General features: G+C 43.9%; 1 protein-coding gene across 1 annotated transcript; it reads right to left on the bottom strand.

The window, feature by feature from the left end:
- Positions 1-14,560: 14,560 nt before the first annotated feature.
- Positions 14,561-47,712, bottom strand: LOC145411396 (transcription factor RFX4-like). Its single transcript, XM_080281436.1, has 15 exons — positions 47,485-47,712; positions 43,946-44,085; positions 36,406-36,408; positions 32,080-32,107; positions 30,892-30,990; positions 30,311-30,388; positions 29,281-29,430; positions 28,215-28,329; positions 27,017-27,226; positions 25,451-25,663; positions 23,116-23,259; positions 18,093-18,260; positions 16,996-17,246; positions 15,916-16,205; positions 14,561-14,588 (listed from the first exon to the last, which is right to left on the bottom strand). The coding sequence occupies exons 1-15, from the start codon at positions 47,710-47,712 to the stop codon at positions 14,561-14,563; spliced, it is 2,145 nt and encodes a 714-aa protein (XP_080137562.1).
- Between the last annotated feature and the right edge of the window lie 19,788 nt (positions 47,713-67,500).

Below are 67,500 nucleotides of genomic sequence, written 5' to 3'. Positions count from 1 at the left end.
TAATAATAATAATGCAGGAAGCTACATAATACAAAAAAAAAAAAAAAAAATGATGCCTCCCGTAACCACGATATCTTGGTCAACCACGCCATCTATTGAGCTGCTGCCAAATCGCCATTTCCCTCTCTTTATTTCTGGTGGCGTGTGGAGGAAGGCGGGCAATTTAAAAGGCACTGTGCAAATGGCCGACGCTGCTCAGTCGCCTGTGAAAGATGCATGAGCGCTCAAAACACGATGCAGGTGGAGGTAGGGGAGGTAGAGGAGGGGGAAGGTGTGGAGGTGAAATGAGGGGGTGAGAGAGGGATGAGGTGAGGTGAGGGGGAGGAAGTGTGGAGAGGTAAAGTAGGACTGTGGCTCAGGAGGACGAGAGAGAGAGAGGATGGGGGGAGAGAGAGAGTGTGTGTCACCGAAAGCAAGATTATTTTACGAGCAAGACAGAAAACTCCACAAGCAAGAGAAAGACAAAGATTTTACGAGATAGATTATGAGGGGAAAATATTCTAAAAGCGAGAGAAAGACAGCATAAAAGGAAGGGCAAGAAAATCTGAAACTTAGAGAAAGATTACGAGAGCAAGATTTTGAGCAAGGGCAAGAGAGTTTGTAGAGAGGTGGAAAAATACGAGAGTCAAAGAAAGGGTATCCGAAAGCAATAGGAAGACTCTGAAAGCAAGACAAAGAGCTCTGAAAGTAAGAGAAAAGTTTGGACAGCAGGAGAAAAAGAGAGAATGAGGGGTAACGAGAAAGAGAGAGACGGAACTGACTGAGAGTGAAATGGTGGTTGAGAGAGAGAGAGACAGAGAGAGAGCTCACAAGGGGATACTGATGAGTGAAATCAATGGTGTAAATCCGAGAGTTACTGGTCAAGTTCGTGTGTGTGTGTGTGTGTGTGTGTGTGTGTGTGTGTGTGAGAGAGAGAGAGAGAGAGAGAGAGAGAATACTGGATTGTCACAGTGCTTTCTTCCTGTTCCAGTAATTTTTCTGCTTCTTACATTTATCACCATCATCATCATCATTCAGTTATCACCACTACCATCACCACCTACATCAATATCATCATCATTAACCCAAGCTCACAACTCTCACCACAACCACCATCATCACCATCATTACGTCCACCTCCATCATCATCATCACCACTATCATCACCATCACCCATCCAACTTCATCACTATCTCCATATTCACCACAATCATTACTACCGTCATCGTCACCATCCTAACCTCACCATTATATATCCATCTTCACCACATTACAATCATCACTATCATCAACTCAAGTTCACCATTTGTTATCATCTTCATAATAACCAACTCAGTATACCGGTAACCCCAATGCACATCACTCACACCACCACCGTACTCACAACTCTCTACCACCACTACCACATTCACCACTAGCATCACCCTCTTCACTACACCACCACCACCTTCATTATCACTACCACCATCATTATCATTACTATTGCCACCACTGTCACCATCATCATTATCACCACCACCACTACTACCACTATCATCACAATCACAGTCACCACTATCAGCACCGCTGCCACCACCGTCACCGCAATCACACATCACTATCACCACATCCACTAAAGGCAGACAAGCAATCACTGATCCCTCTCTACTTTTCAATTGCTAATTACGAGAGAGAGAGAGAGAGAGAGAATTAACGAGTCTCCTCTTCCCCTTGTTCACAAACTCTCCTTCCTCTTCTTTTTTCTTCCTGTTTCCTCTGCCCTTCTCCTCTCCTAGTTCTCTCTCTCTCTCTCTCTCTCTCTCTCTCTCTCTCTCTCTCTCTCTCTCTCTCTAAGCTTGTTCCTATTCTCCCCCTCCCCCTAGCTCCCTCTTTTCTTCTCTCATCAAACTCATAATCTCCTCTCTCTCTTTTCTCCCTCTATTTGTCTCTCCCACTCCCCAATAACACACAAACATTCCTCCCGTGTGTGTGTGTGTGTGTGTGTGTGTGTGTGTGTGTGTGTGTGTGTGTGTGTGTGTGTGTGTGTGTGTGTGTGTGTGTGTGTGTGTGTGTGTGTGTGTGTGTGAAATGTGTTTGCTTTGGTAACCAAATTTTAATGAAACTGCAAGTAATTTTTTTCTCTTCGTCAGCAGGGTGTTTTGTTAAAGTATCAAATTAGCTTTGCTGACTGCGTGTTGTTAATATGGCAGTTTGTTTAGTTACGCTAACAAAAACATTGGTTCCGAAGCCCAATGTAGTTACCTGAATTTTTTGCGGGGAAAAAAAAAATATATATGAAAACCATGGTTTCGAAAATTTTGCTTTTACTTTAGCTAGTATATTTTACAGATTAATTAATATCCAGTGAGATCAAAATATTCTACTGAAGAAAGGTAACTCATCATCATCATCATCATCATCCGGACCTCCTTTCCCACCCAAGGGCAGGGTGACAGCACAAACCTGCCCAATCCAAATAGGCCACACTTCCATCCACTTCATTCAAGCCCCCGGAATCCTGGCTCTACAGGATACGCCAAAAACATTCACAACATTCTGCAGTTTCACACAAACGTATCCGATTGAGTCAATCCGGACGCTGCCATGCTCACAAGGGGTGCCAAAATCCCTAATGCACTTCTCCTCACAACATTCATCCAGCCAGCTCGATCTCTTGTCAGTTCTCTAGCCTCACCGACTTCCAAACTTCACTTCCTCACACACTCATCCACCATATCTCTCCACCTTCTCCTTGGCTTTCCTCGCCTCCTTCCTCCTTCAAATTCACTCAGGTATACCTTTTTCACCACTCTATTGTTATCCATTCTTTCCACATGACCATACCATCTCAGGACACTCTCTTCGATTCTGGTGTCCACAGGCTTCCTCGCTCCACACCTTTCACGAATCACATTATTTCGTATCTTATCCACCCTCTGTACTCCACATAGCCTACATTCCTCAGCAGTCCCATCTCCACTGCTCTTACTCTTGACTTTTCGTTTTCATGCCACACCGTAGTCTCACACCCACATGTTAAAGTTGGCACTAACACTCCCTCATGTAAGCCTCGTGCAGCTGCAACACTCAAGTCTCTGTTTCTTATCAAGGCCTTCATTGCACCAGCTACTTTTCTTCCTTGTGTCTCTCTACTTTCAACTTCTTTTGCACATTTTCCTCTCATTTCTATCACTGTACCTAAGTATTTGAACTCTCTCACCAATTCCAGTCTCTCTCCATTCACTGTGACATCACACTGGGAGTCACATTCCCTCTCAATAACCATCACTTTACTCTTCTCTTCATTCACTCTCAAGGCACGACGTTCACAGACATCAGCAAAACTCTGCACTAGCCTACCAAGTTCTTGTCCGATACTTGCATGCAGTACTGCATCATCAGCATACAACAAATTTGAGATATTCCATCTATCACCATTCATTACCAACGCCATCCCTCTCTCCATTACTCGTGTTTTTACATCTCTCTTCACCCCATCCATGTATATACTGAACAACCATGGGGATATGACACAATCTTGTCGCACGCCCACACCGATCGTGAACCATTCACTTAGATGCCCATTAACCCTTACACATGCTTGGCTACCATCATAAAAACTGTTGACAGCACCTAACAGCTTACCATCTACACCATACATGCGCAAAACTTTCCGCAATCCCTCTCTGTCTACTTTGTCGTATGCTTTTTCCAGATCCATGAATGCCATAAACACCTTATGGTCCCTCTCACAAGCCTTCTTGTGATAATGCATCTCATGAGTTACAAGCACATATGCACTGGAATTAATTTAGTTCCTGATCTATTTGACGCCTCGCAAAAAAGAAAAAAATGTTACGAGTACCCTGTAACCTGGGCCAGATGGCTATTCTCCTAAATGTCCTGTGGTGACATGTGGAGCTGTATGGTATGTAGGAGGACTGCTGGGCCTTGATAGCAGGCTGGGAAGCCTATGCCCAGAGTCGGACACATTAAAAAAAAAAAAAAAAAAAAAAAGCTATCATAATCGTCCTGCAATCAAAATCCTTGATTACTCCAGTCTTAAAGTGCACAGTACTCACCTATTAATGACTACAGGCTATGTATGCTGAACACACCTGGGGGTTATAGCTACACACACACACACACACACACACACACACACATTAAAATCCTTAACCTTAATGTATGGGACTGTCTCGTTCTTGACTGTTTTCTTTTTTTTTGTTTTTAATGCTCAAGTCCTTTAACTGCCGCTGCCTGGGATCGAAATCTCGTTCTTTAAGACAGCATATATAAATTTTCTAACCCCATGAGCATATCCTTTCCCGTAACTGACCCCCACCTCTCCCAGTACCCCCACCTCTCCCTTTCCAGTCCCCTCCCCCCGTCATCCTTTTCCCCACTTCCCATCTTCCTCATTCCTCCATCCTCCCCTCCTTCTCCTCCTCCCTCCCTACTTAATCTCCCCCACCTTTTTTTTTTCTCCTCCCTCCCCCTCCAGTCCTCTCTTTCCCTACTCTCACCCCCGCCCCATTAGGCAAGCCGCGAGAGAATAATGGGGAGGACTTAAGTACACTCACACTAAAAGGATAATTGCAGAAGTTTTATAATGCCGTATGGTGTGTGTGTGTGTGTGTGTGTGTGTGTGTGTGTGTGTGTGTGTGTGTGTGTGTGTGTGTGCGCGCGTGTGTGTGTGTGTGTGTGTGTGTGTGTGTGTGTGTGTGTGTGTGTGTGTGTGTGTCACTGCCATGTGCCTCATCAAAGTTGAAAGAAACTGTCATGTAGCAGCAGAAGTGAACTACGAGGAAGACGTCTCGCGTAAATGAGTTTAATGCATTACTTATTAAACTTCCCGTTTCGTTTTAGAGCCATAAAAGAGAAAGAGAGAGAGAGAGAGAGAGAGAGAGAGTGGAGGCTAATAAACTACGCATAACAACACGAGAGTACACCAAGCCAGGTGCAAATGGCTGGATAAAAATTCACCACAAAACCACACGTACCATACGAGAAAAGTTGTAAAAAAGGTCATTACTTTTTCTACTCTTGACTTAACCAGTACTCCTCACGATTTTCATGTGCTTTACACCGGCCCACTAGCACTATATTCGGGCAGTTTCCAACTTTCCATTTTCCATAAAACCAATATATTTTTTCTAATATTTTTCTTTTTCTTTTATTCTTCCTTTTTTTTTTTTTTTTTTTTACAAGGAAGACGGAGTCCACGCATCCCTGAAGCGTGCCTAACCTGCTATATGAAAGTAGCCGCGAAAGGACAAAAATCTGGACCAAGTTAGGACAAAAAGATTATTACAAGTCTCAGATCAAGCGACAACCTCCACCACCAACAACAAAAAAATCCTCGCCTTTTATTTCGTTTATTGCAAATTAATATGCAGGGTTTTTACGAAGGCCTAAAAAAAAAAAAAAAAGATATTGCTGTCATTCATCTGTTCTACTCCCTCATGGACGGAACAACTCCAGCAGTTTTATTCCAGCTAGCCTAACACTAGATGATTTTATTCAGCTGTGAGAGGTAAGGTGCAAGATGCCAGACAGGTCACTAATTAAACAACAGGTGTCAGGGAGCCTCCTAAACCAACGAGTAAGGGCACTGCATAACCACTACACTCCAATGTCATTTTACTCTGGCAGCCATCAGACGATTTTACTCAGCTCTGGAAAGAAGTCTAGTTATGAAATAGTTAACAGAGACCCCATCTAACCCCTCCAGAACGAATGGCCTCCCCTCAGGTGAATAAAACCCTAAGAAAGCAGAAAAAAATAAATTAAATAAATAAATAAAACTATATTCCGACTTGCAGGGATTAACAAAACAAGTGGGTAAACACTGAGGAGGGAGAGAAAATTAGCAGAGCAGCTCCAGCCAGCACTTGTACCCCACCGTGAAATTTCCAATCTGGGGGTCAGTAGGGGGGCGACACGGCTGAGTGGAGGTGTCGGTTTGGTAGAGTGGGCAGCTTCACCAGACCTACAAGTACTAAAACACTGCCACACGAAACGAAGAGAGAAAAAAAAAAAAGATATTACGGTGTTAGTAAAAGACCCATACTTGAAACAGTGCCAGAGGGAAAGATTGTAAAAAGTAAAAACGAGTATTTTTGCAGTATTAATAGCAACTGTAGCAAGGTCATCACGGTAGTATTAAGATATGGTAAGTTCTCTCTGTACAGGTCAAGGGCGCCGGGTGTGGGGAAGCAAGGGTAGTAGTTGCCTCCCCTCCCCCCCTGAATTTTTAGTAGGGAGCAAACGGGGACCAGTACCTAAACTAATCTGACCTAAAGTAGGGCTGCCATATCTGAACAGTCGAAATACCGGACGCCACCGCTGAAACGCATGCTCCCCCCTAACCCCCCAATACACTTTGGGCCTTTGACGTTATGAAACCTTGATATATATATATATATATATATATATATATATATATATATATATATATATATATATATATATATATATATATATATATATATATATATATATATATATATATATATATATATATATATATATATATATATATATATATATATATACTGTATATATATATATATATATATATATATATATATATACTGTGTATATATATATATATATATATATATATATATATATATATATATATATATATATATATATATATATATATATATAAACACCAGTGCTGCTGTACTGTATCACAATCTTTGATCTTTTTACAATATAAAGGAAAACAGGGTACTTCGTTCGTTTGTTTTAAGATTTCCTGCACCTATAGTGCAGGCCGGTCAGTGAAGATGCTGCTGTCTCTCGTGTTCAGTCCTGTTGACAATGTAGTACATGATGGCTGTGTCGTCGAGGTGTGTTAATTATTTCCTCCAGGCATCGTTCGTGTTCTTTAAACGACAGTAGCACTGAAGGTCTCTGTAGGGCGTCGAGTGCATCAGAGAAGTTGTTCTCCCAGTAGCTGTCTCGCTGATCGAAGAGCTCGTCGTAAGACAGGGAGTCGAGACGTTGCTTGATGGTGAGATGGAGAGGTGGCATAATGTCTCGGATGCGGGCTTTGGCTTGATCCTGAGGGCAGGCGTTCGTGGGAGTGGAGGGGGCAGGCAGGTCGAGGGTCGAGTCGACAGAGGGGGCAAGTTGTTCCGCCTTCCTCTTGTTCTTCCCCTTCTTCTTCCTCTTGATGGTCTCGGTTGGTGGCGAAGGGGAGGAAGTGCCTGTCTCCATAATGGTGTCTTGGAGATCATCGTCGTCCAGGGCAGCAGGATCTAGGGTCTCGAGGGTCGGGGGTGGTCTCCATTCCCTCCTCTGCTGCCGGTGGCGATGCGTGATTCCTGGTAGGCAGTACAAGGTTCAAGTTCGAAGCCGGGTTGTCAGGTGTAGTGGCAGCCCCTCTGTTGAGAGGAGCATCCAACTGCAGCCGTTTCCGCGGTGTTGTGCGTGATTGGGCTGGCTGCTGTGGCCAGGGCCGCCGACATCGTGGGCGAAGCTTTCAGGGATGACAAGACATGGCAGCACATTCTCCGCGAAGATCTGAGGGAGGAGAATGCATAAAGCTGCCCTGTCAGAAGGCCGTCCCCGTCGCGATGCACATCGCAACGATGATGTCCATCTCCCCAGAGCACACAGGACCCTGAGACCGGCGTCCCCGGGCAGTGGGACGTCGCCGTGCATGGGCAGAGCCCTGCACAGCAACACTCCCCGGCCCAGAGACATCCCTGGCCACAGGACCCTTAGGATACTGTGAAAGACTGAACCCCACCGTCTCACCCTAACCAAGAGTGCGCTGGCGGTGCTGTTTGTTGGGTGCAACGATCGTACGGCCAGGGACGAAAACATCACCACCAGTGTCCTGATGCGTGATGAATCCGTAGCCAGCCTTCATGCTGAACCAACGAACAGTGTCCCTGATCTTCTGGGCTCCCGGTAGCTCCGATCTGCTGTTGGATGCGCCCCTCAACGGGTCGTAGGCAGTGGCAGATGTTCGTGCCATGATGAAGTCTACGGATTGACGAGCCAAGGTTAACTATCTCGGCTCGGGACTTACTGGCACGGCAGCTAGACCACTGGGCAGAGTACAGAATTGGCTAGACTCTGACTGAAAAATGCTACAACTAAATGCAGGGTAAGATCATAAGAATAACAGAATGCTGCAGTGTAACAATGAAAACTATGCCAATAATTGTATACATTTACCATTTATTTTATGGCTATAACCAGGGCCGGACTCAGAGGTGGGCCCACGGGGCCTGGGCCCCAGGCCTCCCACCAGAAGAGGCCTCCCACCAAACGTTGGGCAACTTGACATTTGGTATTTTTCATTACCAAAACAGGCCCATTTGGTTATGAAAAATCCGTCAGATAATGAATATGCATGATTTGGTACTGGATTTGAAGATGGTAATCAACCTGATTGGATGATGTACTCAATTAATTTGTTAGCTTTTGGAACATTAAAATACAGAACATATGCCATTAATTTTCAAATGAACAATTTTTTCCGTTATACATGTACCTATATTGGCAAGGGGTAAATACATGAATAATCATTTAGAATTTTGGTAATGACACTGATAATGCCCTGGCTCTGAACACTGGTGTGTCACAGCTTCATCCAGTCTGTTCTGTTCGAAATCTGGGTGTTTATTTTAATTCAAAGTTAATATACAAGGAACATATTAATCAAGTTGTCAGAGGGTGCAACTTGCATATCAGAAATCCGTACTCTGTGAGAAAATTCCTGAACAGACGTTGCCTCGTAACATTGGCCCATGCAGTTGCCTTGTCTCGTGTTGATTATTGTAATTCACTGTGGACTGGTCTTCCATATAATATACTAACAAAAGCTCAGTCTGTGTTGAACAGGGCAGCACGGCCTGTCTTTGGTCTCCCCCCCGAGAACCTCGACTACACCGTTCCTAATTGAGCTGCATTGGTTACCAGTATAGGCTAGAACTGAATTTAAACTGTCTTATTACATTCAAGGTTTTTAAGTTTGATGAACCGAAGTATCTTGCTGAATTGCTCCTACTCCCATTGGCACGCCCGGGTGTGATGTTGCATAGTGAAGATGATTCCTTGTGTCTTGACGAGCCTGGAGCTATTCACCAGTCATCTTTCTCTGATCGTTCCTTTGTGTAGCCTACCAACAACCGGTAAGATTATAAATATCCGTCATTACACTGATTGAAATATACTGGTGGGATAAAAGTTCTCTACCATCACACTGGTGTCAATCGGTGGGGATAAAAATTTCAGGTATTACACTAAAATCACTAGCATTACACTACCGCCTAAGGCTGATTTGGGCTTCAAGTATCGTTTAACCCCTTCAGGTCGGTGACGTAATTTGCTACTTTATTATTGCTCCTACCAGGCGATTTTATTTTAACTACAGGGGAAGCCTGTCGCTGGGAAGGGGTTAGAGTGTACAGAAATTCATTCTCAATACCTCTTTAGCCATAAGCAAGAAAGATCATAGAAAACTTGAGTTTGGGGGGATAACTTGCCTAAATCTGCATTGGACCACTTCACCCAGACCTCCCAAGTTAATTTACATATGTTTCTTTACAACAGCAGGCCTGGCATATATATTAAGCCAACTAAAGGTTATGGCAACATTCTACACACCTGGCATAAAAGTGAACACAAACGCTTAAGTGGAGAGAGAGAGAGAGAGAGAGAGAGAGAGAGAGAGAGAGAGAGAGAGAGAGAGAGAGAATAAAAAGTATCAGGCTGAATGAATCGCATGAGTCTGTTAAATGGTAATGGGCATGTTCATTGTAATTCCACAGCTGTTGTAGATGGAAATAGACAACGACAATTACTGTAATTACATAACTTTGCTGATAAATTTTCCTTTGCTAATGGCGTCTGTTATTCAGCAATCAACAAAAGACACACACACACACACAGTTCTATGAAGACCGTTTAAAAAGAAAGTTTACAGTATATTTTTCTATCATGGATTCCATTTGCATGAGGTAAGGGGATTTCTAATAAGGATATCCCCCCTCCTCTCTCTCTAACAGTCATCAGGAAGGAATGGCGTGCCCTTAAGATGTGTGTGTGTGTGTGTGTGTGTGTGTGTGTGTGTGTGTGTGTGTGTGTAGCTAATCTCATGCTTAACGCCTCTATGAGTAACATGTATTTTATTTCCTTGTAAATGTGGAAGTGTATTATATAGTAACTTATTTAGGTACATGCATTTTATTATATTTTTCTTGCAAGTACCTTAAAAAAAACATATAGATTAGTCTTTTATTAATCTATGCATGTTTCTTTTTCTTTTCATTTTCTTATAAGTAAACCCAAAGACCATGCGGCTTACTTTTATTCGTTTCTTTTCTTACAAGTAAACTCAAAGAGCATGTGGATTACTGTCTTTTATTATTTATGTTACAATACAGTGGAGTTGACCTGACAGCACAAGACCACAAAGGATGGAAGCTGTTCGCCCTCTCCCACACACCACCTTCTTCCAAGACAGATTTAAGAATGGTAGTCGAATGGGGCTATTCTTCTTTGCCTGGAATCTTGATTAGGTTATATTGGTTTAGTCTGTTAGGGTTAGGTTGGGTTAGGCTAGGTTGGATTTCGTTAGGTTCGGTCAGCTTAGTCTTCTATTGTTATGTTAGTCTATTCCAGAAAGTGATTTTTTGCAGGTGGGTTGTGTGAGCCTGAGAGTTAATGAGTGAATACTGTTTTGCTAAATTTTCTTCGACTGTGGAGATGAAAGCATACCTCCACTATCGGTGACTGCACTGAGCAATTTACATGCCATATTAGCTCTGGGGTTCCAATGTTCAGGTATACTGCCAATTCACACACTTCGTTAGAGTTGTTTTTCACCACCTTAATCCCGTGACGTATTTTTCACCTTATTCTCGCTACAGGTAAACGATTGCAATAAACCAGGGAAAGGCCTCTCTTATGAAGCGCGTTAATCAAGGCTATATCTAACCCCTATAATTTTAAAACATCTCCTGAGCCCGGTAAAATCCTCTACAGGCAACGAAAATGAAATAACAATATACAGTACTTCGCTAAACTGATGGGGTTAAAACAAGGGTCCAAGCATTCTTAAATCAGCTTTAAAAATGAAGTTCCTATACAACCAAGATGAAACAGCTGCATAGTCGAAACAGACCCGGTAACTCACTGTCAAATGTCCTGATGTGAGGTGTACCCGCCGACACACTACAGCCACTCCACCCCCTACCCCACACCTCACCTCCCCCAACCAAGAACCCCCACATCTCACCTTCCCATCCTCTTCCCCACCCACATCACCTCCCCCATCCCCTACCCATCCCCCCTCACCTCTTCCATCCTCTGCCCTATCCACCTCACCTCCCCCACCCCACCAATATAAATGCAAATAGTGTTGTGCGATGGCTTCAGTATTGGGGATGGTTGACTCCGTGATTATGAACGACATGGTAACAGCTGCCTTAAGGGTCAATGTTATGGTGCCTTTAACCTAACCTGGCAAAAGATCCCTACCTTCTTTCTGTTCCGATGATGGTTAGGTGTAGTCAGACAGGAACGTCGATTTAATTAGTAACCAAGGAGACTCATTAACTTCATTCCTAAAGATCCAGTATTTAAATAATAGGAGAGGCCTAGCCCCCTCAAAATCAAAACAAATCGAGTATTGTGACCCAAGAACAGAATTTATCAACCTTCCTAACCTTAATTTGTATAGAAGACTGTTTGTATATAACTTTGCCTTCACTCAAAAATCTTCCAAACATTTCAAAACCAAAGTAGAGTTAATATCAGAGTGACAAGATCCAAAAACCAAAAACAACACCAAGCAATTCAGTACCAACGTAAAGTGAACATCAAACTGACAAAATGTGAAATTCAAAACGATCTGCGATAATAGCTAACTGTTATGGAGATTTGTTCATTGTAAAGGCTGGTTAGGGCACCTTATAAATACTTCACCTGGAGGACAGCAACAGCCGCGTTTCCTTGTGGTCGTAGCAACAGCATCAAAAACTCCATTATGTCTCAGGGCGTCAGAGAAGAGTTATTTTATTTACAGCATCTATTTCTCTTTGGTAAAGCCATAGACATGGCAGACTGTCTGGTGCTTCAGAGCTCATCTATATTCACTTTAGGACCAGTGCTGCCTGTGGCCTCAAGAGACCCCCTAACCTAACTTCATGTCAAACACACACACACACACACACACACACACACACACACACACACACACACACTGGGGGAATGCTGAGTGCATTCCTAGCCAGTCACATGCACACACAAAGCACCAGCAGCAGCAGCAGAAGGAGCTGCCGCCACCTAAATCTAATTACTTCCCACACTTGAGCCTCGCCATCTTAATCTTATTCAGAAACACTCACCTCCCTGAATATCTTAGTGAAATACTTTAACATAAAGTCAATACTCAGCTATGCTACTTGCGATACCTTGTCTGACACACGATCAGAACAAATAATGTTATGATTAACAAGTTATTGACATAATTACCAGCATCTGTATTCCATTAGTGTGTGACGTCATGAATATCATGCAGTTCATAGTCAAGCTCAGCCAGTGACTGAGACAGTGTTTTTCCACCGTCTGGATTAACTACACTCCATTAATAAAGCAGATCCTGAGGTGGCAGAGGGTCATGGCCACTGCAGTTGTGATGGCTGGGGATCTCGTCACACTATCAAATTTGTGTGACTGTGTCTGCTGGGGTAAAAGTTGGATGAACACTGTTTCACTTGGCCACGTTCTGGGCATTCCATTTTTTCCATGCCAAACATACTGCAGTTGATAGTGATATATGGAAGGCCTTACGAAGTGGGCTGTTATTCCTACTTTTACCCCGACCTACATATCTGGACCATCATGCATCATAACATGTCTGATTCAGGCCTCAGTGTAAACAGGTCATGAGAGGTTTCTACGGCAGCCATTGCAGAACACCTGGCTGTTGGAGTCAGCTAATCATCATTCCCACACCACCACCACCACTACCATCATCACCAACACATCTTACTCCAGGAGGATCATGGTGTATGGGCCTTAAGTTACCAATGGCTGCTGCATGTTTACAAAACATTCTTTTTTTTTAAATGACTTCCACTTTTTTCCAAAAGCTATTTCCAACTGGATTTGATAGCCATCAACATTTTCCGTGTGATAGATAAAGAGATATCCTATTCATACCAGCACCAAAATCTCTGGACAAAACGTTTTAGTGCCGACACTCAGAGTAACTTCTCAGCATTATTTATATGTTCGAGTATCAAATGTCGTGTTTTTTTCATATACCACCGATCTGGAACAGATATTCTTAGAACTTTGTTACATGGAATCAACCAAAGCAGTTTCTCTTCTCGTCATGTCCTGGATAGAACACGGCTAACATGTCTTAACATATGTGGTTCTGTCATGCTGTTTACTCCAAGCAATTATACACTGGCAACTTTGTGCTGGATATAATCACACTCTGGTCCTTCCTAGAGACGCTAAGTACTCTTTGAAAGAATTTTTACATCTATCTCGTTTATACAGTTTTTACATACACATTCTTCAGTGCACGAGAGATACTGCTCGTACCTGGCGGCTCTAGTGACAGGATATACATAAGTACTGTGCGACTTATTCCCACCCTCCCCTACCGTGTCTTATAAAGTAAGATTCCTTCTGCAGCAACACGAGTCAATCGATATGTATCCAATTTACTGTACTAGTATTAATTTTTCTGAAGTTTATGCTCAAAATGTTAGTTTTATAATCATCATCTTGGCTTTTTTCAACTTAATGATGGGGTGTCTATCCACAAGGACAACAATCTTCACCATAAGGCAAAGTCACTGTCTCTTTTCTGTATAGAGTATTTCCAAAAACTGTGGGGAGCTTCAACTCTATGCTTTCAGGGCAACACAAGGAGTATGTCAGTGTTCGGGGAAAATGTCAGCACTCACACATCGTACAGTTAACCCTTCACACCAAGACACAGTAGAATGACCAGATAACACTTTGATACCATTTTGATGTTGCAAGCAGAGTTCACCACATGGTCACCCAATTACAATCCAAGTAGTCAGTGTGAAGTTCATAATGGTTATGTAACACCCGGCAAGCAGTCATTATTCTCCTCCTCCTCCTATTCTTTCTTCTTCTTCTTCTTCTCCTCCTCTTCTTTTTTCTTCTTCTTCTTCTCCTTAGATTAGAAAGCACGGAGGTGGCATGAAGTGACTCTTGATGTGAGGCAGAGGGTAGAGGCATCAGGGGTACACTTGTGGTTCTCTATTATCACACCATTAAAACTGAGTATGCAAAGGTGTAGACAAGTAGACAACCCTCTGCTTTTTCCAGTAACTTCAGAAGCATACACCAAACATTTCTGACTTCTCTGTATCACTGCTGACTACTACTCTAATGTGAAATGCAGTCGGTTCACATCAAACAGTTATAGGAGCTCCACATATGCCTGTCAAAAATTATAGATCTCTTTTACACATTCTCACTCTCATGTTGAATTTACTACGGCCACTAATCTGTGTTCTCCCTCCTCTCTCTTGCTAAGATGTGCAGGTTCACCGGTCTAGTCTGCTGTCTCGGCCTTACATTATCCTTCAACGTCCTTTGTCTTAAACCTGGAAGAAAGCATAATTTTAATCATCATTATCAACATTATTATTATCATCATCATCATCATCATCATCACCATCATTATCACTATGATGATCTTTTTCCACATTTAATGATGAAGTGAGACAGGATGCAGAAAGCCAAAATGCACATATTATCAGCAGCAATACAAGTGAAATGGAGCAGGCGCTCATTCACACATTATTCATTTTAACTGCACGTATCATAATGAAAAAGTATGTTCATAAAGCAGGTCTGAAGCATGAATACTTACCTACATTTCTTAATTACAATAAAACAAAGAACAATGATATATAATGACAGTGCCTGACTGAAAAGAATAATCTCAAATAAGGCAGCTAAAACCTATCTATCTATCTATTGCCAGACGCCATAATTCCGTAAGGGGTGGTCACTTGACTCTGAGTTATTTGTTTTACGGGGAGGGGCACTAACCCTCCACCAACCCACTTCTTGAGACGTAGGGAGCACGTATGGTTTGGTTATATGGTTACCACCCAGAGTTGTAAATGGTTTCTTGGCTTACATGAAACCATTTGGCTTGTCATTCGATGTAAAGCCACCTGTAAGGGAAAGAAAAGCAGTGACAGTGCCTGACTGAAAAGAATACTCTCAAATAAGGCAACTAAAACCACGCGATTATATTGAGCATTGGGGAATCGTGAGAATTATATTTTTCATTAATTCATTATCATTAAGGACTAATTATCGCAATATTTGAGCAACTGATTATATATAGGTTTAATTTGTCCCACTCCCTTGTGTGTTGCGGGGACGGCTGAATGTGTTGGAGAGGACTGCAGACATTTGGGTTGTTTTATAAAATCAGTAATGAAATCAGTAATCATCTAATGGACGCAAAAAAGCAAGCACTTAAAAAAAAAAAAGTTTATATGTAGAAAATGCTGCAGGGTAGACGTAACTGGCAACGCTGACTGGGCTGCCCCCGAAACACGCAAGAATTTCCCAGATATTGACAAGATGGTGTGTAATAAAGAACCGTAATATAGAGGCCACCTTGTATATTTCTTTACGTGTGATGTCCTCTACTGGAATCCCAAGCAAGTGAGCATTTATTTAGCTGTAACTAAGTGGCTGAAAAGAGTATAGTATAAAAGTGAGGTTAACTGCTGGAATAGTAATTAAAAGTGCAAGGAATATGAGCAAGGTAACATAAAAGTAATGTCACCTGTTCACCTGTTGGAGCAGTAACAGGAATATAATTAAGGTAATATAAAAGTTAGGTTACCTGTTGGAGTAGTAATTATGAGTGAAAGGAATATAATTAAGGTGATAAAAAAGTAATCTTACCTGTTGGAGTAGTAGGAGGTGTCATAGCCCTGATAGTAGTTGGCGGGGTAGAGGAGGGACTGGTCTGGACAATATACAGCTGAGCAGTCCACGTAGCCCTCAGACCCCCGCAGGTTCCCGTAGCCCAGGTCTACCCCCGTTCCACCTCCGCCGCTGCCCCCGCCGCCGCCGCCACCGCCACCGCTGAGCACTACCCCGCCGCCACCACCAACGCCGCCCCCCGCCACCGCCACCGCCAGCCGCTCTTCACCCGTGGTCAGGTCCCCGCCACCACTACCACTCTGGTAGTACTGTGCAGAATTTCATCATCATCATCATCATCATTGCCAAAATTATTATCATGATCAACATTATCATCATCACCAGCACTGTCACTGCCATCATAATCATCATCATTCCCAAAATTACTATGATCATGAACATTATCAACATCATCATCATTGTCCCTGCCATCATCATCATCATTATCACAACAAAACAATCATCATTATTATAATATTACCATCTTCACCCACCTCATCATCATCATAACTGGCAGAGAGAGAGACAACACTCACACTCTCCATGTCTGACTTTGCCCTGTGACTTTTAACTGTGAATGATTGTTTTAAAAATCGAATCACTCCATCCTTGCCCGACCCTCAACCCTTCCACCAAGATCGTTCCATATCGAATCAAAACTGCCTGAGTTGACCTATCCCTACTGCCTTGACCTCTGGCCTATTGTTCTCAAAATCGAATTACTTCATCCTTGGCTGATCCCCCACCCTTCCACCAAGTTCCTTTGAGATATACTTTTCACACACGAAACTGTCCAAGAGTCTGACCGGTTTGAGAAATGGAAGAGGATAATACACTCCACAATAGTCCAGGGGGGGGGACACCTTCACGTGGTGGCACCCATAGGACTGGACGGTGGTGGAATGGCCAGGTTATACAAAAGTCCCTCGATTCCCCCTCCCTATCCTCCGAAAGCAGAATGGTGAACTGCAAGAAAAAGGCAGTTTCAGTCTGCAGTCCATCGGGTTCAAGTCAAGATGCGCAATTGCAACTACTACTACTACTACCACTTCTGAACACCTGGTTGAGGGGAACGGAGGTAGGTGGGTAGAGGTAGTTTCTGCCGATGAGGGAGGAGGGCAGGCGGTAGGGTCGTCCGTCGTAGTCATAGCTGTAGTAGTCTCCTGTAGCCCCACCTCCACCGCCTCCGCCAGCCGCCACGGAGACAGGTGTGGCGGTGGGGGCTAGTGTGGTGGAGGTGGTGGCGGCGGACAGGGCGGTGATGTAGTCCAGGCTAGCGTCGTCCTCAACATGTAGGCTACTCTCCAGACCTGCAGGAGGAGTAGCTGACACAGTAAAATACACTGGAAGAAGAAGAGAAAGGAGGAGGAGGAGGAGGAGGAGGAGGAGGAGGAGGAGGAGGAGATGATGATGATGATGATGAAGGAAACAGAAGAAGAAAACACAACACAAGCATGCAATATGATCATCACTGTCTTCCTCATCTCACTACCCTTCTTCCTCATTCATAAATAAAACGGAAAAGATCAAGAAGAAAAAAGAGGGAAATTAAACACAAAAGAATCACCAACAAGCAGAAATCAACCACATCACCCTTCATTCATACTCCAAGCCTTTGCAAACAACCATTCATTCATACTCCAAGCCTTTGCAAACAACCATTTATTCATACAACAAGCCTTTGCAAACAACCATTCATTCATACTCCAAGCCTTTGCAAACAACCATTCATTCATACTCCAAGCCTTTGCAAACAACCATCCATTCATACTTCAAGCCTTTGCAAACAACCATCCATTCATACTTCAAGCCTTTGCAAACAACCATCCATTCATACTTCAAGCCTTTGCAAACAACCATCCATTCATACTTCAAGCCTTTGCAACCATCCACTCATACTTCAAGCCTTTGCTATGCACGGTTCCATCCCTCACGCGAAATCCATCAACACTGCGTACTTCCCTTGGCTAAGCTTCTTTCGTAACACCTGTTAGAAGGAGTCATTTAATCTACTGTGGGGCTGGAACGATTCTCTTGGGGATTTCTACACACACACACACACACACACACACACACACACACACACACACACACATTACAACACTCATCCATCCGCACACACACATTATAAACACCCCCTCTCCTCACACACTCACCGAGGACCGTGGCTGGCGTGGGTGAGGTGTGCAGGTCGTGGGGAGGCGGTGGGTTAGGGGAGACGCCAGGGGTGGTAGGGAGGGGTAGGCCAGGCACACAGGCACCAGGATTCGAACCCCCGCCCATCAGGAAGGACAGGGCGTGTAGGCTGTCCTCGCTATCAGGGTCTGTGGGAGGGGGAGAGTATGGTGAGACTGGATTCAGAAAATGCTAATTAAGGTATATATGTCTTAACTACTCCCACCCACAAACTAAGCCGTCCTCGCAACACACGAGACAGGGGTGCAATTTAGGACCATCCTGTATTCAGCACCGTATATTTTTCTTTGCACATATCATATTTTTAGGGATATAACCGGGCGGCTCTCTTGCCTGGCTGCACAAACGTCCTCTCAGCTCCCTCCCTATCCCCCGAAAGAATGATGGTGGACAGTGGGAGAAGGGCAGTTTAAGCCAGCAGTCCACTGTGATCACGTTTTAGATGAGCCTGGGACCAAAACAGCAAAACCAACAACAACAACTATGAAGTATTAAGATGAGAGATTAATATAGGAAATATGGAGATAATAATGTAGACATGTAACTGACGGTATACATGTCAACTCTTTCACTTATCAAATATTCAAACAAGACAGGGCATAAAAGAATAATGTCTTCACTATGAATACGTCGTTACTGTTTTAATCTTGTTACTTTCCAGGCGATATATTTAGCACCCATACAGTTCAATGACGACTTTATTTTATTTTGCTATCATCAAACAATTTTATGTAGCGCAGGAGAGTCATTTTTTTAAACAGGAGGAGTTAAGTACAGTTATCCTTTTCTCCCGCTTACGCCTAGATCTGTCGCAAATTGAATGCACTCGTCTGGAGATCGCAAGATTGTAATACTGTACAAATGGAGTTCTCGGGGGGAAGGGATCAACAGGTAATTAATTAGCGAAACTGAACCTCATGTTGTGATATTTTCCATCTATCTACCTGCCTTTCATCTACATACCTGCCTACCTAACTATATATGTCTCTCTATCTACCTACATTTCCAGTTTAACACTACATGACTGCCTCTGTATACCGTCTTAAATACAAGGTCATTACAGAAAAATCCATGAGCAACCATATCCCAAATTTGCTTTAATCTTCTGTAGTCAATCAACCAAACAATCAATCAATATACCAATAAATAAATAAGCAAATTAGTATAGCAAAAACATAAAAATAAGTGTGTGTGTGTGTGTGTGTGTGTGTGTGTGTGTGTGTGTGTGTGTGTGTGTGTGTGTGTGTGTGTGTGTGTGTGTGTGTGTGTGTGTATATTCCAGGAAGCTGAAGGTTAAAAAGCACAATGCGAAAATATTTCCCAAGAGGCCAAGGGCATTATTTTTTTTCCCAGTGGAGAAGCTGCTTACGTTTTTTTTCAGGATGCCAGAGTTATAAATCAGTGTTTTAAATGGAAAAATGTGCATAATTCTTTTTTTTTTTTTCTGCAGGACGCTAGATATTAAAGTCTGAGCTCCTTGTAGTGGAAACTGCTCTGTATATATATTTCCACTGCAAATGTGTGTGTGTGTGTGTGTGTTTTATGTGCTCGACTCTGGGCAAAGGCTTCAGGGCCTATATCTCGGGGGCAGTAGCCTATCCCAAGGCCCAGCAGTCCTCCTACACCTCCACATGTCACCACTTCGGCGCTAACACCCACCGTCCATATTGAATACATGCTAGGGCTGTCTCATACAGGATTGGTGTATTGGTATTAGCGGGGGTATTTTTACGACATGTCGGCGGGTCATCTGGGAGATCAAGAAAGTCTGCTTTTTATGAAATTCACATTCTTAAACTGTTCCCTGCCCCAGCTGGGATTCGAACCTGGGTCCATCAGGACTGCAGGCCGCCTCTCTACCGATTCAGCCACCGTGTGTGAAAGAACTTAAACTAGAAGACTGCAAAATTATCCATTAAAAACCTAAGTCCAAACAGTCTGATCTCCAAATGGGAAATGGGATAGAGGAAGCAAGCGAGGCAAAGAGATAAGGGTATGTTGTTGGGAGGTTAGTGAGAAGGCCGTAAATACCGCCAAAGTTATATATACTGCAAAAATTAATGGAGAGTGATTCAGATAATGGTCCACGACACAACTTTAGGCTGGCACAGGGAAAGGCACCGTTGTTGGAGATATTTATGGGCCACTCCTCTGAAAACTCTGGATTTCACACACACACACACACACACACACACAGATGACTTTGACTAAGAGAAGTGTCGCTGAAGGAATCTATACTGGCGATCAAAACTAGCGATAAGAAAAGAAAGGTGCTTCAAAATCAGTCTATTAGGAAGGAACTCAAGGCTTTAGAAATGCAAGACACTAATGAAACTGGGTCGAGCAAGGCAATACTGTACTTCTGGGGCAGATGGAAAGCTGATTTTTCCGTCCCTGGCCCGTAACCTAACTCCTAACCCATTTCCTTTACTGACCTCAGTGCTTCTGTATACTGGAGAACAGTCCAGCATACTATCTATCTATCTATCTATTGCCAGACGCCTCAATCCCGTTTGGGGTGGCCACAAACAAATCGCCTCCAAGTCGCCCTGTCCCCCGCCATTTCACTCCCCTGCTCCCAGCTCACACCCCCCTCTCTCATATACCTCTCCACCCCATCCCTCCATCTCATCCTCGGCCTCCCCCTCCCTCTTTCCCCCTCCACCTCACTCACATACACTCTCTTCGTCAGTCTTTCACCCTCCATCCTCTCCACATGGCCAAACCACCTCAGTGTGTTCCTCATAACGCTTCCTATCACATCCACATCAACACCACAACGCTCCTTTATATCCTCATTCGTCAGCCTGTCTCTCCATGTGACTCCACAGGCTCCTCTTAAATAACTCATTTCCACTGCTCTCACTCTTGACTTGTGTCCTTCCAACAAGCATACTCTTTCTAAAAAGAAAAAAATCTCACTGTTTACACGCAAATCTATGCATTTTATATAATACAAAATCTTTCAAAATTATTACAGTATGGGGCATCATTACACCTTCTTTTGGAATACATAGGGAAGTGGCCTGCAGTCATACCGAACCCAGGCTCAAATCCCCGCTGGGGCAGGGAACAGTTTAAAGATTTGAATTTCATAAAATCAGAGACTACTGATCTACCAGAAGACTCGCCGACATGTCGTAAAAATACCCCCGCTAATACCAATACATCAGTCCTGTATGAGACAGCCCTTGCATGTATTCAATATGAACGGTGGGTGTTAGCGCCGAAGTGGTGATATGTAGAGGTGTATGGTATGTAGGAGGACTACTGGGTCTTGGGAGCAGGGTGTGAAGCCTATGCCCAGAGTCAAAAAAAAAAAAAAAAAAAAAAAAAAAAAAAAAAAAAGCCCCCATCCCAGTCCTGACCATTCAAGATGACCAGGACCAATATCTAACTTACTTTCCATAAATTTCTACACAAATTTCGTCCATTTCTCCAACTTCCTCCATACTGAAAACAACCTCTCCTCCAATAAAACTCATCTACTCCTAAATGAAACATAGATGACTCAGACTACTGACAGCTTTCCCCATTCTGCACTTCCCTACTTTTTTTAATACTAATTTCAAAGTCAAAGGTGGTAGATGCATACCTGTGTGCAAAAATCTTACTTGTTCTCGAATTTTTAAACTTGGATCTTTCGAATTATCAGCACTCTTACTCCAGCTCCCTTGCCAGTCTCTGACTAAATATATTTGCACTATTTTCTCGTCCCCTCACCCTACTACCCCAATTTCCATGACTATCTCAGTTCTTAATGAAACATATTTTCCACTCCTTTCTCTGAAATCTCCATTTCAGGATATTTCGAGGTCTATCACCACCTTTGACTCTCTTTTTCATTTACTGGGCTACCTAGTGAACAAGTCTACATCTTTCCTATCCTTATTGACCTGGAGCAGTCTGTACGTAACCCTGTACATATGCCAGACCACTCAGCGGAGTTCCAAAATACTTGGCCTTTTTCTTAAAACTGATCCTTCTGCTTACTATCTTCCCAACTCTTGGGCTCCTCCAGTGGCAGTCTTTACTCCAGTAAGGCCTGTGAACAATCCTATGAAGCGGGTCTAATGCTTTCTGACGCTGCTGAGTGGGAGCCCCTCAGGCAGTATGCCTATTCCCTGACTTTTTTTTAGGAAAAAATATTGCTTCCGTGGCCTAAAGCCATCTGGATGTGTTCTGCGCTTTGTGGTGGTAGCTCTTTCAAGGATGGAGGCATACCTTTTTTTTTTACCCTCTGCCCAAAAGCACCTCTTTAATCTCGCCCTTTATAATGCTTATAGTAGGCACTGGTACTAACATCCAAATGAATCATGCACACTTTATAAATCAAATGGGCAGGATTTTGGCAGAGTGGCAGAAGGAGGAGGAGGAAGAGGTTATATTAGAACTCTCATTGCGCTTGGAATGGATGAAGCTTTTTTTTTTCTTAATGAAAAACACATTCAGCACGGCTCCTGACAGAAACATAAAAGTGCACGTGATTCGGTTGGTGGCACCTTTTGAAAGCTACCTCCTTGCTGTACACAACATCAGACACACCTGTTTAGTCCAAGGCGTTTTGGCATTAGTCAAGCGATGGGAAATATGAATGCAGCTACTGTTCTTTCATACCAAGGAAGATGACCTCTGTATACCCATATAGCTCTCACCCATGAAAGCAAAAATCACTCCAAGGAAAGTCAAGAGCATAAAGGCCTCTCAATCTACTGCAACATAATACCACAATTGTCGATGTTGGCACAGTCCACAGGCCTTACTAAGGCGGAGAAGGTGCCCTGCAGAGACGAAAAGACTGGGGGGATCAACAGAAAGATTAGCAGTAAGAAAACGTCACAAGTGTCGAAACTCTCCAGAAGGTGGTCAGGGATACGGACAGGGGCAGTACAAGTTACCCTAAGGCCATTTCATTCTCCTATACATTAATGCTTTCCTACTCGTACTTGTCCTACCCACCCCATTCATTAGAGGGAAATGTACCTCCGAAGCCAGGATCAGAGCAGTCAGGGGGCGAGTCGGTGGCGATGTTATTGAGCAGCTGCCTGGCCTGGTCCTGAGCGTGAAGGCCCTCCACCAGGTACAGCACATAGTCGTCGAACATCAGGTGCAGCAGGTGGAACGACCCTGAGGGAGGTGGGTACTGGTTATGAGGGGTGGTGGGCAGGAAAGGAGGAGGAGGAGGAGGAGGAGGAGGAGGAGAAGGAGGAGGATAACATAATAATAAAAATGATAAGAATAATAATAATATAAATGATAATAATAATAATAATATAAATGATAATAATAATATTATTATTAAATCAAAATCTGTCTACTGCATGAAGGTCATTAAAGGCAGACAGTTGTTCTGCTAAGGCTTAATCTACTAGAATACGACCCACAACTGTCACTACCACAACCAGGTCCCTAACTACTTCTGGGTGATCAGGCTGTTGTTACTGTCGCCTCTTAACTCATCTGGAAATGAACGTGATGGACTGCAAAGCTGTAGCTTCCCTTTCTCCTTCAATCAACCATCCTCCTTTCTTCTTTTCATGGGATGGAGAGGGAGTTGAGCGACTTTGGATAATCGGACAGCGAACCATGTTGTTATATCAGTGCCATCCCCTGAAGGCGTCTCTCTCCAGCACAGGGTGAACAGGGACAAAAGGGAAACTGAGAGTGGCACTAAGACAGGCTGATGATGGGGGAGGAAGGATGGGGTTACGTGGGAGCAGTGGGTGTGGGTAGGGTGGCTCGAAATGTGAAGTTGGTGGGCTGGAGAGGTGGTGAGAGTTGAGGGGACGGTGGGTGGACTGCTGTGGAGAGGTGAAGTGGACAGGGTGGACAGTGTAGTGGGTAGGGGGTGATGGAGTGGGTAAGGGATGAGGGTGGAGTAGGTTGGGATGATGATGGATTGGGTTGGGGTGGTGAAGGACTGGGTTGGAGTGGATAGGGGGAAAGCCTAATGTAGTGAGTAAGGTGGATGGTGCAAAGTATTATGTAGATGGTGGAGTAGGTAAGGTGAATCGTGGGGTGGACAGGATGGATGGTGAAAAAGGTTAGGATGCATGGTGAGTAGAGAGGTGGAATGAAAAGGAGGATAGTGATGTGAGTAGGGGAGATGATGGAGTGAGTAGAAGGGATGGTGCAGCATGGAGTGAGTAGAGAGGATGATGGAGTGGGTAGGATGGATGGTGGTGTGGGAAAAGGGGATGGTGGTGTGGGTAGAGGGGGTGGTGAAGTTGGCAGAATATACTTTAGGATGTGATAACTGCAAGAAACAGTATGTATCGCATTCTGAGTAATTACCGGCAATATTTATGGGTACCAGAATATAAAACAATGCACAGTTACTAAAGAGAATTCACGTACAATAAGACATTTCAAAGTTGCTCTGCGTTTTAAAATATAGCCAGGCATGTCATATAATAAAAGAATCGTGTATTTGTATGAAGAGAGATTATAAGCAAAATCTGCCTGATAACTTTAACTCAGTTTAACCTTTTCCCCGTTTTCTGTGAAACAAAATGAAAAAGAAAATATTGCACTTACGGTAAAGCTTCGGGAATGAGACTTGGACTAACAACAGCTAAAGAATATAAACATCATACAAAAATAACTCCTCTTTGTTACCCTATTACAGTTTTCCTTGACACAGGGTGGATAACAACCATCAAACAGAGAAAAAATAAATTGGAGGACTGGGTCTTCAAGTAACAGCTTCAGAAACACTTATGGATTTATTTTTTCTTAGAACCTTTTGACTACTCAGGAACGACGGAATGCTTTTGTTATTTAAGACTTCTCTCATGCGTATACCATTATCAAATCCTTGTGTTTCTTTAACTTTCTACCTAACTTTCTCTCACAGATACTCATCATATTTATTTATCATACTGATTTATACCTTATACTTTACACTTCACCTACATATACCTTTTCACTGTTGTAGTATATCCGCACATCCACAAACTAATAACATACCATCAACAATCTATCAACCTATAGCATTTGCTACCAAGTGAGGAGGATAGTGTGTGGGACAGTGTGGATGAGGCATCAGGATTCAACACCCTCACTGCCCTACATCACTCTACCCACACACCACCATCCTTATCACATCACTATTCCCAAAACCCACTACAAAACCACACCACCCACACCCCCACTACGCCATACCCACACAACCTGTACCACACTTCTCACATATCATACCTGTCACACCATACCACAACACATAACACCACCCCCATACCACACAACACTACAACCCCTTACACCACCACTACAAATAACCTGCACCACCGCACACCGCAACCCCTCCCAGTCTAACCAAAGCTGGGCGCTGAGTGGAGTGTCATATCCCTGATGACGCGGGTGCCGAAACAGGACCAGGTGAGAAGGAAGGTGTGTGCGACCTTGTGGATGGGGGAGCGGGATCGGCGCGCCCCCACCACCACACACCGCTCCACCATACCTTCCAGCCACTCACTGTACGCCTCCAGGGGGGCGCCCTCCTCCAGAAGGCGCTCGAACTCGTTGTACACTGCAAGGGCAACACAGGGTAGGTCAGTTGAGTTGTTAGGCTAGGTCAGGTCGGGTTATGTTATCTTTATCTGCTGCTGAATAAGAAATTGTATATGAAATAGGTAAAGATACATAATTCAGTCAGTACCTAAAAGTCTTAACCCTCAGCTGAATAAAACCTGGAACTGGCTAACGTAAAATTCCTAAGTGTATGCCTTAACTGATGAAAAAGTTCTAGGAGACAGATTTTAATTCTTCCCATCTTCTTGATAACATTATGTCAATAGTCAGAGCAAAAATCATTTCTGTGCCTTAACAACTGAAGTTATTGGTGATATTATAAATTCAATATAAAAACGAATGAACACAATTATTATAACTTTTCAGTTATTGCTGCGGAGAAGATTTTGAACAGATATTCCCAATACAACCATTAACAAATAAGTAAAGCAAGTTGTTGTCATTTAATATTGTAGACTGTTAAAAATAAATAAACCTGTATTTATGCCTCGCTTTCCCGTGTAAACTCTGGCGCTCAAAATTAATTGGGTCCAGTGTCATGCTTTTAGTGAGGCTAATGAGTGCATCAAAGGACACACGTACAGTAACAGAATTTACGACAGTTTTCCCTCCTCCTCTTCCCTCCCTTCCTTCTTCCTCTTACTTCCCTCCTTTTCTTTACCTCCACTTACCTTCTGCCCTCCCATCACCTCCCTACCTACTTCTTCCAATCTTCCTTCCTCCCGTCACCTCTCTCACTACTTCCTACCCCTCACCTCTCTTCCTCCTTGCCTCCCTTCATCTCCTTCCCTCCTACCCCTTCCCTGAACTCCCTTCACTTCTTTCCTTCCTACCTCTCCCTCTCCTCTCTACTCCCTGAATCTCTTTGTGGTCTCTCGTTTCACTTGTCAGAACCACGTCATTTCATCCTTCATTCTTCAGTGATGTGGATGTGCTGGAAAGTATTAGAAGTACCCTGAGATTGTCTGACTATGAGGAGAGAATAGAGATTGAGAGACTGACTAGGAGTGTGTAAGTGAGGTGCAAGGGGAGATCAACGATGAGATGATATGCGGGTGGTGTGAGTTGAAGGGAGGGCGGTCTGATGTCAGAGGACAGGGTACCATGGAGGCGATTTGGTTACCTCTACCAGGACTAAAGCTTCATGTTATAGGCAAACAGAGATATATTCTAGCTGGCTTCGAAGATTTCATACCATCGGTTATTTATTTTTCCTAATATAGTAACTGAAGCTAAGTACATCGACATTAAGAACACATAATCTAAGTATAATATCAAAGCCTAGTTTCAAAGTAAATCGCTAAACAAAAAGTGCTACGAAGTCACCGAAGCTACCATCCAGCACACTCACAACTCATAATAAGCTCTACGGTGACGCCATTGGAAGTGTGTTTGTCCATGGAGTAGAGGGTCTGGTGTGAGATGGCCTCCAGATCCACTTGACGCCAGTCGTGGAGCATCTGCTGCGTGATGTCGGGGGAGTGGAGCACCATGCGAGAGGCTTGGCACAGGTGGTTCAGTGAGGTCTGGCGCCTTAGCATCCGAGAGAACCGACTGGCCACTGTAAAATACGAAGAGGTTAGTATAAAAGTAGATGAGGAAAAAGAGAAAAGGGAAGAGGAGGAGAGAGGGGAAGTGAGAGAAAACTGAAAACAAAGACCATCCGCGAGGCTTGGCATGGGTGGTACAGCGAAGTCTGACGTCGTTGCATCCGAAAGAATCAACTGGCCACTGTAAAGCAAAGAAAGAATTAGTGATGGAGAACAAAAGACAGGAGAAGAGAATGAATACCGAGATGAAGGACCATACGTGAGACAGAAGAATTGGTTTACTGAGGTTTGGCGTTGTAGGATCAAAGAGAATTGACTGCCCACTGAAAAAAAAAAAAAATCAGTAGGAGAACAAAATAAAGGAGAGAGAACGGGATGAGAGAAGTGAAGAGAAGGGTAGCAAAGGGATGAAAAAGAGAAAATTATTAACATCATACGAGACAATCGGCAGAGGTGGACGAGTGAGAGAACCAACTGGCCATTGTAAAATAATTAGTGTGGTAAGAATAAAAAAGGAAGATGAGATGAGAGGTTAAAGTGAAACAAGTGAAGGATCATTAGTGACGTTTGGCAGAGATTATTAGCGCAGTTTAACGCCGCAGCATGCACGAGAACCGGATGGTTACAGTATATAAAAAAAATAAAGAGGGGGAAGAAACAGGAAGGTAAGACGAAACGAGATGATACAGCGGAAGGCATAGGAGCTCCATCTATCATTTTTTTTAGGTCTGGCAGAGAAAATTTGCCGTGTCTCCGCAGCATCCAAGACAGGAAGAGGCACGCTGGGTATGGAAGGCACACTGGGTAGGGAAGGAAGAAAATGATGGGAAGTGAAGAAAATTCAGGATCAAAACAGAAAGGAGAGAGGCAGGATGGGAGAGAAGACAAAGGAGAAAGGCAGGAAAAATGACAGAAGAAAGTGAGGACGAGCTAGGGAGGGAGAAAGCAGTAACTGTAGCCTACTCACAATCAGTCTACTTACAGTCAACCAGTACTCACAATCAATTTTGACCTGGCGCAGATTCTCGGGCAGGTCATCAAGTGCCACCCTCAGCCAGGAGTCCAGGTCGTGGGTGAACTTGCGGATGACTTGGGTGAGGCTGTCCGGAATGGCCTGAAGGGGAGGAGAAGAACAGAGCTTAGAATTCTACCCATCGACCACACGGAGGCTGTTAAGGAGGACGCTTATTTATTTGCTAACACGAGGGTTACTGAGCAAGACATTTGGCTCTTGTGATGTAAAATGGGTATGGGTGACTGTGATTAGTGTATGCATGAGAAGGATAGTAGTTGCAATCCCACGCTCAACTGAACGTGAACCCAGTGGACTGCAAGGTGAAAATGCCCTCCCCCTACAGCTCACCATCCTCTTTTCGGGGTATAAACAGGGAGATGAAGGACGTTTGTATAACCAGACAGTAAATTCGTCTGGTTACATCGGTGCCACCACGTGAAGGCGCCCCTCGCCAACACCAACGAGGGTAAGGATAAGGAGCATGAGGAAACTGAATGAAAGCGAATGAGTATCAAGGAGCAGGATGGAAGACATGGGGATACTGCAAACAGCGAAGCAAAGGTTAGTCACACACACACACACACACACACACACACACACACACACACACACACACACACACAAATAAACAAACAAAACCCTAGTTCAAAATGTCTCCCAAGATGTACCCAAGAATCCTACGGTAGCAAGAACAAGCTGAATTTACAGGTTGTCGTAGGGAAGACTTTAAGAACATAACCCTTCATCTCACATCTGCAGGACGGAAGGCATGGGGACGCTGCAGAAGGCGCGGTAGGGGAAGGAATCACATGCACCCAAGGACGAAAAAACTAAAATAAAATCACCTGGACACTGCAACAAGAACATACGGGCTGGGGCTCAGGAATTTAATAACAGAGCCTTACGTATGCACCTGTAGGACGGAGGGCATAAGGACGCTGCAGAAGGCGCGGTAGGGGAAGGAACCAAATACACCCAAGTACGAAAAATCTCCTAAAATGAATACAATTTCCCGGGTACAGCAAGAATAATACAGCTCTATGTACCCACCTGTAGGACGGAGGGCATGAGGACGCTGCAGACGGCCCGGTAGAGGATGGAGTCACACACGCCCACCAGGTTGACAAGCACGTTGGTTCCCAGGATGGTGACCAAGTGGGGAGGCATACCCTGCCAGAAGTGCACCAGGAAACTCTGGATCTGTGAGGGAGGAAATTAAGGAATGAAAACAAGGGTGAATGAATGAAGGATAGAGATAGACAGACAGATGGATATAGACAGACACATAGATAGGTAGATATAGACAGATACGAGTGGATAGGCAGGTGAGAGAAAGAACCAAAGAAGGGAAAAAGAAAAAGAAAGAAAGAAAAGAAAGAAAGAAAGAGAGAAAGAAAAAGGTGAGAGGGGGAGGTCAGGTCAGGTGGATGCCAGAGGAGTTAATAAGCAAGCTTGACATGACGATAATACTATAGTTCGTTCACTTTAACCTGGCCCTGAGTTTAGTCATTGTCACTGATTTCCATATTACAGAATAAGACAACACTGCGATTCTACAGCCTTTCCATAGCACTTCTTCGTGACTAGTACCATGTTCTTGTGTTAAGCTCTTAGTACAGCTCAGCAATCAAGATAGATGTCAGTTTTAAGCCAAGTGAAATTGAAAAAGTATATATAGCACCATAATCATAGGTTAATCTCGTGTTACAATTCAAGATAGAAGATGGCAGTTTTAGGCCAGGCTGAAGTGGACAGAATATAGACAATGAAATATAAAGCTAACTCAGACGGTGCCGACCTCACCAAAGCTGGCCTTGATGACAGTATATGGAAAGTCGGGACTATACAGTGTTCGTTCTAACCTGACCAAGATCCCTATCGCCTGTCATTTCAGTTGATAGCCAAGTCTAAACAGGTTGGAGGGTGGATTTAACTGGTAACCATGGAGACTCATTTCTATTTTATAAGTACAGCTCATCAACGACTTAGAATTCAAGTTGTGGCAGTGGCCCAGTTCCATCAGGTAAAAACAAACCGACAGGAGACAATGAGAAACATGACTAAAACAGAGAGTACACACCTCATCAAAGCTGGCCCTGATGACGGTATCCAGTATGCGTTGGCAGTGGGTGCGGTACATCATGACGAACGTGGCCACCTGGACGGGCGGATTCAGTATTTGTTAAAGGGGGTCATGAACTTTTGTTTCTATCGACCGACGACAGTCATGTATTAAAATTTTACTTCAGTACTGTAATATGATTTCTCTTATATTCGTGACGTAAAAATAGATTTATCTCCAGTTATTATCATATCGACCAACAGAAATACTAAGCTTAAGAGCCGTTGACAACTGATATGTATAACGGACAACAATTATGGGTGTTGTAGCAACGGTGCCATTGGATATTAGTGGCCAAGCTAGACTGGTATTCACCTGATCTTAGGAGGTTTCCCAGTACTTTTTCTTCAACGATTTATTATCCTGTTTGTTACTTATATAACTTTAATATCGACGTAGTCTGCTTCAATGACCCACAAGAGAATACTTGGGTGTATCGTGTAAAACAAATCACCAAGGAAGAAGAGCTACGAGATCTCCAAAGGCACCTAGTATATGACCTCTTAACCTTGGAGAACAGGCGCTGTGTTGAGACTAACTTTGTCGGGTGCGACGTGTGGGGGGAGGAGGACGTCCTTGAGGGAAGGGAAGTCTGGTAGCACCGTGGACAGCTTGCCTCGCCCCGGAAACACCGCCACCTGACAGCATCACATCGCTGAGGCACTGCATCTGACACTCATATCCTCCTTCACTACCACTAACTCTGGCACTGTATTCTTCACTAGCAATAATTATGGCACTGTCTTCTTCACTAGCACTAACTCTGGCACTGTCTTCTTCATTAGCACTAACTCTGGCACTGTCTTCTTCGCTACCAATAATTCTAGAACTGTCTTCTTCATTACCACTAACTATGGCACTGTCCTTCACTACATCTAGCAATATCTAACTCACTGTCACCTACACCATTACATTTACATCACTCAAAGGAAATGATACATTCACTAACATGGACACTCTCTTCTATTACAATTGTCACTGTCTTTCACTATCAACAGGACTACCTCAATATTAATTACTGACACTGACACCTTCACTGCCTTGTCGCTTTCATTAACACTGACACTGTCTTTCATTAAATCTGGCACTGTCTTTAATTATAACTAGCACTGACTTTCATTAGAACTGGCACTCACTTTCATCTGATTTATCTGTGTCTTTCGATCTGTGTTAACTCCACCACTACACCTCAACGTGACTCTCTGAACTCTCCTTAACTCACGTGACTCTTAAAACTCTTCTTAACTCATTGACGCTATCACTAACACTTTCCTTCACCAGCATGGACACTCACTCTCATCTAAACTGTCACTTTCACTGGCTGCCACCTTCCACCGCCAACCAATCTTTCCCTGGCATCAACATCTTCACCAGTACTGACTCATTTTCATGCATTCTCAGTCCCCGCTCCTCTCAAAACTCCTTCTCATCCATTTTCACTCATCTCCACAACCTTTCACGTCATTTCCCTCCTTGTCGTCTACATCCACACAATATCATTCAGTTGTAGTAGAAGTAATTGTTGTTGTTCGCCTGGTTTCATTGTTTTCACTGCTACCTTTACTCACTGTATTTTCACTGCCAGCTTTACTCATTCTCACTTGCCCTCAGATATTTCCTTACTGCTGCACACACACACACACACACACACACACACACACACACACACACACACACACACACACACACACACACACACACACACACACACACACACACACACGTACCTGTTTATCAGTTTCCTTCTTGATGTCGCTGTTGAGGAAAATAAACAGAATCAGTGTTCAGGTCTCTCTCTCTTTCTCTCTCTCTCTCTCTCTCTCTCTCTCTCTCTCCTGATAGATGACTTTTCCGACTGTTTTTCTGCCGACAATGGATTTTACCGCTGAGAGAGAGAGAGAGAGAGAGAGAGAGAGAGAGAGAGAGAGCGAGAGAGAGAGAATATCTATGAAACCTTACGCAACTCTCAACCCAGTTTTCTTTATAACAGGTATTCTTCCAGTCTTGTTTTTCCCGTTTTCTCTTTATCTCTTTACCACAATGATGTATTACTGATTTTATTTCTACTTTCTTAGCTTCAGGAGAGATTTTTCGGCTATGGAGGGAAGGAAGGAAGGAAGGATGGAATGTGTGGAAAGAGGAGGAAGAGGGGCTTGAAAAGAGGGAAGGGAAGGAGAGGAAGGAAGGGGATGTGAGGAGAGGAAAGGGAAGGGAAGGGGAGGGGGATGTGCGGAGAAGGGAGGAAAGAAGGGATGGAGAGGCAGAGAGAAAGGAGGGAAAATGTGTCGGAAGTGGGAGGAATGGGGAAGGAGGGAAAGAGAACTGAGGGATGTGGGAGGACTAAGATGAGAGGGAAGGAAGATGAAAGCTGGAGGAAGAAAAGGACTGGAGGAGAACGAGAGGGAGAAAGAGGGGAGGGAGGGATGGCTCACGGGGGGTCAGTGGACTGGAGGAGGAAGAGGAGGCAGGAAGGGAGGAAAGAAGGAACACGGGGAGGGAAGAGAGAGAGGGGAGGAAAAAGGTGTCGGACTGATGCTCCCTCACGCTTGACTGGTCCCGCGTCCGAATGCCATGGTCGGCGGGAAAAATATGCCGACAAAACCTACCAGAATCCCGCCATAGCAATTTCCGCGGGGTAAAAATCCTCGTTGGAGCATTTCCACTAAACAGAGGTAATAATTAATGAAACCCTAAATTATTCCAGTTAGAAAAGAAGAAGAAGAAAAAAAAAAGGAAAACGCCTCCTGAATGTCCTGCGTGACTTATATTCCCACGGCCATATTTTTCAAGAGACGAACATGTATATACGACGGACGCGCCTGAATCCCGCTTGAAAATAATAATCTTAAAAGATCAAAAGAGAAGCCTTTGCATTTTCACCTAGAGAGATCAAAGTGTGGGCAATATTCTTACGATCCGTACACCTTGCCAAGCCTCTTCTCCTCTTGGATGCTCGTGACGTCACCTTGTTTTTGTGGCCGACGACTTAACGTCAAACATTTTCCCTGCCCTCCTTTGAAAAATTAGTCAGACACCCGTACACATTTTTAAAAATATTATTCATAGTTTACCAGGTTACTCCATATTTTTTTTTCAGAAACCATACATCATACTCGTATTTGATATTATGTAGAGATTTCCTGCTCATTCCATTTTTTTTTTTCAAAAACATATATGAGCTTTGGTAATATATGTAGTTTTCCAATTCATTACATATATCAGCTCCATAAACCATACGCGATTTTTATCATTACTCATTGATTATCAGTTCCATCCTTTTCAGAAACACATATAAAGTCGAAAACACAAGCTGCCTGCGACAAAAATATTATATAATCACACACACACACTTCAGAATCTGTCTCAATGATACGAATTCAAACTAAAAAATAATTACAAATCAGCCTACTTTTTTTTTTTTTTTTTTTTTTTGTCAGTGAATACGTGGATAAGCAGGAAGGTCGGGGGGAGGTTGGGGGGTAGTGACTTGGGGTGGGGGGTGGGATGGGTGGGGTCGGGATGTGCATGGGGTGGGATTCGAAGGTTGGGGTGAGGTTGAGGGTAGGGGTGATGAGGTGGAATGGCGAGGGGAGGGGTGGGGTGGGGGACTAGGGTGGAATGGGGTGGGGTGGGAAGTTGGAGTGAAGTAGAGTGGGGTGGGATGGAGGGCGGGAGTCGGGTTGGCGTGGGGTGGGTGGGGGTCGGGTTGGAGGATTTGGTGGTGAGGTGGAGGATAAGAGTGCGGTGGGTGGGACCAATGAGGTAGGAATAGGCTAGGGGGAGGGGCGGGGTGGAAGGTTGGGGTATGGGGTGGGAATGGAGGTGAAAGGTTGGTGGTGGGAGTGTAATCAAGCGAGGTGGTGAACAAACGACTAATTAAGCTACGGGGTGATAATGAAGGCGGTAGACTCGGCCATCATTAAGCTAAGTCACTCAGAAAAAAAAAAAAAAAAACGCCTCGACAACAATTTTTTTTTTTTAATGTGGTAGAGAATGAAACAAAGGCTGAGGATCCATAGACGATGTCCCTTCCGAACAAAAGTTTAACAAGGAATGGTGGAGAGAGAGAGAGAGAGAGAGAGAGAGAGAGAGAGAGAGGTTTTGAGATGCGTGGACTCACTGCGTTTAACCCTCATATGTTTAGGACAACTCTAGTATTCTGTTCCGGCTGACTCCAGACGATTTTACAGAGAGAGAGAGAGAGAGAGAGAGAGAGAGCAACATGGCGGAGCAGAGGAAGAGTGTAAATCGTCGGTTAGAGAGAGAGGAGCTAGTTGGTGAGACAATACGCCTTTGACTCTGCTTAGAATGCTGAATGTAGTGAACCTCCCTCCCCAAAACACACACATACACACACACACACACACACACACACACGAGAGCAGTACATAACACAAGAATGAAGGCGGTAGTTGAACGGGGCTGAAGAAAATGACGGTACAGGATCAGCGCAACCAACCTCTGAGAAACTGATATCGCAAGAGAAATGAATAATGTGATCCTTGCTGAACAAATCACGGGAAACTGGACACCGATTGCCCGATTACGGATTACAGGGTGGGGAAAAAAGTACCAGATGTGAGGCCCAGACACAAACTCGGTATCACTTTTTTTGAGATACCCTGTGAGAAGAGAGACTTTGCAAAATGTTTCAACCGATTTAACGTCTTCAATTCTACGACATTTTTCACTTCAATCATTTCACCACCAGATGAATTGGTCCGACGATTTTATTCAACTGTAGTAGTAAAGGGATTAACTAAGACTATAGTTCGTATTCTCATCGGCTAAGAAATCTCCCAAACACCTCTTCCTTGGCGATTTATTCTTGAATATGGGTAGTAAATATCCTCTTTACGTTATTTATGCAGCGGATGTTTATAATCGAAGGATTTATGTAACACAGACGAGGAGAGTAATGTGTAATAAACAAAATAAATCATTAAGGAAGGGGTGTTAGGGTGCTTCCTCAACCGAAGAGAATGTGAGCCCATAACGCCTCAGGATCGAAAGTCTTGTCATAACGAGAGTAAAATCGTTTGGAGACGGCAGGAATAAGATGAAAAAACCGTCACGGGTAAAGACGTGGAGATAATGAGATGGTTGGCTGTGGTCATCCTTCTCCGGGATAAGAAGAGAAAAGTTCACCCTGACAAAAAAATGAAAGAAAACAGAAGAAAAGAGAAGGAGAAATAAAGAAGGAAAAAAGAGAAAAAAAGGGAAAATATAAAACACATGAAAATAAAAGACGTGATAATTTGCTCAACGCGTTTCGACTTGACTAGTAACCAAGGAGACTCATTCCTACCACACAACTAAGTCTCATCCAATTTCACGCAATCACTGTTAAGTACTCAAGGTGTGGATGTGGCCCAGATCCATACTATGAAAATAAATCGACTATGGTGAAGGTGTCAGCATAGAAGAGAGAGAGAAAGAGAGAGATCCGCACCGTATATCTATTTTATTTTATTAGTACTGAGGACAGAAAGGGTATCAATTCTATCTATTAATCCTTTCAACCCGAGGACGTATTTTCTCCTTTCTTCCTGCTGTCTACGAACGCAATTATCCCGTTCGCTACTAACAAGCCGCACGGCATCACCCACACACATCAGACCCGAAATACTCGATCCATTGCCACTTATCATCAGCTTCACTCCCGTTTTTTCACATAGCTCTAGTTTTGATCTCTCAACCACACACACACACATACACACACGCATCATGCATGTATGTATGTATAGACAGACAGACAGAAATTACGCAGCCACTGGGACAACACTTTCGAACTACCGTGACGACAAACATACAGAGAAAGAAAGAAAGAAAGAAAGTCAGACAGACAGACAGACAGAATGGAATAAAGAAAGAAAAAATATATTAATAAAAGAATAACGAAGGAAACTAACGTAAAATAACAAGCAGAATAAAAAATAATAGTACATAATGTTTTGGCTGAAAATAACATACTGGTGTACTTCATATTTTTCTTCTTTTGATGGAAAGGACATTATATAAAAGGTATAATTCCAGGCTTTTCATTTTCTTACTTACTCTCCTTAACCCCTCACCCCGACCCCAGCCTCTCCTCCTTATCCCGTTCTCTCTTCTCCCTCCTTTCTCTCCCTTCCTGCTTCCCTTTTTCTTCTACTCCCTTCTCATCTTCCTTTTCCTCCCTTGTCCGTCTTCTACTTTCCTTTTCTTTCGTTCCCTTCTCATTTCTCCTCCGTTTTTCTTCATATCTCGTTATTTTCCTATTTCCTCATCGTACCACTCCCTTCTCTTCCCGCACTTCCCCATCCTCTTCTTTCATCCTTCCTCTTCTCTCTCCTCCTTTCTCCTGCATTCCTCCCCTTCCAACCTCCTTTCCCCTTCTCCTCTGCCCCTCGCCTCTCTTTTCTCCTCCTTGACTCCTCTCCATTTTCCTCCCCTCTCTCTTCCTACCTCCCCCCCTCCTCCTCCTCCTCTTCCTTTCTCCAGCACTTCTCCCCTTCCCATCTCCTTTCACCTTCTCCTTTCCCCCTCGTCTCTCCTTTCTCAACCCTGTCCCCTCTCCTTTTACCTCCTTTCCCTCCCTGCCTCCCATTTCCTCCTCCTCTTCCTCCTCCTCCTCCCCTTCTCTCCCTACCTCCCTTCTCCTCCTCCTCCCCGTCCTTTCCTTCCCTAATTATCAACATTCGCCCTCCTCCTTTATTTCTGTAACACGACCAACCTAAAACGACCCTTGAAGCAGATGAAAATAAGACCTAATATCTCTTACCCTCTGTGTTCTCCCTTCCCATATATTCGCCCTTGAGGTACGGAAGATTAAGAGTCATTTTCTACTCTCCTCACAACCTGCCTCGCCCACTTACCCCCTCCTCACAGACCCCCCAGTCCTCCCCCTCCTCAAAGACCCCCTCTCACGTCCCCCTCCCCTTAGATTTTACTCTCCCATTCCGCCTCCTTCCTCTACTTCCCCTTATATTCCCCCTAAAGGTGGGTAAGATTGGGGAGCATTTTCTACCTTCCTCACAGCCTCTCCACGCCCCCCTTCCTCCCTTCCTGCCTCTCTGTCCCCCCCCCCTTCCCTTCCTTACAGCCCCCTTTCTTCCACACGCCTCGGCCTCCCTTCCCCCCCCCCCAACCATCTTTCCCCCCTTGGATTACTTCTCCTCCAATAAGCACGCGAGTTGACGGTAATTGGCTGGGGGAGTGGTGTGATTGGTCGCCTCTTAAAAGATTAATTACATGAGGCTATTTTTCTCGTATTTTTCTATTTCAAAGATTTTTTCCCTTACATAATATGATTTTTTTATATATATTTCTGTGTTAAATGATGTGCTGTCAATTATCTGCATGTATAAATATTTCAAGCAATGCCAAGTTTATGATCGTTATTTTCAATTCTTGTTTTATTTATTTATTGTCATCATTGTAATATTTGCCTTTTTTTTAATCTAACAAGGGATGGGGTGAGGTAGGATCCAGAGACAAGGAGAAAAGTTCGAAAGCGTTGTTATAGTTACAGTCGCGGCGCACGACTCTGAGGTTGTCATTATCGTACCCTGGCAACCTACCCGTCAACTGTGGTTCCGATTTCGTATCATATTATACTCGAATCATATTATTATACACACATATATCATACACGAATATTATTATTATACACGAACATAATATACACGAATCACAGGCGTATCATATTATACACGAAATCGGAGGCACAGTCGACAGGTAGGTTGCCAGGGTACGATAATGACAACCTCAGAGTCGTGCGCCGCGACTATAGTGATAAAGATTGATGGACAGATAGATGGACTGATAGATAGCTAGACAGACAGATGGGCAGACGGACAGATGGATGGATGAACAGATAGACAGATACAGAAAGGCAGACTGATTGCTGGATGGATGGATGGAAGGATGGATGGACGGATGCGTGGACGGAAGACAGATAGATAGATCAAAAAGCAGATAGGCAGATAGACAGAGACAGATAGACAGACAGACAGATAGATAAATAGACAGATAGACTGATACAAAGCCAGACGGACAAATAGATATATAAGTAGATGGATAGACAGATGGAATGATACAAAGGTAGACGAACAAACAGATGTATAGGTAGATAGACAAACAGACAGACAGACAGACAGACAGGCAGGCAGGCAGACAGATAGACAGACAGATGACCAATGCGAATACAAGGCAGTGATTTTTGGCGACAATATCAAAAGCATCAGGTGAAGGGGAAAAAAAAAAATCCCTCGTTTTTCTGCATCACGCCTGACTTTTGTAGTATAATGTGGGATGCAGGCTAAGTACCCTAATACTCACCCTAATACCCCTAATACTCACCCCTAATACTCACCCCAATACTCACCCCTAATAATCACCCTAATAATGACCTTCAGAACCTGGGGATTTTCTTTCTCCTTCAAAATTTATATACCAAGAACACGGCCGTTGCTATGGTTACCGAAGAGGGGGAAAAAATAAAGTTCTGTGTTTCGTTACGTGTTCAGTTTTCAGCCATGAGTACTGCGGTGAGAGAGAGAGAGAGAGAGAGAGAGAGAGAGGTTCACTAAAAAATGTCTTCTATCTCATGAGCCTCTAGTTAATGTACTTCCAATTTCCGGGGTTCCTGCCTATCTATCTATCTATCTATCTATCTACCTGTCTAGCTATCTATCTTTCTGTCTTTCTATCGTGTTTTTTTTAACCCTCTCTTTCATTCATTCATTCTTTCTTTCTTACATTTTCTTTCTTTCTGCCATACGTTTTTCTATATCTCTTTCATTTCTTTTTTTCTTTTTTCTTCCTGTACGATTAGTAAAAAGAGAATTAGATGAATAGGCAGACAGATGACAGACAGATAGACAGACAGAAGGAGAGACAGATAGATAGATAGACAGATAGATAGATGGATGGATGGATGGATAGACAGATGTATAAATAGACAGATGATATATATAGAAAATAGAAAAAAGACAGGCAGACAGATATACAGACAGAAAGACAAACAGACCGAAAGACAGACAGACAGAGAGCTCCCATGTAAGGAGGGAAAATTACAACCAGTCTGAAAATACTGCTTCATTTACTAGAGCTCTCACGAGGCTTTGAGTGTTGAAAATGTGTAAACGAACAACTGACTGCAAATATCCCCTATCCACTGCTAGGGAGAGAGATAAGGGATTACGGGGGAAGTGTGAGGAAGAAGGAATACGGCAATACGTTACCCCCTCCAACGGCATACAACAATCACTTTTCCATCCACGTCCCTATTTTAAATATATCGAGAAAGAATATACGAAGGAAAAAAAAGCAAAATTGGTGAAGGCGGTATATGAGAGAAGCGGGTTTTCATAAAGACATGCAGAAGAGACTGATAAGAAGAGGAGGAATGTGATAACTCTAAAAACGAGTTCTCTCTCTCTCTCTCTCTCTCTCTCTCTCTCCACACACACACACACTAAAAGGATACAAAAGAACCACAGAAACAGAGTCCTTGCAACACACACACACACACACACACACACAGAAAGAGAGAGAGAGAGAGAGAGAGAGAGAGAGAGAGAGAGAGAGAGAGAGAGAGAGAGAGAGAGAAACTACAACTAAAAACAAGAGTAAAAACCAAAAAGAACAACTGTATATTAAAAAAAAACTCCTGGTAAGAAATAAGAAAAGAGCCACAAAAAAATACGCACGAGAAAAACAAAAAAGCGACGAAAACAGACATTTAAACACAAACACGAACACACAAAAAACAACAGCATGAAAACACAGGTCCAAACACACAAGAGGCGGAGTCAGCCAAGGGGAAATATGACAACCTGAGACTGGAGATATTTTGGTTTGTTTCTCTCTCTCTCTCTCCCTCTCCTCCACTCCTTTTATTTTTTAATTGCTCTTCAGTACGATAACTTTTTCTTGCTATTACCAAACGATTTAATTCGCAATAAGGTTTTTCTTTTTAACTAGAGGGGTCACGGAAAAACTTTGATAGCCTCTGTGTTCTCACCAATCTCCCGTTAGCCGAAGTAAATACCATGGAATAGCAAGGATAAGGTAAAACAAAAGACGTTTCATACTGAGGGGGTTAATTAGAGTTGGCGCGAAGTAGGAACATGCAACAAGATGCACCGTCTGCAATGATGGCGTGATATAAATTAGGCTGCAACTGTACTGGAGGCGTCATTCCCATTGCATAGCCCTTAAGTTGTGGCCGCCTGTCTACGCACTTCAAATATTAGATACCGGTAACAAAAAATATTACCAAGTCCGAATAGTAATACTCGACCACACATGGAAGTATGAAAGCAGACAGCAAAGGAAATGGGTGAGTGGGAGCAAAACTGGAAGAAGAAAGCTCAGAAAAACCTTATCGACAATGTGACATTCATACAGGCAGGCATTAAATCTTCAGCTATGTTTCAGTCTTCTCCTGTAACAAGATCAACCGTAGCTGATGTTACACTCATGTCCCCAGTTACATTGCCGAGAGAACAAAGACTAGGGGGAAAAATAATTAAGTACACCAGGTTGACAGACTCGAAAATCAGACTCAGGTTCTTTCGGTTTCGAGTTCAACGTGCTTACCAATGCACCACCAATTCCCAAACAAAAGAAATAAGTAAATAAAGTAAATAAAAAGAGGATTATCCTGGAAATAACAGAGAAGCTGATGTGGATGACGGTGGAGTGGAAAATGAGTCCTTGAACAAAAGAAGGTAAAAATTACAGAAGATAATGAGAGAGAGAGAGAGAGAGAGAGAGAGAGAGAGAGAGAGAGAGAGAGAGTAGTAAAAATAGATTAGAAAAGTGACGGAAAGATATAAACATGTGAAGAATGAAGGAAGGGGGGGGGGAAGGAAAGTGAGAAGTAGAAGACAGACGAAATAAGAGGCAAACGTCTCTCTTTTAAAACCAAAAGACAATAAAGCAGAAGAAAGCGGCGAAATAAGATGTCTCCCAAAACCTCATGTGAAGACTGGAGGTGGGGGAAAAAAGACAGGAAAAAGGTAGAAAAGAAAAATGAAATAAGATGGAGACGCTCTTGTCCTTCTAAAAAGCTATCTTGTGGTTTGAGGAAACCATTAGGCAGCCCCGTAAAAAGTAGGCGTGGCTCCCCTCTCCCGCCCTGGCTCTTCATTGGCCCAGACGGACACTAAGCTCCGCCCATCGTGACTGGAGGGGCGCGGCTTCTCCGTTGCCATGGCAGCAAGAGAGCGCGGGTGTACACAAACACACTCCCACTAACCCAAACACACACATTCTCAATCTTGTTTTTCCAGCCATATATCTTTCTGCTTCCTGCAACGTTAACTCTTATTTTACTAAAGTAGAATTCTCCCTCCAAAAAATGTGTAAAAGGGGGAATTTAACGTAATGAAAGTAAAAATCGTTGAGGCGAAGTTCAAAGACGAGTTTCCCGCGCTGTTCCCTCTCATGATTGACCCAGCAGCCTCCTCGATATATTGTTGCTGCTGATATTTGCTACTTAATTAAATTTTGGCCATGTTATTAGCGGTGAGGGGAGGAATATACGTACCCTTCCTCTGAGATGCCGCTCTGATATTTTTATAATTTATTCCTCCGGCCTCTTCCATCCCTCTCATTCTCCCGACTTCTTTGTGAGCTTTGGAGATGTTGTTAACACCCCTTCCTCAGCGATTTATTCTGCACATTACACATCAGTATCCTCTTGAATGTTACTGATGCAAACTAGGTCAACATTATTGCGATATAAACAGCATACAATATACCGTTAAGGTATCATTTAATACACAGTATAACTGGAAAAGGATGGGGTGTTACAAAACCTCCTTTGACAATTGGACTTCTATTCTCGTTGGTTAAGGAAGCTCACAAACACCTCTTCCCTAGCGATTTATTTTTGAATATGGATGGTTAATATCCTTTTCTAAGTTAAACACAGAGTAAGGCGACACTGGGAGGATTTACGTAACACAGAAGAGGACAGTAAGGTGTAATAAGCAACATAAATCGCTCCGGAAAAGGTATCAGTGAGCTTTCTTAACCGACGAAAATACCAATCTCAGAATTCGGTTGCTGTTAGAGAATGTTGGTTATAAACACATGCAAGAGCGAAACTATTTTGCTCAACTGAGAGAAGGCCTACACGTCAGAGGCTTCACGGTTATCTCGGGTAGTCCCTTCAATGTCGCTGTCACTGTACACCTATATTTACATTTTCTTTTATACAAAACATTTTGAGTAATCGATGAACATCCTATCAATGGGTTCAAGTGACGATGAAAATTAAAAAAACAAATAAATTCCTGGCAGTGTTGCGAGTCTCGGAGCCACACAAACTTTTCATAATTAATATTACGCAAGAATTTCATAACTCCTAAATTAAAAAAAAAAAAGAAAAAAAAAAAAAAAGGACTGGAGCGATATTATGTCCTTTTTACTTAAACTGAGAGCGTAAAAGTTTTATGGTTATTATGGAACACCTTAAGTTGATACAAGTGGTCAGCCTGCATCCCACATCACAGAGTTTAGGTCTTTTTTTTTTTTTCTTTTTTAGTTAGACGCGGTACAGAAGATCAGATATTCTATCGCTTTCACATCCCCCAGAAATTTTCGTCTTTCGATACCTTGACGCTCTTACATTTAATAACACGCCTCCCATTGTTCGTGCCTGTACGAGAGAACACGACAGTTTCTATAACATGCAAATACTTTTCCCCTTAAATATGCATTACCGATGAATTAACCCTAAACCAACAAGTGAGGCTGAATTATATAGCCTAGCTTTTGGAAAAGAAAAAATGGTTACTAATGAGTAGGTAGTAACTCATGGAAGGGTGGACCAGCAGAGAACTGTAATGTAATAAGAATAAAAATTGTATATAATAACAATAATTATTATTAATAGTTTTACTTATTTATTACTTATTATTGGTAGTAGCGGTAGTAAACTATACACTAAGCATTGGGGTACAAAATTAAGACGATTCTATCAGTGCTAGAAATTATATATATATATATATATATATATATATATATATATATATATATATATATATATATATATATATATATATATATATATATATATATATGTGATTTGCCATACTAGAAAAAAAAAACTATCACACAATTATCGCCCAAAGAAAACTAAGCACCTCGGAGATCATGACACATATTCATCTATCTACCATTGTATCCTTCATTGCAACATCAGGAGCGTAGCACCTCGGGGCTTGGCGATGTCCAGATATTTAAGGCAAGAGTGGCTAACCTCCCTCTTCTCTGAGTGGCATTATATGAGCAGCAAACCCCACTCACCCCTCAGAATGAAAGTCTAACAGGCCCCTTCCAGCTACATAACCCATCGCACTACCTGGTGTCTGGTAACGAAATACATAAGCACTACTACTATAGTTCTTTCATCCTAACTTGGCACAGATTTACCTCCCTTTGAAGTTGATTTCGCATAGCTCAGTGGCAGAAAAAGGCAATGCTGTGGCTCTACGTATTTCCCATAGCACTTCTTCACGACTGGCATCATATTCTATTGTTAATTTAGGCCAGCCAGGTTAGAGTAATAGGAGTACAACACCACCATCCCCTCACCTGGTGTTGCCCTTCCTGCTGTAGTGGACGTCGTAGTAGATGGATCCCTCCTTGATGGCGATGCCGTAGTAGTGGTAGCGGCTCTGGCCTCGAGTACCCAGGCGCCGCGTCGTCAGCCCGGGAAACTGCTGCCGGATTATCTGATGGACGGGAAAGTATGTCAATGTCTTATGATGTTACAGAAAATACATGACTTAATTGATGAAGTTAATAGAGGATCGTCGTTCTGTCTGTGAAAACAAAGCGGGAACGCCGTCTCACCCCGATCCCCCTCCATTACAACACAGTGGAGTAAAAAGCCAGTATACTGTGCACCGGAAAGTGCTGTAGAGAGAGTTGTCGATCAAGTGGCTGTGGCTCTAAGAGTATCAGAATGTCTGAGTTTACTGTCTGATCGCTTCACTCTGGTATAGCTGTTTCATCTTAATCTGGGCCAGATTTTTTTTTTTTTTTTTTTTTTTGGGGGGGGGGATTTACGTAGCTCAGCAGCAGAGAGATAATGGTATAGAATTATATCTACTTTGCATAGCACTTCTTTGAAACCTAAATCTAATTTAAATCTATTATCATGACTAGGCATTCAGTATGGAAAAGTGGTAATTTTGGTTAAGTTAAAGCGAAAAATAACAGTTTGGTATCGTGGGGATACATGGTGACCCAAAGCTATCACGTCAACTCTCCGCTATACCAGCCACATTCGCAGTCTGGCAATACTCTCGATATGTGAAACATATCTCTGGGTTCAAGCAAGTAGTTGATGTCATTGTATGAAGAGCATCCTATACTATGTGATCACAAGAGAGCAGACTATCGGAGGAGAAAAAAGAAATCCCATATTGTATATGACAAATACAAGAAATCCCATGTGATACCTGACAAAAAAATTGTCGTGGAATAATAAATTCTTCAAAAACTCCATAATTCCTGAAACAACTGTATATGACAAATACAAGAAATCCCATGTGATACCTGACATAAAAAAATTATGTCGTGGAATAATAAATTCTTCAAAAACTCCATAATTCCTGAAACAACGGACGAACTGTGTGTAAAGACATTTTTTTTTTTTTTAACTACTAACGACAATAACATTTGCTTCATTATCCTCGTATATGCAGTGCATTTCGCTAGCTTCATATACATACAAATGCATTTGTATAGTATCCCACATGGTAAGAAAGACAATTATATCATCTTTCATAATCTACAGGAACTAAATTTTAAAACAAGGAGGCCTAGAAGTGTTTATAAAAAGAACTGTTATATGCGGTAGATTATTTCTTTCAGGTTTTGAAGCAGCATCTTCTATCAGTAATCCCCTATCTATCTATCTATCTATTGCCAGACGCCTCAATCCCGTTTGGGGTGGCCACAAACAAATCGCCTCCAAGTCGCCGTCCCCCGCCAGTTCACTGCCCTGCTCCCAACTCACACACCCCTCTCTCATATACCTCTCTACCCCACCCCTCCATCTCATCCTCGGCCTCCCCCTCCCTCTTCCCCCCTCCACCTCACTCACATACACTTTCTTCGTCAGTCTTTCACCCTCCATCCTCTCCACATGGCCAAACCACCTCTCAAATGTTTAATATTAGTTTTAGGTTCACCTCGGCGTTTCTCCCACTGTTGTATCCAACACTTTCTTCTTTTCTCCCACCTTTTCTTCTTCAGCAACAGCATAATGAACCAACATGCCTTTTCTATTTACATTTTTCTTCTTCACCATTAGCATACCGATTGTCGCTGCAGCAAACCTTCTGTCACTTCCTCTCAAAGCTACCGGGTGACAGAGAGCTGGAAAAGCCTCTCCTTAGCTGAATAAAACTGTTTTTGATTAGAGAGAATACAGCAGAGAGTAAGTCCTTTCCGGCAGTAACTGTGAGATGGATCTCTTGATTCCAACAACTTAATTAGTGATAGACAATATGGTTTTCGCCACGAAAGATCCACCACTGACATACTCAATCTCCTGACTCATACCATCCATCAATCAATTGACCTACATGGAGAAACTCATGCAGTAGCCCTTGATATTTCTAAAGCTTTCGACAGAGTATGGCACCGTTCCCTGCTGTCCAAACCCCCTTGCTATGGACTAACGTCTTTTGTTCCTTTGATTTCCTCATATCTCAATGACAGAAAAATAAGAGTAAAAGTAGATGATGTATATTCCAATTTCCACTCAATTAACGCCAGCGTGCCGCAGGGGTCAGTTCTGGAGCCAACCCTGTTCCTGGTTCATATTAGTGATCTCTTATCTGTCACCCACTCACATGCAGATGACTCAACACTACATAGTTCATTCACACTCAGACACCCATTTACCTCTCAACTCAGGACAGCCATCTCCATAAATCAAGACCTATCTACGATCAGTGAATGGGGACAACACAACCTTGTCTCATTTAATGCTAGTAAAACTAAATATATACAGTACAATTTACTAATAGACAGATATTGCCAGATTCGTATATTACCTTCAGTGCTACTAATATTCCGATCTCCAAAAGTACTGAAATTCTCGGCGTTTCACTTAACAATACCCTCAGCTGGACCTCTCATGTTAGATCACTTGCTAAAACCGCATCAAAGAAACTTGGATTAATGTACAGAGGCCGTAACTTCTACACTGAAGAGCAGTTAGCTATAATTTATAAGAGTCATGTGCGCTCTCAGCTTGAGTATTGCTCACCCTTGTGGAATGAATGTGGAGAGGTTGCATTAAAACAACCAGACAAAATTCAGAACAAAGCTGTTAGAATTATTAGCGACCCTGCCATTACAAATAAAGTACCTCCCCTACAAGTAAGAAGGAAAGTTGCCTCCCTTGCATTATTTCCCCTACAAGAAGGAAAGTTGCCTCCCTTGCATTATATATTTTACAGATATCTTTTTGGCAAATGCTCAGACGAAGTTGCGGCCATGGTGCCACCTCTCCATGCCTTCCCTCGTGCTACACGGGCATCTGGTAGCGCTCATGACTGGAATGTCACTCAGCCATATTGCAGAACTTCTGCCTATCAGAATTCTTTCATTCCCCGAACTGCATCTCTTTGGAACTCGCTTCCTCAGAGTTGTTTCCCTCCAAACTTCAACCTACAGCTGTTCAAGTCTAACTGTTACAGATATTTTATGAACAGAGGACACCAGTAATCTGGTGTATGGATTATTTTATTTATTCATTTGTTTTTCCTTCCTCTGTTCTGTTATTTAAAGAAAAAAAAACATGGACACGCTGTTGAGAGAAACTATCCACAGTAAAGATATAAAAAAAAAAAATCCACAGGCCGCTCTAAAGTGGATGTGGCCCTTGCAGGAGATGGGGAGAATATGGGAGGGAAAGGAGAGGAAGGAGAAAGAGGTGAGAGGAGAAAAGTCGGGAGTAAAAGGGGAATGAAGAAGAGAAGAGTGGGAAGGCAAGATAAGAGTGAGCTCGCACGCACAAGCACACACACACACACACACACACACACACACACACACACACACACTTTCTCTCTCTCTCTTTCTCTCTCTCTCTCTCTCTCTCTCTCTCTTACCTTGCCAAAGCTGGCCGCGTTGACCGGCTGGAGGGACTTCTTGTCGCAGAAGTCGACATAGTTGAGGTAGAGTGTGTTGCGGGGGATGCACACGCCCTCCGCCTTCTCGTAGTTCTCCTCCAACCACACCAGCGTAGCGGGGGTCGAGTGTGGCCTTAAACCCCTCCCCCCTCCCTTCCCCGCCCCCCGCCCCCCTCCTCCTCCCCCACCCCCTCCCACCCCCGGCATGAGGGTGGTCTTGGGGAGGTCTTGGTTTTCCTCCCTCGCCTTAGGGGGTGTTGCTGGGGAGGATTCTATGGCTCTTCCCCTCCCCTCTGCTCCTCCGCCTCCTCCTCCTCCTCCTCTCCCTGCCTCCACGTTACCTCCGGCTCCTCCTCCGTCCTCCTTTCTGACTGTCTTGTCCCCCAGCTCCGTCTCCCTCTCCACCAGGGTTGTGGTGGTACAGCTGTTGTCTGCGATGGATACAAGGTACAAAATTAGCGCTACAACTCTCTGTCTCTCAGAAACAACCATCAACCTGTTTTCCAGGTTATTACACCATATTACCTTTCTCCCTGCCTATGACCTCCAGTCTTGTGCCTAGGCATCTCCAACTGAACTCACCTTCGACTTTTGCCTTTCTGATCGACTTTGCAACACACAATTCTCTCAGACAGTCACCCCTTCTTCGGTATATAAATGCACACAAACTACCCCTATATTCCAACACCTGCCCAACCATTGCCCACAAGTCCAATCACCTCCCTGCCTGACCACCTATGTATACCTGACATCTAAAGTTCTAAATTTTCGCATTTCCAAACAGGTTTTAAGTTTCAAGCAAAGTGGCGGGGCTGTATGAACCTCAGTTAAAAGGAGACATGTTATAGAAACTACGTAACTAAGAACTGTCTGAATAAGAATCAAGGCAACTAGGAACTGTCTGAATAAGAATCAAGGCAACTAGGAACTGTCTGAATAAGAATCAAGGTAACTAAGAACTGTCTGAATAAGAATCTACGCAACTTAGAACTGTCTGAATAAGAATCTAGGCAACCAAGAACTGTCTAATTAAGAATCTAGGCAACTAAGAACTGTCTGAATAAGAATCTAGGCAACTAAGAACTGTGTGAATAAGAATCTAGGCAATTAAGAACTGTCTGAATAAGAATCTGGCAACCAAGAACTGTCTGGAAAAAATTGCAGATAATCTAAAGACATTTGTGGAAACCTTAAGTTTGCCTGTAATAGCTGACAGGGGGTGGGGGGTGTACCTGTGCCTGAGCTCACCTGTTAGTGTCTTGAGCTGGGTGTAGGACCGGAAATCCACCACTTCTGGCGAGGTCATGGTGGGGCCCCGCAGCCACACGTCTGCAAAGGAGGCGTAGGGTTAGCTGGGACTAGGTTGGGTTAGATTAGGTTAGGTTAAAGTGATGTTAAGTAAAGTGAGAGTAAACTTTATACAGAAAGGTAACTGCCAATCCCATATTACCCCTTTTCAAGGCGTAAGGACCCGAGGCTAGGCTAAACTAGTCCAGTACACTTAAGGGTAGTCGACCAGCTTACTTCCCTTGGTGGCACTAATTAATCGATAGGGTAAAGCTCCAGTCACCACAAGGGGATCGAGCCTAAGAGTATGACTACACCACTGCTGATAGTGTGTGGACACTGTACTGTAAACACACTTACACATAATTACATAAGCGCAGCCAATCTGAACACGATGAATCAAGCATATACAGCAAACTGAACAGCATTCACGTTTCCCTAGCACATGACTCGTAGTGCAGTGTTTATGCCTAGTCCACATTTAAAGCTTGAATTATACGCCCAAGCACTTCACCCACCCATCATACAAGCATCACTGACTCTCCTCGTCATCATACTTATACGGCAGCGGATCCTTACCACGGGCAAACAGCGATGCCCTCTCTCAGACTGCATAGGGTTGTGTCCGCCATCCATCTGAGGAGGGCAGCATCGATCCCAGCTAGGCATGTAAGGTTGTAACACTCCACCAGCCGTGCAGGGATGTGTATGTCCCAGCACCATTCATGGAGGCCAGAGCCGTTTCCTCATTTACAGAGCAGAATCCTTTACAGTGAGGCAGTTCTGTACTGTTTCAGAACTGCACTATATCACTATTACATTAGAGGGTGACAACATACGTGCCGGTACATATACGCTCTGCACTGCTGTAGCCATACGGGTTAGTGTCATGTCACCACAATAAAAACAAGTCTATCGCCGTACGCTCTCTGTTAAGGGCAAGCGCAAGACGAAACATGGTAGCTAAATGTACGGCGGAAGAAACTGACACACAGTGAGGCAAGCAGTGAGGTATTGGAGACAGTGAGGTGACGTAAGAAGAGAGGTATATAAGGTAGGCAGAGAAAGAATGTAGGCAGGGAAGTAGGCTGGGAGGTAAGGTAGGTGGGGAAACAGGCAGAAAAATCTGCTAGGCAGGGAGAGTTGTGACACGGGGAGCTAAGGAGTGAGACACAGAGGTAAGGCATGAGGTAAGGAAGAGGGATGAGGTAAAGAGGCAGGCAGAGAGGTGAATCAGTGAGGTAGGGAACGAAGAGAGGTAAGGCAGGCAGAGGTGAGGCAAGGTAGGTAAAGCAGACAGAGGTGAGGCAAGGAGGTAAGGTAGGCAGATGTAAGGTAAGGTAGGCAAAGAAGTAAGGCACGCAGAGATGAGGTAAGGCAGGTAGAGGTGAGGTATGGTAGGAAGATGTGAGGTAAGGTAGGCAGCGGTGAGGCAGGCTAGACAGGGAGGTGAGGAAGGCAGCTGAGGGCCTACGTTATGCCAGCAAATTCCTGGCGTTGGCGTTGTCTGGGTGATGGTGGTGGAGGCGCGTGGTGGCAGCCCTAGCACCCCCCATCCCTCCAACCCTCCCTCACACCCTCCTCCACCTCTCATCCCTCCCTCACCCCTCCACACAGCCCTCCTTCTCTACTGCCCTCACATCCCACACTCAGTCCTCACTCTATCTTAGCCCTACTTCTCTACCTCAATCCATAGCCTTTCTTGCCAAACTCCCTCATTATTTTCATCATAACATTACCTCCTTTACACTGTTTCCTCAGACTTCACAGCCCTCCCTCAGTCCTATCCCCTCCCTCCCTTGCAACTCACAGTCTTCCTTCCCTCCATCACAGCCCTCCCTTCCTCCCTCCCTCAAAACTCAGAGCCCATCCTTCCTTCCCAACCCTTCCCAATTCTCTCTCACACCCCTACCCACGGCCCTTCCAAACGCCTTTCCTTTCCCCACCCTCTTCTCTCTCTCTCTCTCTCTCTCTCTCACCTGTGGAGCTGGCCTGAGTCAAGCCTGCTGATGTCGACATGATCACTTCATTTCAGGTTGCTTCAAAATTCTTCGCCTTTCAGGGGGTTCCAGGTCACCGGAGTCACTTTCAGCTCATCCGAGTCACTTCCAGGTCACCTGAGTCACTTTCAGGTAACTCGAGTCACTTCCTGGTCACTTGAGTCACTTCAAGGCTACCCAAGCCACTTTCAGGTCACCCGAGTCACTTTCAGATCACAGCAGAGTTACTCTCAGGTCACCAGAGTCACTTCCAGTTTACCTGGGTCATTCCCAGGTCACATGAGTCACTTCCGCGTTACCCAAGTCATTACCGAATTACCCAGGTATTATTCAGGTTAACTACTGGGTCACTCGAGTCACATCCAAAGACGTTCTGGTCAATTCCTGGTCACTCACAGTCACTTCCAGGTCACCCGAGTCATTTCCAAGACACCCAAGTCAATTCCAGGTCACATGGACTGGAACAGCAAACAGGTCATCATGTACCGGCGCCAGGTCACGTCCGTCTTTACCTGGTTGCCTTATTTCTTTCAGTTCGATGTATTATAATTATTATTATTATTATTATTATTATCCTATCCATAGACAATTCTCTACTATTTTAAGATACGATTATTATTATTTTTTTTATTAATGATATTGTCTGGTATTACTCAGGTAGTTCCAGATATCCACTGGAATTTTGCTCTGGCGCTTTGGAGTATTTATTTCAGGGTTTTCTGGTATATATCTGGTATTTTTCAGAGTTGTCTGGTATATTTCTGATATTTTTCAGGGTTTCTAGTACAGAGCTGGTAATTTTTTCAGGGTTTCTGGGATACAGCTGGTAATTTTTTCAGGGTTTCTGAGATAGAGCTGGTATTTTTTTCAGGGTTTCTGGGATAGAGCTGGTATTTTTTTCAGGGTTTCTGGGATAGAGCTGGTATTTTTTTCAGGGTTTCTGGGATAGAGCTGGTATTTTTTTCAGGGTTTCTGGGATAGAGCTGGTATTTTCAGGGATTCATTGCGTTCTTCTGGGCGGGTCTCTGGGTATTCTATTTTTCTGGCGTGTTTCAGGTATTCCACACACAACTTCTGGTATTTGTAAGTATTCTAAGGTAACGTCTGGTATTTTCAACATTATTTTCTATACATTTTCATAGATTTCCGGGAACCATTTTCGATAACTGTATTTTTCAAAGCATTTTCCAGGTTACTATGTATTTTTCAAAGTATTTTTCAGGCAACTAAGGGTGTTTCAAAGTATTTTCCAGGTAACTGAGTATTTCAAAGTATTATTCAGGCTACTATGTATGATTCAAAGTATTTTTCAGGTTATTATATACAGTTCAAAGTATTTTTCAGGTAACTATATTCATTTCAAAGTATTTTTTAGGTAACTATACATATTTCAAACTATTTTTCAGGTTATTATATGTATTTCAAAGTATTTTTCAGGTTACTACATGTATTTCAAAGTTTTTTTTTAGGTAACCAGATGTATTTCAAAGTATTTTTAGGTTACTATATGTATTTCAAAGTATTTTTAGGTTACTATATGTATTTCAAAGTATTTTTAGGTTACTATACGTATTTCAAAGTATTTTTCAGCAAAGTCTATGCATTTCAAGGCATTTTTCAGGTTACTATGTGTATTTCAAAGTTTTTAGGTAACTAGATGTATTTCAAAGTATTTTTCAGGTTACTCTGTGCATTTCAAAGTTTTTTTTTTTAGGTAACTAGATGTATTTCAAAGTATTTTAAGTAACTATATGTATTTTAAAGTATTTCTATGGTAACTACTGCATTTTCTGGTGACCCAAGTATTACCCAAGTAGTATCCGATATTCCCGGGTAATTTTTTCGGGTATTTTCTCAGTTCTTAGGTAATCATTTTATATTCTTCAGTCGTTTATCTATTCCATTATTTATCTATTTTTATTTTGGGGTATCTCTGGGTCTTGTTCAGGGTCGTGTCCACTTCCGGTATTAGTCTGGTATTTCCTGTCTAAGTCTGGGCATTTTCCGGTATTTTTCAGGGTATTTTCCAGTATTCTTCCGGTAACCTTCGGGTATTTCTCGAGTACTCCTCTGGGTAATCTGTCGTGATTTCTCAAGTATTTTTAAGGTAATTTTGGGTATTTTTCTAGTATTCTCCGGGTAATGTCGGGTATTTTTCAACTTTTCTCCAGGTAATTTTGGGTATTTTTCCAGTATTCTCCGGGTAATTTGGGGTAATTTTCAGGTATTCATTTGGTAACTTAAGGGTATTTTCTAGTAACTTTAGATGCTTTGGGGAATTTTAAGATAGAGATAATTAAATCTTTCTCCAGGTTTTCAAAGTTTCCTCCAAGTCCTTAAAGTCTCCTCCAAGTCCTTAAAGTTTCCTCTAGGTCCTCAAAGTTTCCTCCAAGTCCTCAAAGTTTCCTCTAGGTCCTCAAAGTTTCCTCCAAGTCCTCAAAGTTTCCTCCAAGTCCTCAAAGTTTCCTCTAACTCCTCAAAGTTTCCTCCAAGTCCTTAAAGTTTCCTCCAAGTCCTTAAAGTTTCCTCCAGGTCCTTAAAGTTTCCTCCAAGTCCTCAAAGTTTCCTCCAAGTCCTTCAAGTTTCCTCCAAGTCCTTCAAGTTTCCTCCAAGTCCTTCAAGTTTCCTCCAAGTCCTCAAAGTTTCCTCCAAGTCCTCAATGTTTCCTCCAAGTCCTTAAAGTTTCCTCCAAGTCCTCAATGTTTCCTCCAAGTCCTCAATGTTTCCTCCAAGTCCTTAAAGTTTCCTCCAAGTCCTCAATTTTTCCTCCAAGTCCTTAAAGTTTCCTCCAAGTCCTCAAAGTTTCCTCCAAGTCCTCAATGTTTCCTCCAAGTCCTTAAAGTTTCCTCCAAGTCCTCAAAGTTTCCTCCAAGTCCTTAAAGTTTCCTCCAAGTCCTCAATGTTTCCTCCAAGTCCTCAATGTTTCCTCCAAGTCCTTAAAGTTTCCTCCAAGTCCTTAAAGTTTCCTCCAAGTCCTCAATGTTTCCTCCAAGTCCTTAAAGTTTCCTCCAAGTCCTCAATGTTTCCTCCAAGTCCTTAAAGTTTCCTCCAAGTCCTTTAAGTTTCCTCCAAGTCCTTAAAGTTTCCTCCAAGTCCTTAAAGTTTCCTCCAAGTCCTCAATGTTTCCTCCAAGTCCTTAAAGTTTCCTCCAAGTCCTTTAAGTTTCCTCCAAGTCCTCAAACGTATCGAAGGGATTACAGTTTCCTCAAAGTCCTCAACGTTTCCTAGAAGTCCTTAATGTTTCCTCCAAGTCCTCCAAGTTTCCTCCAGGTCCTCAAAGTTTCCTCCAAGTCCTCAAAGTTTCCTCCAATTCCTTCAAGTTTCCTCCGTGTTACCCAGAAGGGGGGTCGGGATGGAGAAAGAGTGACTTGTTCAACCTTCTCTCTTGCATGACCTTTAACCTTTCCTCCTGGTGACCTGTGAGAGAGAGCGAGAAGGAGAGGAGGGATGAGAGAGAGAGAGAGAGAGAGAGAGAGAGAGAGGGAGGGGGGGAGGGGGGAAGGTAGTATATAATTATGAAGCACACTGAAGCGTCAGATATTAACCCGTCTTCCTCTTCACATTCCTCCCTATCTCCATCAACTTTACCTCCTTCTCTCCCTCTCTCACCATAATTTCCTCCACACCAAGGCCCCCTCCCTCACGTACTCTTCTCCACTTTTCTCATTCTCGTTCCAAGTCTTTCTCTTCTGCCTGTGTGTGTGTGTATGTGTGTGTGTTCTCTCTTCTCTCTCTCTCTCTCTCTCTCTCAATTTCCCTCTTCATATTCTAGTATCATAGTAATTTTTACACACGATAGTCTACTTTGCCTCTAAATATTATCTTCTCACATCAATCTATATCGTTTTCTTATATTCTATTCAACCTCGTTTCTATACATTCTAACAGCGTTCACGATGATGATGATGGTGATGATTGCGAGGAGGAGGAGGAGGAGGAGGAGGAGGAGGAGGAGGAGGAGGAGGAGGTGTGCATCTTTCGAGCTGAATAAAACAAAATCCGACAACGTATCGAAGGGATTACAGTTTAGTCTCTAACCCCTTCACTACGAAAGCATGAAACTGAAAGGCGTCATCGTACTGAAGAGATGAGGACAGAAAGAAGTACGGAGAGAGAGAGAGAGAGAGAGAGAGAGAGAGAGAGAGAGAGAGAGAGAGAGAGAGTTTACCTACAGATTCACCATATCTACTTCACACTTAAGGCATATGTGTCAATTTCCTCTCTGACGCATCATATCCAAGAGAATATCATATAAACAAAAAAAAGCATCTCTCAACTTGGAAATACTGGTAAAAAGTGGGCAGTGAGAAACAAAAATTGAAATATTATTGCAACTGATGTCCTTCATTGTATATAGAACTTGAAAGAAAAAATTATCAAGTGTCTCTCAGTCTGGTTATATTAGCCAACAAAGAGCAATGAAAAATAAAAGTGGTGATTTATTACGTGATCCTGTATGTCAGAAGGTACATGCAGGTAAATCCTCGTGGGAACACCTGTCCTACCCTACCCTCAGCTCCTATAACCCCTTCCAGCCATGCAGGGGCCCAGTAACACATCTATAACCCCCCCAAAAAAATAAATAAATAACGCTTAGATAAAAACCAATAACCATTAATCCCTAACCTGAAAATTACCTACTTTTCATTTTATTACGGCTAACGTCAGATGATTTTTCTAAGTCCACAAAATATCTTGGGCATCAGAATGGTTAAAAAAAGCACGATTAAAATTTTGCCCAACAATGAAGAGCTTTGTATCTTATTTCAGTTTACCGGAGACAGAGGGTTAAAACAGACGACCTTTTTCTTTTTGCTGAGTCCCCGTTTTCCTCCAGAATTTGGCTCGCAGTGTTGATGTTATGTCCATGTCATTAACTGTACGGTACTGCTGAGTCAACAGGGACGATACGAAAACAAACTTTGTCCAAGATTCTGACCGGCTCGAGGCTCAAACTAGGGTTCTTCCAGTTAAGAGCTAGATGTGCTAACGCCTTCATCACCGACTTCAACACCTCACACTCCATCCACCCTTACTTCACCCAGTCCGGCCTCCACATCATCAGTATTCACCAGTTATGTGTGTGTGTGTGTGTGTGTGTGTGTGTGTGTGTTGAAACCTTACTGGCTGGCTTGCATTGTCTGTATGTGTATGGCGTAAGTCTGTGCAAAGTGTATGTGCGCAAGAGTGGTTTAAATATGCGCTGGTACGTACATGTGTGAATGGTCATGTACAGTATGTGGTATGTTGTGCGTATGTGCGTGAGTTATTCAGTGAAAGAGTGTGTACAAAATATGTCTGTAGTGAGTGTATGGTGTGTGTATCTGTGAGTGTATCTGTACGTGTGATGTGCGTATGGCGTGTGAGGTGCTGATATGTGTGCTGTGTCTGTGTGTGGTGTACATATGTGTGTGAAAGTCTTGTGTGCACGTGTGTGTAGTGAAGCGTGTATGTGAACCAATAAAGGAACAATAAGACCATTATTATGATCAACCTGCCACGTGCCAACCCCCCCCCTCTCTCTCTCTCTCTCCAACAGGTAGGAGGGAGGGTGAGGGGAGGCTGAGGAGGAGGAGGGGGCAGAGAGGAGGGGGAGAGGGAATAAAGAGGGAGGGGATGAATGAAGGGGATTGTATGTATATATGTATGTATGTAGTGACCGACCTGCACACGCCTGGGTAGACAGACATTCAAACAGTGATTTACAGGTCATGAAGGACAACAGATCCGTAGACTCAACAGTAACCACATACTGTTAAAGGAGTTGTCACCTGCCTCCACCCACTTTATTTATTTATTTATTTATTTATCTGATGTGTGGAAGTGTGTTTGTGAGTGACAATACGCATCCACAGAATCTGGAGAGGGTGCGAACAAGTAAGAACTCACGCAAGGACACACTACCATACCCCTTTAAATGTCCGCCTCCGGTTGGGATTGAACCAGGATTCAGGCGAGTGGTACACAGTCATGTTACAAATACCAGATGCTCAAAATAAAGGAGTAGGGAGAGGTTAGGAGTAAAGTGTGTGTGTGTGTGTGTGTGTGTGTGTGTGTGTGTGTGTGTGTGTGTGTGTGTGTGTGTGTGTGTGTGTGAGAGAGAGAGAGAGAGAGGGGGGGGGCGAGGGCAGGTGCGAGGTGAAGGGTGAGAGGAGCATAGGAGAGAAGAAGCATTAGAGAGGAGAGAAGCACAGGAGAGGAGAAAGGCACAGGAGAGGAGGGAGGCACAGGAGAGGAGAGGCATTAGAGAGGAAAGAGGCACAGAAGAGGAGAGAGGCACAGGAGAGGAGAGGCATTAGAGAGGAAAGAGGCACAGAAGAGGAGAGAGGCACAGGAGAGGAGAAGCATTAGAGAGGAAAGAGGCACAGAAGAGGAGAGAGGCACAGGAGAGGAGAGAAGCACAGGATAGGAGAAAGGCACAGGAGAGGAGAGAGGCATAGGAGAGGAGAGAGGCACAGGAGAGGAGAGAGGCATAGGAGAGGAGAGAGGCATAGGAGAGGAGAGAGGCATAGGAGAGGAGAGAGGCACAGGAGAGGAGAGAGGCATTAGGAAGGAGAGACATTAGAGAGGAGAGAGGCATAGGAGGAGAGAGGCATAGGAGAGGAGAGAGGCATCAGAGAGGAGAGAGGCACAGGAGAGGAGAAGAGGAATAGGATAGAGGGAGAATAACAGGAGGGGGAAGAGGAAATGGAAAGGGGAATGGGGAGGTGTGGAGTGGGTCAGATAAAGGGATGAGGAAAGTTAGGAGTGAAGATTGGAATGAGGGCTTGAACAAGACGGCTGAGGAATGAGGAAAGGTGAGGGAGGCGAAAAAAGGGGGGAGGAGTGAGAGAAAGGGGAGGAGTGAGAGAGGGGAGAGGGGAGAAAGGAAATGGGGTGTAGGTGAGAGAGAAAGGTGAGGGGAAGGAAAGGAAGGTGAATGGTGAAAGTAGGTTGAAATGAAAGGTGAGAAACGGTAAAGGGAAAATGGGGGGAGAAGAGGGGAAAGAGAAGGGGAAGAGGAGGGGGAAGAGAAGGGAGGGGTGGGGAGAGAGACGAAAGAGAGAGAGACAGAGTGGAGGGAGGGGAGGGAAGAGAGAAAGAGGCAGGTGAAGGTAAGAGAGGAAGGTGAGGGGTGAAAGAGGGTTAAATTGAAAGGTGAAAGAGAGGTGGTGAGGGGAGAGAGAGAAGGGCGAAGGATGAAAAAGTTAAAATAAGAGGTGAAAGAGGAGCAAGTGAGGGGTGAAGGAGGGTGAGGGGTGAGGGGTTAAAGGCAGGTGAGGGGAGACAGCTTATTAGGGTGTATTGGCTGAGGGGATCACAGTGGTGGCACGTGACTCTCCCCTCACCCCCTCATCACCCCTCTCCCCTCCCCTCACCTCCTCATCACCCCTCTCCCCTCCCTTCACCCCCTCATCACCCTTCTCCCCTCCCTTCACCCCCTCATCACCCCTCATCCCATCCTTCCATCACCCCTCACCCTACACCCCTATCCCTTACCCCCTCCACCCCCACCCCTTACCTCCCTCCACCTATCCCTCTTGCTATACCCTCACCCCTCTACACCCTCATCCCTCTACACCCCCACCACTCACCCTCTACAACGCTATCCCTCACCTCCTTCATCCCCTACACCCCCACCCCTCACCCCCTTCAACGTTATCCCTCACCCCCTTCACCCCCACCCTTCACCCCCTACACCCCCACCCCTCACCCTACTCCCCCACCTCCAACCCTGACCCCCTACACTCCCATCACTCATACCCCCTTCATCCCCACCCCTAACCCCCTACAATCCAACCCCTCACCCCCGAACACATCCACCCCTCACCCCCCTTCAGCCCCACCCCACACTCCCTACACCCCGAACCCTCACCTATTATATCCCATCCTTCATCCCCTCACCCCCTACACCCCACCCATCTCTCAAAACCTGCCTCACTCTTCAATTTCTCACCCCTCCTTACCTGCCTCACCCCACATCACCTGCTTCAACCTTAACCTTCCTCACCCTCCTCTGCCTCACCCTTTCCCTGCCTCACCCCTCTCCTGCCTCACCACTCCCCTGCATCACCCCACCCCTGCCTCTCCCCTCCCTGCCCTACCCTTCACCTGCCTAACTTCTCCCCCGCCACTCCCCTCAACTCCCCTTCTCATTTCCAGCCAAAATCGCTTTCACTGATTCTTCCACCAGCTCCAATTCCTTCCACTTGCCTTGCTCCCCTCGCATTCTCTCTCTCTCTCTCTCTCTCTCTCTCTCTCTCTCTCTCTCTCTCCCTTACAGGTTTTCTATCCTTGTCTTGAACTGATAGATTAGTTTTTTTTAGTTATAACCTTCCCTGTTGTCGCTTCCTTTCTTTTGCACTCCTTTGCACAGTACACTCCTTTTTTCCTCCTCCTTCCTTCCCTCCTCTCCATTCTTTCCTCCCTCTCTCCCTGTCGACCAGTTCCTTTTCTCCCCACCTATCTTCCTCCCTCCTCCTCTAAACTTCTTCTTGTCTCCTTTTCCCTCCCTATCCTTCCTCCCTCTCTCTTCCTCCTTCCTCTCCCTACCATATATTTAACCTTTAATACAGTCTATCCTGTAATTCTTCAGTACCTCCTATTCTCCTTCTGTATATACCATTTTCCTTCCCTCCTTCCTCCATTCCCTCTCGCCTTCCCTCCCTCCTCCATTCCCTCTCTCCTTCCCTCCTTCCTCCATTCCCTCTCTCCTTCCCTCCCTACCTCCGTCCCTCCACCACCTTTTTCTCTCCTTTTCATTCCTCCGTCAGTATCCTCCTACTTCTAAATTTAATCTCTCTCCCTCTCTCTCTCTCTCTCTCTAACATCCTGTGCCATTATTCTCCCTACCTTTTCTTCTCTTTTCCTCTCTCCTCCTCTTTCTTCCTCTTTTTAATTTCTCTCCCCCCCCCCCGCCACGCGCACGTGTGTTGGATCAGCGCTACCTGGTGGGAACTGAGAGAGAGAGAGAGAGAGAGAGAGAGAGAGAGAGAGAGAACGCAAAAACGCAGGAGTAATGACAGGAGAAAGGGAAGAAGGAAAAATGGAGAAGGTGATGAAGGAGAGAAAAAAAAATCCACTGAACAGGTTAATGAAGGAAATACAGGTAACCCCCCCCAGCTCCAAACCCCTCCCCTGAGCTGAATAAAATCGTCTGGTGGAGGGAAAAACCAAAAATAAAAAAAAAATCATGGAGGTGAAGGGGTCATGTATTTTATTATTATTATTATTATCATTATTATTATTAATTTTTGTTTGTAATAGTGCGATGCATGGGAGGAGAGAAGCATGAAGTGTGTGTGTGTGTGTGTGTGTGTGTGTGTGTGTGTGTGTGTGTGTGTGTGTGTGTGTGTGTGTGTGTGTGTGTTCCTATCCATATAAATATAAAACATACTAATAATAAGGTCTCTCTCTCTCTCTCTCTCTCACCTGCTGAACCGACAACTCGGCTTTATCTCATTTTGGAGGAGGAGGAGGAGGAGGAGGAGGAGGAGGAGGAGGAGGAGGAGCAGGAGAAGGAGGAGGGAGGGTAGGAGGAGGGGGAGGAGGGAGAAAAAATGGAGATGTGAGAAGAGGGAGGGATAATAAAAGATGATTGGGGTGAGGAGGAGAGGGGGAGAATATGGAAGGCGGGGAGACTGGAAGAGAAAAGATGGAAGGGAGAGAGAGAGAGAGAGAGAGAGAGAGAATGGAACGGAGAGGGGAGATATGAATTATTATTACTATTACAATCTCCCCTCTTGATGGGGTGGTGGGAGGGGAGTGGTGGGGAGGGGAGTGGGACTGATAACTACTCCCCCCAATTCAGTTTGACCTAAAATTGCCATCCTCCATCTTGAATACTGAATTGTAACAAGAGATTAACCCTTTCAGCCCTAGGATGTGTGTGTGTGTGTGTGTGTGTGTGTGTGTGTGTGTGTGTGTGTGTGTGTGTGTGTGTGTGTAATTATCTAGAGTTGACATCATTTTTTTCTCTCTCTTCCTTCTCCATTCTTCTCCTTTTTCTCCCACTTGCTCAGTTGCTCTTTTCCTCTCCTCCCCTCCCCCCCATCCTCCTCTCCTCTCCCTTTCCCTCCCCTCATTCTATCCTCCTCTCCTCCCTTTCCCTTCCCTTCCTTCCCTCACCCACTCCCTTCTCTCCCTAGTGTCTTTTCCTCCTCAAACCTCCCTTTCCCCCCCATCCTATCTCTCTCCATACCCCTTCCTTCCTCCTTCCTTCTTATCAGCCTCTCCCTTCCCATATTTCCCTCTCTTCCCCTCTTCTTGCCCTATCCCTTCCCCTATTCCCCTCCCCCTTTCTTTCTCTCCTCTTCTCAAACTCTTCCCTCCGCTTTTCCCCTCCCCCTTCCTTCTCCCTTTTATCAGTCTTTCCATTTCCACCTTTCCCTCCTCTCCCATCTTTCCTTTCCCTTCAACCTCGCTCTTCCGCTACTTCCCTCCCCTCCTTTTCCCTCCCCCCTTCCTCCTCCTTCCCCTCGAAACCTCTCCTTTCTCCTCCCTTTCCCTCCCCTCCCCTCCTCTCCCCTCCCCTCCCCTTATCCTCCCTCTCCCATCTCTTCCCTCCACGTAATCACAGAAAAAAAGGTGGGTGGGGTGGGGTACTTAAGCAATGTTTCTCGTGGGAATATCAATGTCTAGTGTGTGTGTGTGTGTGTGTGTGTGTGTGTGTGTGTGTGTGTGTGTGTGTGTGTGTGTGTGTGTTCATCCGTTATTTATCCTGCGTTACCTGTGTGCTTTGTTACTGACTGTGCGTGTGCCTGTGCGTTGTTATTTTTTGCGTGCATTTTATTGCGCGCGTCATTGTGTGTGCTTCTGTTCTGTGAGCGGTACTAAATTCTGTAACGTGTGTGTGTGTGTGTGTGTGTGTGTGTGTGTGTGTGTGTGTGTGTGTGTGTGTGTGTGTGTGTTATCTTACAAAATAAATACAGCATTATACCTGATTTGATATGGGACTGACAGAAAGTCTCTGTCTGTCTGTCTGTTTTTTTTTTCTTTCTCTCTCTCCCTCTCTCTCTCTCTCTCTCTCTCTCTCTCTCTCTCTCTCCCTCTCTCTCTCTCTCTCTCTCTCTCTCTCTCTCATCCCGTTTTCTGTGTGGGTAAGTGAAGAAAATGGGCGGTTGTTATGTTAATCTGTTGCTTTCCACTGTGTATGGGATGTACAATACCAGCAGAGTGGGTAGGATGGGGGAGGGGGTGGGGGAGGGAGGGGGAGTGGGGGTAGAGGAAGTAAAGAAAGGGGGAGGAGAGAGAGGGGGAGTGGGGGGTAGAGAAAGTTCGGAGAGGGGAAGGGGAAGGAGGGGATGTGGAGGGTAGAGGAAGTTAGAAGAGGGGGAGAGGAGAGGAAATGTTGGGAAGGGAGGGGGGGAAGCAAGAAGGAGGGAGGGAAGTGGGAGGAGAAGGAAGATGGGATGGGGGAAGGGGAGGGGCAGGAAGGATAGAGGGAGGGGTGGGGGAAGAGCTGGGAAGGGGATATGTGAATGGAGACAATTGATAGGGGAGAAATAGGGAAGGTTGGGGAGGTGTAGCTGAGGAAGAAGGGGCTGAAAATATCATCATCATCATCATCATCTTCATCATCATTATTATTATTATCATCATCATCATCATCATCAACATCATCATTATTATTGCCTTCCTCCTCCTCCTCCTCATAATCATCATCATCATCATCATCATCACACTGGCCCCTAATATCATCAAAAGGTGAAATGGGCCACGCACTCATTCACAAATCACCTAAGTCCTCGGAATCCTGGCTCCATCTCACATATTTTTCTTTACATTTTCAATAAGCTTATCAGTTATTCAGTTGTCCATCAAGTTAATAAAATGGCCACCAAACCCTTGTTACTCCATAGATACATCAGCTTCCACATCTCGCTTCTTTGCATTCATTTTCTCTTATCCGCCCGTCTTCTTGGCCTACCACGCCTGCTTCCGCCTTCAAGCTCACATAAATTGGATTCAGTCTGTTTGTATCCATTTTCTTCATACGGCCATACCAATTAAACCAACTCTCTTTTACACCGTTGCCGGAAAAGAAATAAATCCTCTCTCGGTATCTTTCAGGAATCATTGTGTCTCTTATCCTTTCTGCCCAACACAAACAGTACTTACTCTTCAACTTCTCCATTTTCACTGTTCTTACTCACGACTTTTCACATCCAAGACACCAGTCCCACACCCATACGTTACTGGGGGCAATAAAAGAAAGATTAAATATATGTTCAAAACGCTCTGTTCTCAATACCCCGAGTGTGTCAATCAGGCAGAGCGTTAAATCTACCAAAGTTCATCCGCCAACAAAGCAACCAACGCTAATGGCTAGTTAACTGAACGACACCCCTCCAATCGCCTGTGAGTGGGGGGAGGCAGGTAACTAAATCCGTGTTGGGTAGTGGGTTTGTAATTAGGAGGGGTGGGGTAGGGGGTAGGCGTTACGTTAAGATGGAAGAGGGAGGGAGGAAGAGGAGGAGATGACTGTAAGATGCAGAGATGGAGAAAAAGTGGAGGATGAGAGAGGGAGGGAGGAAGAGGGGGAGATGAGAGAGAAAGGAAAGGAGGGAAAGAGGGGGACTGAGTGATGACAGACAGAGGGAGAGAGAGGAGATGACAGGGGAAGGGAGGAAGAGGGGGAGATGAGAGAGAGAGAGAGACAGAGTACAAAGGAGTATAAACGGAAAGCAAACAGCAAATTATCTAATGGTCCTATTGAGGCTGTTTGTTACGGAGATCATAAATATCTACATCTAATTCTATGAGCAGAAGAAAAGGATTGCCAAGCAAGAAGGAGATGACAGAGGGAGGGGGGGATACGATAAATGGAAGGGGGAGATGACAGTAGGAGGAGATGATGGAGGATGGGGGAGATGATGAAAGAAAGGGGACGATGACAGTAGAAGGAGATGATGGAGAAAGGAAGGGAGAGATAATGGAGGGAGAGTAAGGAAGATAAAGAGGAAGGAAGGAGACGATGAAGGGGTGAGGGTCTGGAGAAGCTCAGGGAATATTATAGGGAAGAGCAAGGTAACAAGGTATGGCTGGGGTGGGGTGGGGTGAGATAGGTATGAGGTGAGGTTAAATAGTATATATGGGGTGAGGTGAGGGGTGGGGTGGGGTGAGGAGAGCAAGGCGGGGTGTGGAGTGCGGTGGGGTGGGGGGCATTACTTCCAGGCATTAGCTCTCAATATAGAGCCAAGGTGGGGTTAACTTGGGGCAGCTGGTCCCAACACCTGCACCAAACCAGAGAACACACCACCCATACCTACCCACAGTCACACATAGCTACACACTTCAAATACATTCACAACTACACCATGGAATATACCACAACACCACCACATAACTGAATACATATACCAAATCTTCACCACATAATTACAGGGATACACACCATAACCGGAATGATAACTACACATATCCTCATGAATACACTACGACTACACGCAAATACCTCTCACTGATACACACCATTAATAGATTCATAACAAGAAATTCACAAAAAGGTTTCTAAAGGTACATTGATAAAAACTGATGAAAGATCTATTAGGTCGGTCTGTAATGAAAAAAATAGTCAGCTAAAAGTAACAATGGATGAATTAAAAAAATATATATATTATTATCGAAAATAACAACACTTCACAGATGGAAAAAAAACTTCTTAGATCCTCCCTCTACTCCATCGTCATCATCGTCACCATCATCATCATCATCATCATCATCATGTACACCCCCAAAAATACACAGGGATTTAAACAACGAAGAGATAAAGGCACAAACCAACATGACAATCAATTACACACACACACACACACACACACACACACACACACACACACACACACGCACACACACACACACACACACACACACGCTCAATGACGTATAAAAAAACACGACAGACACTTCAATAACATCCTCCTTCATAATGGAATTCAAGATTTATAAGGAGCAGAGCATGATGAGAAGGGACGTACTTTAGGTGACACAGAAGACTTGTAGCACCTCTTTCTTAGCGATTTATTCTGGTTGCTACATCTCAGTATTCTTTTTCACGTTACTTATACCGTTAAGGAAGGAAGGACGAGTTGGGAGATGAGAGAGGGAGATGATGAGGGGGCGTGGAAAGCGAGAAGGGTTGGGTTGGAAAGAAGAAATATGAAGAGAAATAAAAAAGGGACGGGAAAAAGAAGAAAGTGATGGGAAGGAGGAAAGACACGTAGGAGTGTATGAAAGAAGGAAAAAAGATGCGAGGAAAGGTAGGAAGAGAGGAGAAACGGAGGAGAGAAAGGAATGAGGAAGAGAAAAAAAAAGGAAGGGAGGAAGAAAGGAGCAGAGGGGTAAAAAGTGAGAGATTAGGACTTAAAAAAAGAGATAAAGGAAGAATGGAAGGTGAGAAGAGAGAAGCAAGAAAACTGGAAAAACGGGAAGGAGGAAAAAGAAACAAAGACAGAACTGACGCAAAGGTGGACGGAGGGAAAATGAGAAGGAAAAACTAGGTAGAGAAAGGAGTTAGGAACACGAGGGAAAAGAAGAAAAGAATGAGGAAAACGTGGAGGAAAGTACGAAAAGAGACGAAAAACACTCGGAAAGGGAGGGAGACAAGGAGGAAATGGAAGGGAGAAACGAGTGAAGAAGGTAAAGAAAAATAAATGTGGAAGGAATGGAATATTTGAGAGAGAGAGAGAGAGAGAGAGAGAGAGAGAGAGAGAGAGAGAGAGAGGAATATTGGTAGGGTCGCACACCACCAACAGAGAGAAAGGGAGGGAGGGGGGGAGGTAAGGGGATGGAGAAGAACAAAGGGGGAATAGAAAGGGAGGAGAGAGGAATTAAGGAGGGAGGGAGAGGCACCCCGCTGTGAGAGGGAGGGAGGGAGGGGAAGAGAGAGGGACACAATCAAGAGAGGTAGACAATACAAAGCAGGTGAGGGAGCCAGGTGACTCTCTCTCTCTCTCTCTCTCTCTCACTTTAAATCTTTTCTATATTTTTTTTTTCATTTTCCAAGCCAATCATACCACAACCCATACACAAATATATATATTAAAAAAAAATCATAGACAATAATATAATATAGAAGTAGAATGCGAGTGAAATTCTGATATAAACTCTACTCTTTTCACTTTAATTTGGCCTAAAAATGCTCTCTCCATCTTGAATACCGAGTCACAGTAATAATATTAACACTGGAATATGATACTAGTCACGAAGAAGTGCCATGGAAAGGTGGTAGAGTCACAGTACTGTCCTGTTCTCCAACTGAGCTACGTGAAATAAACTGCAAGGGGACGAAAATCTGAGCCAAGTTAAGGAGAAGAGAGTATAAGGAAAGAGGATCAGCATCTCAACACACACACACACACACACACACACACACACACACACACACACACACACACACACACACACACACACACACACACAGAAAGCCACTCCCCACCAACCCCTTCACATCCTGATTTCCCTCCCATATACAGTAAACAAACAAACATCGGACTGAAGGGATAAATCAGTAAACCCGTACTCCCGTCGTTTAAGAAGGCTCAGTAACACCTGTTCCTTAGCGATTTATTTTATTCTTATGGATATGGCTGGTTAATATCCGCTTGTACGTTTTTATCCAAAGTACGGCAACATCAATAGATTTTATATAACACGCAGGAGGACAGTAAGGTGTAGTAAGTGAAATAAATCGCTTAGGAAGAGGTGTTAGGGAGCTTCCTTAACTGAGAAGAATAAGGGATCTTGAACCCTCTATACAAACATCTTCAAGAAAGTGTGTGAAATCTTAGAAGGTCAATAAATTTTGAAAAGAAATCTAAATATATATGGAGGCGTTTCAACCCTATCCAGACTACGATTGAACTGGAGAGAGAGAGAGAGAGAGAGAGAGAGAGAGAGAGGTGAAGCAGCCCCCCTACCCCTCCTCCTCCAGCCTTTGATCCTGTTTTGGTCTCCTGCTCGTATTTTCACCGACAGAGCCACCAGTATTTTTCACTGTTGCTGCCCACACTCATCCCTGCCACCCCCTGCCATCCCCTCCCCCCCTCCCTCTCTCTCTCTCTCTCTCTCTCTCTCTCTACCTACCTACCTACCTATCCACCTACCTGCGATCTTTTAACACGCTCTACCATCCCTTGTTATCACGCCTTTCCCTAAACATAATAATAATAATAATAATAATAATAATAATAATAATAATAACCATCGCCTACACGGGTATCATTAACCAATTAATTTTTTCTAAGTCCAAATCTTCCTAAAATAAGACATACAACAATACTCTTCACACCCAGGTCCCCAATTTGTAATGCTGGGCGAACAGGATGAAACAATCTTAGTATAAGAGTCTGACCGGTCTGGAAGTCGAACCTGGGTCTTTTCCAGTTGCGAGCTCGACATGTTAACTGAAGCGACGACACCGCCATCTTCCAGTTCCTTCCAGTCTCTCTCTCTCTCTCTCTCCAATCCGACGACTCTTTCTAGTTTCTTTTTCTACCCCTTCAATACGAGAGGTTTTTCCTGACATGCATAAAATCGTCCATAATATCAAAATTAAAATAAAAGACAAAAAAATTAAAAAAATCCGTCATCTAATTACCTGGATTAAAACCAACGTGTCCAGGCGTCTCAAAATTAAAGGACTTTGATTTTCGGCATTTTATCGTTAATTTTTCAGCCCCATGACGTATTCTCTCTCTCTCTCTCTCTCTCTCTCTCTCTCTCTCTC

This window comes from Coenobita brevimanus, chromosome 89 (assembly GCF_032717465.1).
Source record: "Coenobita brevimanus isolate Jiangsu-jjx chromosome 89, ASM3271746v2, whole genome shotgun sequence".
Classification (NCBI taxonomy): domain Eukaryota; kingdom Metazoa; phylum Arthropoda; class Malacostraca; order Decapoda; family Coenobitidae; genus Coenobita; species Coenobita brevimanus.
This window is presented reverse-complemented; position numbering and strand designations above follow the sequence as displayed.

Excerpts from the sequence above, each read along its gene's own strand:
- LOC145411396 (XM_080281436.1), bottom strand. The coding sequence starts at position 47,712 with ATGCCGGGGGTGGGAGGGGGTGGGGGAGGAGGAGGGGGGCGGGGGGCG. Across the intron at positions 29,431-30,310 it reads TCAGGGCCAGCTTTGATGAG|ATCCAGAGTTTCCTGGTGCA; the intron begins GTGTGTACTCTC and ends CCTCCCTCACAG. Across the intron at positions 23,260-25,450 it reads CCACTCAGCGCCCAGCTTTG|GGTCGTTCCACCTGCTGCAC; the intron begins GTTAGACTGGGA and ends CACCTCCCTCAG.